This window comes from Microcaecilia unicolor, chromosome 1, assembly GCF_901765095.1.
Source record: "Microcaecilia unicolor chromosome 1, aMicUni1.1, whole genome shotgun sequence".
Lineage (NCBI taxonomy): Eukaryota > Metazoa > Chordata > Amphibia > Gymnophiona > Siphonopidae > Microcaecilia > Microcaecilia unicolor.
Window position 1 is genome coordinate 699,249,106 of NC_044031.1, and position 67,479 is coordinate 699,316,584.

Consider the following 67,479-nt stretch of genomic DNA (forward strand, 5'->3'; position numbering starts at 1 on the left):
AACTGTTTGAGGCTCGCAGGGACAAACTTTGTCCCTGTGTCAGTCTCTATTCCAAAACTTATTAACATAATTATGTTTGCATTTGGATAACAACTGTGAAAATGCTGATGAAAAATGACTTGAAGAAGAAATAAGTATTATTTATCATAGAACTGCCAAATGCTGGCTCATTTTGACTGACTCTGGACTTCTGCATGAAGGTAGCTTTGCTCTCATTGTTGAATAGCTCTCTTTTAAAGAGTAATAATAATAATATTAAATGCATTGTTATAATATACCACTGCATTCCACAAAACAAAAAGGAGCACTCTTCCAAATGACAAGCTGATTACGATTTATAACAAATCACTCTACCTCTGAAAAGTTATCCTGTTATTATACTTCCTCTGTGGACATCCGTATGCTGCATACGATGGCGTGTTTAAAAACATATATGAGATTAAATACAAATGCTACAAACAAAAAGAATTAAAACGTAGATGCAGCCACAAATTGCAAAGGTCTCAAATACAAACTAACGCATGCATCAACCTTTTCCTACCTGAGCACACAACTTTGGAATGCACTGCCGCGCAAATTAAAAATGATCTATGAATTATCTGACTTCCGAATTCTACTGAAGACTCATCTCTTTAACAAGGCTTACAACAATGATCAACAAATATAAACTCCTATACGCACATCCAAAATTACCTTTACTATATCAAATTGCTGAAACTCTACCATGTTTTTCACTATCATGATATCCAAGACCCTGTAACTACTACTAAATGTATACTTTCTTATACAAGTCTTATATATTTCTTAGATACTACTTAATATGCTAGTTTGCTGAAACAATATCATGTTTTATCATTATCATACTACCCAAAATCCTGCAGTTATCACTACATGTATACTTTCTCATGTATTTCTGTTACTCATGATGTATTGTAAGCCACATTGAGCCTGCAAAGAGGTGGGAAAACGTGGGATACAAATACAATAAATAACTAAATAAATAAATAAACAAAGAAACAAACAAACATAACTAGGTTTGGTTTGAGTGTATGCAGAACGACGGCTGCGTGGGAATGGGAAACAGAAACTAACCTAAGTGGCTTCAACGTTTTGATGTCATGCCGCACCCTGTTCTCAATCAAACTTCTTTGGAATCTCCCATCTGTTTTGAGTCTTTAGTGGTGAATTAGAAGCCGTCAGACAGCTGCCAATGAGAAGGCGGCTTTTGTCTAGGGGCAGGACTGTGAGAGGCAGTCAGGGAGACTGTTGTTAGCTGAAGCAGCATGGAGGGAGTGGTGGATAGTGTCGCACGCTTCTATAAAGAGCTGCCCAAAGTGGTGAGAGGCTTGGTGTTTGCTATTTCATGGTTCTTTAGTAGATTTTAGATTGTTAACTTTTTTTGTATCGCACTTGGAAAGGACGTCTGTTAAACTGGAGGTTTTGCTTTCTACAGTGTTATGTTTTGTGGAACTAGTTTAGTATAAGGAGCTGCTTTTTGTGTCACCCCTCCCTCCCCCCCCCCCCCGGCCAAATTCGGACTCTGGCGGGGTATTTGACCCAGTGTATCCTTTTGTATAATGGACTCCTACGTGCAATGCTTCTCTGGCATTTTTCTGTACCCCCTGCAAGCAGATTAAAGTAACATGTCAGAGTCCATATAGTTCACTTTCCTTTAGTGTACAAATTATTATTGATTTATATGTTGAATAAAAACATGGTAAAAAAAAAAAGTACATGCATACAGAATGGTGAAAGAGAACAGAAGCTGGTTCTAAAATATATATTCTACAAGCACTCATGCTTCCATACATAGCTAGCAGCTGAGACTTATCCTTAAACTGGATTCTTTTGGAAATTACATTTTGAGATCTAAAAAAAAAACTAAAGAGCACTTCTCTGAAATATGTGTACAGTATGTAACTGTGTAAACATAGGTAATGAGCTGATTTGCATGTTGTAGCTGATTGCCTATTCTGCATGTATTTGGCATTAAATTTGCAAGTGTAAATTTAGTTAACATTGCATTATGCAGACAGAGTTTAGTGCATTGGCCTTGGATGTTACATGTATTTACTTGTAAAAATTAGATACAGTCAAACTCCTTTCAGCTCTAAGATTGCATAGAGAGCAAATGATAAAAAGTGAAAACTTTCGCAAAAACTAACAGCCTGATGATCAGAAGCCCTTTGCTGTTCCAAACCGCACTCTAAAATTAGCGCTGGAGCAGCATGAGGCAATAACAACCCCCCCCCAGATGGAGGCCCTACTGTTCTATTGGCCCCCCCCCCCCCAACCCCTGATAGAAGAGAGGACTGGAGGTCCAGTGATCTTGGATATTCTATTTATCATTACACAACGTACACCATAAAACTCCTGAGGCATGCACTTTTGGCGCCAAAACACAGCAGCTGTGTCGAGTCGTTTGAGTCCTTTGATGATTTTTAATAAAGAACATCTTTGAGTGAGCGTCTCCCTTGGTTTTCTTTGGATGAGCCAGTCTACCCTACTCTTTGGACATCTTTCTGTTTACACCATGCATGTCCAAAGGTTCTTATCTTTTCCAACCAGCCTATTCGCTGTAACTAGTTCTGTTTACGAATACTGTTATAACTGTGTATATGCTGTACTGTCACAGCTAGTGAGAAGGGGAGTACCTGAGCCAAAGAAGTGCCATTTCCATATCATCATGCTGATCAATCCATAGACTGGTGGGTTGTGTCCATCTACCAGCAGGTGGAGATAGAGAGCAATCCTTTTGCCTCCCTATATGTGGTCATGTGCTGCCGGAAACTCCTCAGTATGTTCTCTATCTCAGCAGGTGGTGGTCACACACAGCAGCAGCTCTGGCTAGGCCTCCAAGCCTAATTTTTAGGTTTTGTTGAGTGCCTGGGGTTGAGGGCTCTTCTTGAGCAAGTGCAAACCTGGTGGCGCCAGGTCCCTCCTTTTCTCCCCCCTCCCGCTGGCTCCGTTAAAAAAAAAAAAAAAATTTTGGAGGTCCTTAAGGGCGTTTATTTCGATGTTTATTTAAACGTTTATTGCAGCTACTCACTGGGACACCAGGTTGTTACAGCTCGGAGCGAGAAGCAGGTAATTTTTACCTTTTTATAGCGGGCAGGGGGTTTCCCGATTGATCTCCACGTGGCCTATGGCGTCGGAGGGCGAGGGCGCGAAGAATCGCTCCCCGGACCGCGTGTGCGCTTCTAGCGGGGATGCGGGGGTTTTAAAGTCTGATTCGCCCTTCTTGGGTGTCAGTTTAGAGGCCGGTCAGTGTCCCGGGTCTTCCTCCGGCGCGGCGGTTTTTCCCGCCATAAACGCCCATCCCCCGCTGCTCGCCTCCGCCATCTTGGCCGGCCACTCTGCTTGGACGGCTTCTTCTTGGGCCGCCCTTGAGCTGGGAGACGTTCATGCCATGGCTGCCCTTGATTTGGGCGACGGCAAAAAAGCGGCTAAAGTTAAGCGCCGTTCTTCCCGCGCGGCTCCTTCGCGGAGTGTCGCGCCGGACGCCATCTTGGATGCGCAGCATGCTTCTCCCCCGCTCTTGCGAGCGCCGGTTGAGGGTGCGTCTAGGGCTGTGGCCCAGGCTGCAGAATTGCACAGTTTGGGGGGTTTCTCCCCCGAGTTTATTTTGTTGCTGCATCAGGCCTTCCTTATGCAGAACGCTGCCCCTTCTCTCTTGTCCGATAAAGGGGTTGAGGCCCCCGGAAGTAAACTCACTCGGGTGGATGCCCAGGCCTTAGAGGACGCTGTTTCCTCTGATGTAAATGAGGGCAGCGTATCTGAGTTCTCCCAACGGCCCTTTGGGGATTCCTTGGAAGAGACGGATTCCCGCTGGGATGGAGCGGATGACCCCTCTGCAGCACGGATTTTTCGCTCAGAGGATTTGCCCAACCTGTTAATGCAGGCCATGAGCATTTTGAAGATTTCCTCTCCGGAGGACGTCTCTCCCTCAGCCCCTGTTGGCTCCGCCATTATGCTGGGGACCAAGCGCCCGCCTAGAACCTTCCACGTGCATGATGCCATGCACACCTTAATTTCGGCTCAATGGGATGTCCCGGAAGCGAGCCTCAAAGTGGCTAGGGCTATGTCCCGCCTCTATCCTTTGCCTGAAAGTGAGCGTGAGGCCTTTGTTTGGCCTACCGTGGATTCTTTAATCACTGCGGTGACTAAGAAAACGGCGTTGCCGGTGGAAGGTGGCACGGCACTAAAGGACGCCCAAGACAGAAGATTGGAAGCGGCTTTAAGGTCGTCCTTCGAGGCGGCTGCCTTAAGTTTGCAGGCCTCAGTTTGCGGCTCCTATGTGGCCAGGGCGTGCCTGACGTTGGTGCAGCGGGCTTCCCCCTCAGATCCTTCCTTGAGGGCTGACTGGCCGGCCCTGGAATCGGGCTTGGCTTATTTGGCAGACTTACTGTATGATGTCTTGAGAGCCTCGGCTAAAGGCATGGCTCAGACAGTCTCTGCGTGGCGCTGGCTTTGGCTGAAACATTGGTCTGCGGACCACGCCTCTAAGTCCCGCCTGGCTAAGTTGCCTTTTAAAGGCAAGCTGCTCTTTGGGGTCGAGCTGGACAAAATCGTGACCGATCTCGGCACGTCTAAGGGCAAGAGGTTACCAGAGGTCAGGGCTCAGGCCAGTGCTCGCCCCGGTATCTCCAGAGGACGGTTTCAAGAAGCCCGTCAGTACCGCCCGGGCAAGTCGGGCTCCTCTGCCCCCTCTTCCTTCAAAAGGAACTTCTCCCCCAAGCAGCATTCCTTTCGCAGAGACCGCCGTCCCGGAGGTACGCCCTCCGGTCCTCCCCCAGGGTCTCGTACCCAATGACGGGGTCTTGGTCCATGGCCCAGTGCAGATTGGAGGACGCCTGTCCTCGTTTCTGGGCGAGTGGACCAAAGTAACTTCAGACGCTTGGGTGCTGGAAGTCATCAGAGACGGCTACAAGTTAGAGTTCTGCCGACCCTTAAGAGACGGGTTTGTACTCTCTCCCTGCAAGTCTCCGGTCAAAGCTGTGGCAGTGCAGCAGACCTTGGACAACCTGATTCGCCTGGGTGCGGTCGTTCCGGTGCCAGAAAATCAGATTAGCAAGGGACGTTACTCCATTTACTTTGTGGTACCAAAGAAAGGAGGTTCTGTCCGGCCTATCCTCGACCTCAAAGGGGTCAATCGGGCCTTGAAAGTGCGGAACTTTCGCATGGAGACTCTCCGCTCTGTTATAGCGGCAGTGAAGGCAGGAGAGTTCTTGGCTTCCTTGGACATCAAGGAAGCGTACCTGCATATTCCCATCTGGCCTCCTCATCAACGCTTTCTGCGTTTTGCAGTCCTGGGACGACACTTCCAGTTCAGAGCCCTCCCTTTCGGGTTGGCTACTGCTCCGCGGACCTTCTCCAAAGTAATGGTGGTCATCGCGGCCTTCCTGCGAAAGGAAGGAGTACAAGTCCATCCTTATCTGGACGACTGGTTGATCCGAGCCCCCTCTTATGCAGAGTGCGGCAAAGCTGTGGACCGGGTAGTTGCTCTTTTGAGCTCCCTGGGATGGATCATCAACTGGGAGAAGAGCCAGCTGCGCCCGACTCAGTCCCTGGAGTATCTGGGAGTTCGATTCGACACCCAAGTGGGCAGAGTGTTCCTGCCAGACAATCGGATTGTCAAGCTTCAGGCTCAGGTGGACCAGTTCCTAGTAGCCTCTCCTCTTCGGGCTTGGGACTATGTGCAGCTGTTGGGCTCTATGACGGCCACGATGGAAGTAGTGCCCTGGGCCAGGGCTCATATGAGACCACTACAACACTCTCTGCTGCAGCGCTGGACTCCGATGTCGGAGGCTTATGCTGTGCGCCTTCCCTTGGACCCAGCAGTGCGCAAGGCGCTGAGCTGGTGGATGCAGACAGACAAGTTGTCTGCAGGAATGACTCTGATGACCCCGGAGTGGATTGTCGTCACGACGGACGCCTCTTTGTCGGGCTGGGGAGCCCACTGCTTGGGAAGGACAGCGCAGGGGCTCTGGTCTCCTGCAGAGGCAAAGTGGTCTATCAACCTCCTGGAACTCAGAGCCATTCGGTTGGCGCTTTTGGAGTTCATCCCGGTACTGGCGTTGAAGCCAGTACGGGTCCTGTCGGACAATGCCACAGCTGTGGCCTATGTCAACCGCCAGGGAGGTACCAAGAGCGCCCCTCTAGCCAAGGAGGCCATGAATCTATGCCAGTGGGCGGAAGCGAACCTGGAACAGCTGTCAGCGGCCCACATTGCCGGAGTCATGAATGTCAAGGCGGACTTTCTCAGTCGCCATACCTTGGAGCCCGGAGAGTGGCAGCTATCTGCTCAGGCGTTCTTGGACATCACGAAGCGCTGGGGCCAGCCGAGCCTAGATCTGATGGCGTCATCGGCTAATTGCCAAGTGCCGCGCTTTTTCAGCAGAGGACGGGACCCTCGATCCCTGGGAGTAGATGCTCTTCTCCAACAGTGGCCGACACAAGAGCTTCTCTATGTGTTCCCGCCCTGGCCCATGTTGGGCAGGGTGCTAGACCGGGTGGCAAAGCATCCGGGCCAGATAATCCTGGTGGGTCCGGACTGGCCCAGACGTCCCTGGTATGCGGACTTGATCAGGCTCTCAGTCGACGATCCTCTGCGGCTGCCAGTGGAGCAGGGCCTGTTACATCAGGGTCCCGTGGTGATGGAGGATCCCTCCCCCTTTGGTCTTACGGCCTGGCTATTGAGCGGCAGCGTCTGAGAAAGAAGGGCTTCTCAGACAAGGTCATCGCCACTATGCTGAGAGCGAGGAAGCGCTCTACTTCTACTGCTTACGCCAGGGTTTGGCGTATCTTTGCAGCGTGGTGTGAAGCAGGCTCACTTTCTCCCTTCACTGCTCCAATTTCTTCAGTGTTGGCGTTCCTGCAAGAAGGTCTGGAGAAAGGCCTGTCGCTCAGTTCCCTTAAAGTCCAGGTAGCGGCTCTGGCTTGCTTCAGGGGCCGCCTGAAGGGTGTTTCCCTGGCTTCGCAGCCAGATGTGGTGCGCTTTCTCAAGGGAGTTAATCACCTGCGCCCTCCTCTGCACTCAGTGGTGCCTGCGTGGAATCTCAACCTGGTGCTAAGAGCATTGCAGAAGCCGCCTTTTGAACCCTTGTCGAGGGCATCTCTGAAAGACCTGACGTTGAAAGCAGTCTTTTTGGTGGCTATCACTTCAGCCAGAAGAGTTTCCGAGCTCCAGGCACTCTCATGTCGAGAGCCTTTTCTGCAGTTCACTGAGGCAGGAGTGACTATTCGCACAGTGCCTTCCTTCCTGCCCAAGATTGTTTCTCGCTTCCATGTGAATCAGCAGCTCTGTCTCCCTTCCTTTCGTAGGGAGGACTACCCAGAGGAATACTCTGCTCTCAAATATCTGGATGTGAGACGTGTCATCATCAGATACTTGGAAGTGACCAATGATTTCCGGAAATCGGATCATCTGTTTGTCCTGTTTGCAGGTCCTCGTAAGGGTGTGCAGGCTGCTAAGCCTAAAGTGGCAAGATGGGTCAAGGAAGCCATTGCAGCGGCTTATGTGGCCGCGGGGAAGGTGCCGCCTATCCAGCTGAAGGCTCACTCCACTAGAGCTCAGGCGGCCTCGATGGCAGAGGCCGGGTCCGTCTCCTTGGAAGAGATTTGCAAGGCGGCAACTTGGGCTTCGGCCCATACCTTCTCCAGGCATTACCGCTTGACTGTGGCTGCTCGGGCGGAGGCCCGGTTTGGAGCTTTAGTGTTGCGGTCAGGGATTTAAATGTCTCGCCCTGGGTGAGTACTGCTTCGGTACATCCCACCAGTCTATGGATTGATCAGCATGATGATATGGAAGGTAAAATTATGTATCATACCTGATAATTTTCTTTCCATTAATCATAGCTGATCAATCCATAGTCCCTCCCAGATATCTGTATTGGTTATATTCTGGTTGCATTTCAGGTTCAAGTTTAGTCTTCAGTTCCTGTTCAGGAGGACTTCGTGTTCAAGTTTTTTCAATGGATTCTTCAAGAGTTGAGACGAATTTGTGTTACAGTGAGCTGCTGCATTCCTCTCCCCTCCGTTTTTCGGGGCTGGATTGAGACTTAAATTCTGCCGGCGCTCCCTCCCGCTTCGTGCGGCAGTAGGGCAGCTTTGTACCCCTCCCGCTTCGGCGGTGTTAGGGTCAGTCAGCTCCTCCCGCGGTTGCGGTTGCAGGATAAGCCAGATCCCCCCGCATCGGCGGGTGTGGTGTCCCTCCCCCGCTCCGCGGGGATGAGCTGGACGGATTCCCCTCCCCCACTTGTGTGGGGATGAGCTGGGTTAATTCCCCTCCCCCGTTTCGGCGGTGGTGAGCTGGGCAGAGTGTCCCTTTGTGGGTGTAATTCTCTAAGTGCTGAGTCCTGCGGATGGAGCTTGGATATCGACATACTGAGGAGTTTCCGGCAGCACATGACCACATATAGGGAGGCAAAAGGATTGCTCTCTATCTCCACCTGCTGGTAGATGGACACAACCCACCAGTCTATGGATTGATCAGCTATGATTAATGGAAAGAAAATTATCAGGTATGATACATAATTTTACCTTAGAAACATGTTCGGTGGAGTGCAATATTCACAGAGCAAAATAAATAGCAATGGATGCTTTGCAGTGATTACGCCCAGCTCCAGTGTAAGGCGGGTGTGGACTGAAACATGTGACCCTCTGGACATTTTGACAGTGAGTCATTGTGCATCCATGGCAGATTAAATGCCCCAACTGGCTGATGGCGGGGCAAGGTACAGGACTTAAAGGGACAGAGCTTGGGTGCGCCCCAGAAGTATTGCTAGGGTGTTTAATAAGCGTCAGCCTTGATTTGCCCACAATTGAACAAAGATTTATGGTTGTTTTCAATAAAGTTGTTACATAGTAACATAGTAGATGACGACAGAAAAAGACCTGCACGGTCCATCCAGTCTGCCCAACAAGATGAACTCGTGTATACCTTACCTTGATTTGTACCTGTCTTTTTCAGGGCACAGACCGTATAAGTCTGCCCAGCACTATCCCCTCCTCCCAACCACCAACCCCACCTCCCACCACCGGATCAGGCACAGACCGTATAAGTCTGCCCAGCACTATTCCCTGCCTCCCAACCACCAGTCCCGCCTCCCACCACCGGATCTGGCACAGACCGTATAAGTCTGCCCACCACTATCTTCGCCTCCCAACCACCAACCCCTCTTCCCCCCACCGGCTCCGCCACCCAATTTCGGCTAAGCTTCTGAGGATCCATTCCTTCTGCACAGGATTCCTTTATGTATATCCCACGCATGTTTGAATTCCGTTACCGTTTTCATCTCTACCACCTCCCGCGGATTCCAAGCATCCACCACTCTCTCTGTGAAAAAAAAAAAATACTTCCTGACATCTTTTTTGAGTCTGCCCCCCTTCAATCTCATTTCATGTCCTCTCGTTCTACCGCCTTCCCATCTCCGGAAAAGATTTGTTTGCGGATTAATACCTTTCAAATATTTGAACGTCTGTATCATATCATCCCTGTTCCTCCTTTCCTCCAGGGTATACATGTTCAGGTCAGCAAGTGTCTCCTCATACGTCTTGGAACGCAAATCCCATACCATTCTCGTAGCTTTTATTTGCACCGCTTCAATTCTTTTTACATCCTTAGCAAGATACGGCCTCCAAAACTGAACACAATACTCCAGTTGGGGCCTCACCAACAACTTATACAGGGGCATCAACACCCCCTTTCTTCTGCTTGTCACACCTCTCTCTATACAGCCTAACAACCTTCTAGCTACGGCCACCGCCTTGTCACACTGTTTCGTCGCCTTCAAATCCTCAGCTACTATCACCCCAAGATCCCTCTTCCCGTCCGTACCTATCAGACTCTCACCGCCTAACACATAAGTCTCCCGTGGATTTCTGTTCCCTAAGTGCATCACTTTGCATTTCTTCTCATTGAATTTTAATTGCCATACCTTAGACCATTCTTCTAGCTTCCTCGGATCCTTTTTCATTTTTTCCACTCCCTCCCAGGTGTCCACTCTGTTACAGATCTTAGTATCATCCGCAAATAGGCAAACTTTACCTTCTAACCCTTCAGCAATGTCACTCACAAATATATTGAACAGAATCGGCCCCAGCACCGATCCTTGAGGCACTCCACTACTCACCTTTTCCTCCTCCGAGCGAATTTCATTCACCACCACCCTCTGGTGTCTGTCCGTCAACCAGTTCCTAATCGAGTTCACCACTTCGGGTCCTATCTTCAGCCCTTCTAGTTTATTCAAGAGCCTCCTGTGGGGAGCCGTGTCAAAAGCTTTGCTGAAATCTAAGTAGATTATGTCTATAGCTCGTCCCTGATTCAATTCTCCTGTCACCCAATCAAAGAACTCAATGAGATTCGTTTGGCACGATTTCCCTTTGGTAAAACCATGTTGGTAAAACCATGAATGAATCAACTTCAAGAATGAATCAACTTCAAGGTCCACACATTAATCCACAAGATTATCCACGGTGAATCTCCGGGATATATGTTCAATCTGGTTGACCTTCCCACCAGAAACATGTCTGAAACCTCGCGAACTTACCTCAACCTACATTACCCCAATTGCAAAGGACTCAAGTACAAAACTTATTATGGATCCAACTTCTCCTTCTTAGGCAGCCAACTCTGGAATGCCCTCCCCAGACCCATACGATCAATCAGCGACTATCTACCCTTCCGGAAATCACTAAAAACCCATCTGTTCAAGCAAACCTACCCAAATGACCCAATCTAATCCTATGAATCCATCTACCCAACACATATCCAGAAGACAACGACAATGACTCAGACTACATCTCCCACCAAATTTTTCCTATGCTTTTCCCCTGTCCCATCCCCCTCCCCCTCCACTACCCCTCCTCCAATGCTCACCTACCCCTTGCTCATACCTCTTACACTCCCTTCACCCTTCCCCATCTCTACCTACTTATCTCTTCTATTACTCTGTTATAATTAACTTTTATTTTCTCTATCAATACTTTGTAATCCTTATTATTATGTAAGCCGCATTGAACCTGCTTTGAGTGGGAAAGCGCGGGGTACAAATGTAATAATAAATAAATAGTTGCCACATTAACTGCATAATGCGGAAAGAGACAAGGATAGCACCTTACACTTAAAGCACAGTACAATACAGTATGGTACTGAATACTGACTGTTAAGGCAGGAGATGATACAGGGCAGTTAATGGCACCTCAGTAGGGGCCGTTAAATCCATCTATATTATCTGGAGTGCAGTTAATGCATGCTAAGTGTGTTTTCTCTGCGTTAACTCTGTGGGCAGGTGGTGGGAATGCCCCAAACAGTTAACACAGGCTTTGCAGTAAATATCTGGCGTTATTCTACCTGGTAACTACAAAAGGTTACCATATTTTGGGAATAGAGGTTGCTACATTTTCAGCTGAAAATTCATCAACATTTTATGAGCATAAATCTTAGATTTTACCTAGATTTAGGATCCTAAGTTAGGTGCTTAGTGCTGAAAATTAGGCGACAAGTTCTATAACAGGGTGCCTGCCCCCGTTTAGGCATCCCAAGATATGATATCGGCCTGTGATTTTCGAACTATCGTGCAGAGCCTGATAATAACAAGATTGGACTATTGCGATTCTTTATACCTGGGCATGTCAACAGCTAGGATCCAGGCACTATAGGTTGTTCAAAATGCAGCGGCACGATTATTTACTGGTGTAAAGAGATCTGATCACATTGTGCCAATTTTGAAGAGTTTGCATTGGCTTCCACTCGTGTGAATATTTTTGACTAATATGAAGTAAAATATTGGTTTTGATACACCAGCAAGTGTATGCCAAAGTATTTCATGAAACTTTTGTCTATGTACCAACCAAATTGGGCCTTACGCTCTGGGGCACAAATTATGTATCGCTGCAAGTCATTTTTCTGATATAGACAATTGAGCCTTTTCCATTGTAGGAGCAAATTTATGCAATCATCTCTCTGGACATTTAAGACTTTGTTCAAACAGACAACAGTTTAAGAAATATTTAAAGATGTATTATTTTATGAAAGCTTTTATTGACAAATGAGTTTGGATTTTTTTTGTGGTTCTCCCTGGATATTGTATTATTTTTAAATCGTTTATTGTATTCTTGTTTGTGATGATTTTATGAATGTTTTTATTGTAACTCGCATTGGTAATAAAATAGGATATACATTTTGAAGATAATAAAAAAATAATAATGTGGAGAGCACACATTATTGGTGCCCTGATTCCTTTATAGAAAAGTTGCTTAATCCTGCATTGACACACCTAAATTATGCGTAACCACTTAGGCGCTTCTGTTTAAGTCCTTCATTGATGGTATAAGTGTGCCATGCATTGCACATAATTTCTAGTATTCTAAGGGGCTCATTTTCAAAGCACTTAGCCTTTCAAAGTTCCATAGAAACCTATGGAACTTTGGAAGGCTAAGTGCTTTGAAAATATGCCTCTAAGTTAGACATGTCTATGCCACTCCCATGCTCAGCCCAGTTTCTCCCATATATGGTAGTTAGGCCCTGCCCAGTGCATCCCAGGATGCACCGGGCAAGGTGTTTCCATTTTGAGGATCGCCCAGCAGAAGGAGGGAAGGAGTCCTAGTCCCTCCTCCTCCTTCAAGGTATGAAGGGTTGGGTTGAAGAGGGGCCACTGCTAGTCCACTGAGGCTAGTCTACAAGTGGGGGATCCCACTGGACCACCAGAATTTTATTTATTTTGGGGGGGAGGGGTCAGGGTCCACCGGACCACCAGGCCCCTTTACATCTTTAGGGGGGGGGGTCTGAGGTCCACCGGACCATCAGGACTAGTGACAATCAGCATCCTGGGTATTCGCTGAAAAGTTGTGCTTTACACACAACTTTTGAGCACATGCATCCGGCACCATCCTGCCCCTAAATCCCAAACAACTCCCTGATGCTCAACGCTATGAGGATGCCTAAATTTGCATCTCATTACCGTTGAGCATTGGGGAGTGGTTCTGGGGAGCTGTTCTGGCGATATTTCTCCAATGCCATTTAGTCAGTGCCAGAGTTTTGAGCATAGGGGCCAAAGTGCACATGTGTGTATATCTTCCATGTATTATATGCTGGAGGTGTTTGGTGCATTTTTAGCTGGGGCCACAAGGGGGACAGGAATTTCAGGAATGTTGACTGAGTAATTTGCAAAGTATGCACATTGTCAGAATTTGGGAGCAATGGAGGTGATGCAGGTTTTTGCTTTGGTGAAGGACAAAAAGCTTGGCTCAAGGTTTTTTTTTTTTTTGTCTTAGGATGACTTTTTTTTTTCTCAGTCAGAAGGTGAGGAGGTATTTGGGCATTTTCAGGATGACTTGGTATAAAAGATGTTTGTAGCCCTGTGTCTGGAGGTTTTTGATCTTGATGCTGAGTTTTTCCCAACATTCGCCTGTAAGGGAGGCTGTTAACTCTCTTTGATGCTGATCACCTGCTTGTTTTCTTGAGGAATAGTCCTGGAATAAGATCCGCAGATGTCGTGAGCGGTGCGAGAAGAGGAGTTGGTGAATAATCCAGATGTTCCACATTAATGTAATTAGTGTATTTGACTGCTGCATTTACTATGTTTCTCCATAATTTTCTTTTTTTTGTACTGTTTCTTTAGATCTGCTTTCTTTCAGGTTTGAGTAGAATAGGACAGTTTTATTATTATGCTTTAATTTTGCATTTTTGGTTACTTTCTGCTACAGGTCTCATTTTCTTCATCTTGTGAATCATTTTTAAAGCATGGACTTATATAATTTAGAAAAAAAAATAATGAATTTGATAGTGGCAACAAATTTACTCTCCCCCCCTCCCCCAGTTTACTAAGCCGCGCTAGCTGCTGCCATGCGGCAGTGCCGACACAGCCTATTCAAAATGAATGGGCTGTGTCAGCATTAGCGCACAGCAGCCGCTAGTGCAGCTTAGTAAATAGAGGGGTTAATTCGAACATCAGTTCATTAACAGTAGCAAATATTCAGTATTAAGCAGTATTTGATGACATTTAATTATAAATCACACATTTATTTTGTAGTTTGTTGTCATTTAGGAACTCCATGCCCATCTCAATGGATCCATCAGTTCTGTTACTATGAAAAAACTAATGGCCCAGAAGCCAGACCTTGAGATCCAGAATGAAATGACTATGATTGACAAGGGACAGAAGAGGACCTTAGAAGAGTGAGTGTCTGTCTGTAGCATGAGGAAACTGTATGATTCTTCTCTTACAGGGGAACCACAAACTGTACCGATTCACACCAAGACAACAGCAGTTCCCTAATTAAGCCAAGGTCATTCACCAAAGATTGGGAAAGGTGATTGCTAAAGTATCAACTGGGGCATTCGGCACTGCTCATTCGTCCACTCTCCTTTTACCACCAACAGAAGACACAGGACCAGCTGTTTCTTTGACAAATTTGGAATTTATTATGGCCGCAGCCAAGCAGTTTGCATTACGTCTCATAAATCGCATTTACTTCTGTTGCCAATTTCATAACTCATAGGAAACCCCTGGGTACACAGCTTGTCATTCGTTTCTTGCTCCTCCCGCTGCCGGTTGTGCCGAAAAAGAACACCCCCGATGATTAGGGTACCTCCTGTTTAAGGATGCACCCTGCGTAATCTCAGGGCCCCCAGCCGTTTAAGCCAGGCGCCGACGCAATCATGCTAAATGAACTTCAACCTGGCAACTTGCTGGTCGTAAACTTGACCTTGAACGTCAGCTATTAGTCCCCGCCCACGAGGAACTATTCTGTACTGCCATGCTGTGTACCCGCCGTAGGTTTTCCTCTGGGTTGCTGATTCCTGCTCGAAAGGACCTTTCCTTACCTGCTGACCCCTTTCATGTCTTCCCGCTCTGTCCCGCCCCCCCCCCTTTCCCTATTTTCCTTAACCCTTTCCTTCCCGCTGGCCTACATCCCAGTTGTGTCCGGCCTCCCTAATTGGTTTGGCCTCCTCCTATTCACTTGGATCTGTCCTGGCATATTTGAAAAGAAGTACAAGCAGACCCCTCCCCCACACCTCGCTGGCTTTTAAATGTAGTTTTATATGAATGGGACCCCAGGATATCAAAAGGGTTCAGAGAAGTGCTCTCTGGTGGTCTAGCAGGGGACAGGAGTGATGCCCATGTTTGCAGCTGCCATATTGGATATGGCCACAGTCATCTTCTAAAGGCTTTCTTGTCCATTTTTCTTTTGCCAGTAAAAACAATTAACCATATAAATATTTCTGAACCTGTCCTCCTTGGGGGAAAGGAGTGAGATGTAAACAGTTTTTTTTTCTGATTATAGAAGATTAAAAAAATGTATCTGACCTAGTATAAAATAACCCTAGTGCTGAGTGTAGCAGTACTGTGTATCAGAATATGATAAATCTGTCTCTGAAACTGGCTTTTATTGGACAATAGTGTCATAAGCTTTAATTTGTAACTACCCAGGGTTCCTCCTCCACCCATGTCTCCCACAGCCTAGTATTACATAGAGGTGCAACTTGGGCATCTGTTTCCAAGCACGTGGCTGACCCAGGGTTTTTTTTTAGTTGTTCTGGCGAATTACCCTATAATAGAGCTAAGCAATTATGGTCCTCGAGGGCCACAACCCAGCGGATTTTCAAGATTTCCACAATGAATATGTGTGAGATTGATTTACATATTCAGGAAATCCTAAGAGTCAACCGGGTTGTGGTCCTTGAGGATGTTGGTTGCCCACCCGTGCCCTATAGTAATAATGGAGTGGAGGAGTAGCTTAATGGTTGGAGCAGTGGACTGAGAACCAGGAGAGCTTAGTTCAAATACCACGGCAGCACCTTGTGATCTTGGGCAAGTCACTTAACCCTCAATTGCCTCAGGTACGAATTCAGATTGTGAGTCTCTAGGGACAGAAAAATACCTACCGTACCTGCATATACTTTGCTTTAATAGCTTTTAGGATTGTAGGTGTTACATAAGAAATATAAATGTAAAAAAATGAAATGGAAAACTTAAGATTCCCTCAGGACACATTCAACAAATAATAGTATGGTGTTGTGGAGGAGTAGCCTAATGGTTACTGCAGCAGGCTTTGATCCTGGCAACCTGGGTTCAATTCCCACTGCAGCTCCTTGTGACCTTGGTCAAGTCACTTAACCCTCCATTGCCCAGGTACAAAAACATATGGGCAGATTATCAAAAGCCCCACACTTTTCCAAACAGCGCTCTAAATATAAGTACATAAGTACATAAGTAGTGCCATACTGGGAAAGACCAAAGGTCCATCTAGCCCAGCATCCTGTCACCGACAGTGGCCAATCCAGGTCAAGGGCACCTGGCACGCTCCCCAAACGTAAAAACATTCCAGACAAGTTATACCTAAAAATGCGGAATTTTTCCAAGTCCATTTAATAGCGGTCTATGGACTTGTCCTTTAGGAATCTATCTAACCCCTTTTTAAACTCCGTCAAGCTAACCGCCCGTACCACGTTCTCCGGCAATGAATTCCAGAGTCTAATTACACGTTGGGTGAAGAAAAATTTTCTCCGATTCGTTTTAAATTTACCACACTGTAGCTTCAACTCATGCCCTCTAGTCCTAGTATTTTTGGATAGCGTGAACAGTCGCTTCACATCCACCCGATCCATTCCACTCATTATTTTATACACTTCTATCATATCTCCCCTCAGCCGTCTCTTCTCCAAGCTGAAAAGCCCTAGCCTTCTCAGCCTCTCTTCGTAGGAAAGTCGTCCCATCCCCACTATCATTTTCGTCGCCCTTCGCTGTACCTTTTCCAATTCTACTATATCTTTTTTGAGATATGGAGACCAGTACTGAACACAATACTCCAGGTGCGGTCGCACCATGGAGCGATACAACGGCATTATAACATCCGCACACCTGGACTCCATACCCTTCCTAATAACACCCAACATTCTATTCGCTTTCCTAGCCGCAGCAGCACACTGAGCAGAAGGTTTCAGCGTATCATCGACGACGACACCCAGATCCCTTTCTTGATCCGTAACTCCTAACGTGGAACCTTGCATGACGTAGCTATGATCAGAGATAATAGCATGCAAATTTATTATCACTGATCATAGGTAAAATGTGGGAGGATTGTGCCCGAGTGAATCTTCCCGTACTTGGTCAACAGGTCCAGGCTGTCAAAAGCTCATGGGACCCCCCCGGCCAACAACATGGGGGCTGGAGCTCCGGCGGTGGCGTAGGGTTTGCCGTGCTGCCTGCATGCTACTTGCGCTAAGAGCCCTGTTTAGCATGTATTTGCATGCTACTCGTGGTCAGAGCCCGCAAGCGCGTTTCACTCGCTCAGGGCTCTGATCATGGAGTGGTAGTACCCGTGTTTGCTTCTGATCATTGGCCCATTAGATTGTGAGCCCACTAGGGACAGAGAAAGTACCTGTATATAATGTGTACTACGCTGCATACTGTAGTAGCACTACAGAAATGATTCTTAGTAGTCAAATGGTATCATTTTCTGAAGAAATTGTCCACATTTCCCTAATATTTATTTTAAAAAATGTAATAGTTTAATTCACTTGATAGACCACCCTTCTCAAACTATCCATAGTGGTTTACAAATCAAATTAAAAGAAAAGAACGCCAGTCATGATAGGAAAGAACATTCACAAAGACCACATATCCATATAACATCCCCAAAACCTGGTATAATTTCAAAGCAACTCCTGCAGGCTTCCTAACGCTACTTCTGTATCAACCACCAGGAACAAATGCCTCTAAAAAATAGTAAGTTTTTAATTTAACCTTAAGCTGCTGGTAAGACTCCTCTGCCTGCAACTCCAAAGGGAGTTGGTTCCATAAAACAGGAGCCTGCCAGAAAAAATGCAGATTCCCTAGTTACAGTGAGACAAGCCTGGGAGTTAACAGGGAGGGCCAACAAAAGAAACATTAGCTGACCTCAAATTTCTTGACAGGGCATACAGATATTATAAAGAGGCCTTATGCATTATAGTCAAAATCTTATGATGCCCTATATTTTATTGGCAGCCAATGATAGTTTATACAGTGGGGTAACATGTTCTCTCCTTCCAACATCCTCCAACAATTTATAGTCCACTTACACCTGAATGTGTAAAAAGATAAGTACATAAGTAATGCCATACTGGGAAAAGACCAAGGGTCCATCGAGCCCAGCATCCTGTCCACGACAGCGGCCAATCCAGGCCAAGGGCACCTGGCAAGCTTCCCAAACGTACAAACATTCTATACATGTTATTCCTGGAATTTTGGATTTTTCCAAGTCCGTTTAGTAGCGGTTTATGGACTTGTCCTTTAGGAAACCGTCCAACCCCTTTTTAAACTCTGCTAAGCTAACCGCCTTCACCACTTTCTCCGGCAACGAATTCCAGAGTTTAATTACACGTTGGGTGAAGAAACATTTTCTCCGATTTGTTTTAAATTTACTACACTGTAGTTTCATCGCATGCCCCCTAGTCCTAGTATTTTTGGAAAGCATGAACAGAAGCTTCACATCCACCTGTTCCACTCCACTCATTATTTTATATACCTCTATCATGTCTCCCCTCAGCCGTCTCTTCTCCAAGCTGTATAGCCCTAGCCTCCTTAGTCTTTCTTCATAGGGAAGTCGTCCCATCCCCGCTATCATTTTAGTCGCCCTTCGCTGCACCTTTTCCAATTCTACTATATCTTTCTTGAGATGCGGCGACCAGAATTGAACACAATACTCAAGGTGCGGTCGCACCATGGAGCGATACAACGGCATTATAACATCCTCACACCTGTTTTCCATACCTTTCCTAATAATACCCAACATTCTATTCGCTTTCTTAGCCGCAGCAGCACACTGAGCAGAAGGTTTCAGTGTGTTATCGACGACGACACCCAGATCCCTTTCTTGGTCCATAACTCCTAACGTGGAACCTTGCATGACGTAGCTATAATTCGGGTTCTTTTTTCCCACATGCATCACCTTGCACTTGCTCACATTAAACATCATCTGCCATTTAGCCGCCCAGTCTCCCAGTCTCGTAAGGTCCTCTTGTAATTTTTCACAATCCTGTCGTGATTTAACGACTTTGAATAACTTTGTGTCATCAACAAATTTAATTACCTCGCTAGTTACTCCCATCTCTATCTACTGTGCTTGCATAAGGCTCACAAAGCAGCTGCTCATAAGCATCCCAAATAACTGTGTTTATAAATGTAAATTTTATCACTGATGAGCGTGGTTTTGTCCCTGATGTAGTGTAAAATATGTCTTTACCTATTTCTGTCCAGTAACATTTCCTTTTTTCTCTGTGGTCATCATATACATTTACTTATAAAGTAAATGCTATAAGTACTGTTAATTAAAAAAAAAATGGTCGCTTATATAACATTTACAGCGGTCAGCTTTTTAATTAATACTTGCTGGGGCATTTAAATTTGAGTATATTCAGCACCTCTATCCCTGGGATTCTATTTATCGCTATTGCTAGAAAAGCATCACTGGTTACCAGTTGCAGAAAGGGTTCAGTTTAAGCTTCTCTCGCTTACATTTAGAGAATTTCGGCTAGGTCTTCCTGGCTGTCTTTCAGCGCTCACTATTCCTTATTCCCCAGTTCGTTCTCTGCGTTCACTGGATGACCACCGGTTAACTCTCCCCAGCCCCAAAAAGGCAATTATGGAATCCACCCGCTCCTCCATTTTTTTTCTTTGCTACACCTTACTATTGGAACTCGCTCCCTAAGGTGATTCGTAGCAAGCCCTCCCAGGCAAAATTCAAAATAGCTCTAAAAACATGGCTTTTTAATCTGGCCTTTAATCAAAACTAAATAGGAGAGTCTTAGCCCTAACTTAATCTTAGGAATACTTGACCTCTCCTCCTCCTGTCCTCACCCTCCACCTCCTTTTTTCCCTTCCCGTTTCCCATTAAAAATCTCTGATATCCTCTGTATGTATGGTGAATCTTATCTATTTCCTATATGAATATTATAGTTCCTTTTCCTTTCTTTTCAATTTTTACTGTGTTCACCGCTTTGATCTGCTAAGTTAGCCAAGGCGGTATAGCAAATACCAATAAACTAAACTATCGTGCGGAAATCAAAGTGTATTCCATAACAATGCATATAAGCTAATTGGTTAACAAGCTAATCTGCATTGATAATTGGATGTTAACAACCAATCATCAGCACTAATGGGCATTAATTAGAATTCATGCACAGAACTGTCTAAGCGTATTCTGTAATGTGCGCGCAAATTCTAAGTCACGAAGTTGAAAAGTGGCCGTAGGCATGGAATGGCCAAGTCATGGGTGTTTCTAAAATCTATGCATGTTGTTACAGAATACACCCGGTCTGTGCATAATTTAGGCGCTGGGATTTACACCTAGTTTTACTTGGTGTAACTGCCCGCGACTAAATTTAGTCACGCAGAGCAGTGCTCAGCGTATTCTATATACCGTGCTTAAATTTAGGCTTACTCCTATAAAGTACGCCTAAATTAAGGTGTACTTTATAGAATACGCCTAGGCGAATTTCCTTTTGGCACCAATTATTTTTTAGGCGTGATATAAATAATCTAATCCTACATGTGTAGTTGTTAAACATGTAAATGACTCTTGTTCCTGTGATATGTTTAGGCCTCCTATTTAGCAGCCTTAAACTAACTGTATAAATTATCCATACAGTAGCTAAATATCGCCACTGTGTAGATACTCTTTAGTCGTTACCTTTGCTCTGCCCTCTCCGCTCCTCCACTATGTGGGTAGTGCCAGGGCAGTTAGATGTATTTTCTGTCCTGCACTGTCCAGATAGCCTTTTAATATTTATGGCTAGGGAAGCAGTAAGTTTACTGGTTGCTGATAATTCTATGTCTTCCTTTGAAAATTGAAACTTGTATGTTTATTGGGTTGATTTTTAATAGACCCTGTGTTCTGACTGATAAATCCTGGTGTGGTCTACAAATATAGAAGCTTAAAAGGATAGATGATAAAACATTAAATTCACATATGATAACATATTTAAAAAGTCCAAAGAATAAGAATTTTCATAGTTAGACTCTTGTGTCCACTGCCTCAGCCTTTAATTGCATTTTTCTTGCAGATGTTTTCAGATGTTTCGCATGATACACCAGATTACCACTAGACCTGAAGATATATTCTTGGTAAATTACATTTAAAAGAAAATAGTTTTCTGTTTCAGTTCCAATATTTTTTTATTTGATTTTATCAATGAAACAAAACACAAATGGCTAAAATGTTAGCCAGTATACAAATATGAACAATAAACAGAGCATCAAACAATATACACATCTGATACAAGATAAGAATATCAATTCTTATGATTACGGATTAGTAACGATGGGTAGGTAGTCATATCGTGAAAACAGACAGTTCAGAGTACATATCTACACAAGAGTACTACATATTTGATCTTGAAGGGGACTCTATATTTTCCTGTATTTAGTTATTGAATTATACTTCTCAGCTGCTGCATATTCATATTTGGCAAGTATGGATACTGAGTTTCACCATGTTAAGTAGGTATCCTTGGATAAGTCTTTCCAGCAGAAGAAAAGTTGGGGGCGCTGTTGAGCACCATGTGAGAAGTTTGTGTTTTAGATGAGCTCCCATCAAAGTCAATATAACTTTGGAAAATTAAGATATTATAGTTGATATTATCATTTACTATAAATACCAACCTGTTGACGATAGAAAACTGAACAGCATGACTTCAAACAAATTGGGGAAAAGAAACAGAACAGAGCCTGCGTCTCCACAGAAGCAAACAGGTTTAGGCTCAGAAGTTAATGCTGCAGCCATACTGGAAGAAATCCGGTGTCTTAAAGAACTTATGTGTGAAACAAAAGGTGATGTAACTGAAATCAAAGAAGATATTTCTATAAATTGGAATTACTAAGGTTCAACAACAGAATTAAAATTCTTGAAAATAAAGCCACAGTTACTGATGAAAATATTAAACTACTCCAGCGCCAATGCAAAAAGATCTCAATACTGGAAAGAGAATTAGAGGATAGCAATAATTGTGCTCGAAGGAATAATGTCAGACTACTTGGTTTACCTGAGACAACAGAAGGACCGAACATGATATCATTTCTGGAAAAATTCATACCAGAAAGGAGCCGCGCAGTTGTTTCAGAAAGACGTGCCGGTATCGCCCGGGGCGGTTCAACACAGCCTTTCAGCGTCCTCATTTTGGGCAGTGTTCTTCCTTTCACAACAAGAAGCGTCTGGCTGGACCCCCCTCTCGTCAGGAGGCTCCTTCTCGGGCCTCCCAATGATGGGGGCGCAGGTCCACTCGGGAGGATAGCAGATCGGTGGTTGGCTTTCTCTGTTTCATCCAGAGTGGGCCAGAATTACTTCTGATCAGTGGGTCCTCGATGTGGTGCGAAAAGGTTACAAGCTAGAATTCTCTCCCGTCACAGACCTTTTTCTGGAGTCCCGCTGTGTATCGCGGGCCAAGATGACAGCGGTTCTGCAGTGTTTGCGAGACCTCCTAAGATAGGGCCTGTTCCTCCTCTGGAAAGGTGCACAGGTCGGTACTCCATCTTCTTTGTGGTTCCAACAAAGGGAGGGGCTTTTCGGCCTATTCTCGATCTCAGAAAAGTAAACTAGTTTTTGCGGGTTCGTCACTTCCGCATGGAGACATTAAGGGCAGTTATTGCTGCTGTTCAATCAAGTGAGTTTTTGACTGCTCTCGATTAGAGGGAAGCTTACCTGCACGTTCCCATTTGGCAGCCCCATCAGAGGTTTCTCAGATTTGCGGTGCTGGGTCAGCACTTTCAGTTTCGGGCCCTTCCTTTCGGAATGGCCGCTGCCCCATGCACTTTTTCCAAGGTCGTGGTGGTGGGGGCGTTCCTGCAGAAGGAGGGGATTTGAGTGCATCCATATCTCGACAACTGGCTGATTCAGGCGACAGCAGAGGAGAGTCAAGTGGTCACTGACCGAGTGATTGCGGTGTTGCCAATCCTTAGGTTGGGTGGTCAATATGGACGAGTCATCTGGTTCCTACTCAGAGTCTGAAGTATCTTGGAGTGCAATTCGATACGAAGCGGGGGAAGGTGTTTCTCCCCGAGGGGCGAAGGATCAAATTGCTTTCTCAGGTATGGACCTTATTGAGTCGTCGCGCTCCCTGAGTGTGGGACTATGTTCAGAATTTCCTTTTGAGCAGATGGTCGCCGACGTCGCTAGATTATCAACGACGCCTTCCTTGGTCGAGCCGGGCCAGGGACAGTCTCGCGTGGTGGTTCTGGTCAGCCAATTTGCAGAAGGGTGTTTCTCTGGCATCTCACAATTGGATGGTAGTCGTGATGGATGCCAGCCTTGCGGGCTGGGGAGCCCATTGTCTTCATCGAGTAGCCCAGGGATCGTGGGCCCCTCTCGAAGTGACTTGGCCGATAAATCGTCTGGAGTTGCAAGCAGTCATGAATGTGCTGCGGAGTTTTCAGGACCTTCTGCAGGGGCAAGCGGTTCATGTATTCTCGGACAACACCACGATGGTGGCCTACATCAATCGGCAGGGGGGCACTCACAGTCTTCCCTTGGCAGTGGAAGCGTCTCGTCTTCTAGTAAGGGCGGAAGCGCATGTTCAGAGTCTGTCGGCAGCGCACATTGCGGGTCAAGACAATGTTCAAGTGGATTTTCTCAGCAGGTGGAAATAGAGATAAACAAACTAAAGGCAGTGATGTCAGATGGCCAGCTCCTTCCTCAGTTAGTATTTCATTCGTAAGCATTTGTGAAGGCCAAAAATATGAAACCAATAACAACCAGAAACCATCCTCACTATGAAAAACAGAGAACCAAATAAGAACTTCGAAATAACTGCAACTTGATCCAGAAATCGGAATCCTTTCCGTGTCTTTTGCAGAGTCTGAACTCTGGACTCCAAGTAAACTTGCCAAAGTAAAAGCATCAGTTCCCCAAAACAACACGGAAAAATGCTGGTCATGTAATAAAGATAAAGGAACTCTTAAACATATTATCTGCTCCTGTACTTTCATACAAGAATATTGGAGATCAATATGGAATACCATATCATCTACATTGAAGATCCCAGAGTCCTTTTCATATGAAATAGCCATATTAGGATCATTAGCTATACATTGCCCATTGGACAAATATCAGCCACAACTTTTTGATATAGTTCTCCAAACAGCCTTAAGAATACATTTCTTCTGCTGGAAAGACTTATCTAAGTTTTCTGTTTCAAGATTACCGCATCAGTGGGCTGGGTTGGCATTGCTGCGCGGCTTTGTAAATAGGGGGGTTAATGTGGTGTAGTTGGATCCCATGTGCTCTGTAAAATTATCCATTAAACCTGACAGTTCATGATTTGCAAACACAACAGAAGGCAGCGGGGGGGAGGAATGACCACAACACACATGAATCAGGATGATAAGTCCAAGACCTTTATCAATGTGGTAGTTAACAAATGCAAAACAGGCAACTGCGATGGAGCCAACACTGGCTGTGTTTTGGCAGTAAAGCCTTCCTCGGGGGTCCTCTTGTGAACCAAGGTCGTAATTGGTAACTAGGTCAGTGTCTAACTGGTCTAAAAGAACCGCACACTTATGCAGTTAAGTTTTTTTATTTTGTGTACCTTCCATTTTCTAATTAGAGGTCTTCTGTGCTCCTCTTCTTGACCTTTTTCTCTGTTTCGTGAATGCCAGCTCTTTGCCTTTATTTTCTCAGACACTTTTTAGGAGAACCATATCAATTTCCTTAGCCTTCCTCAGGCTAAGGAAATTGATGTGCTAAGCCAGAACGCAGCATCAAACAAACAGTTCATGATTTGTTTCATGAAGTTCAGCGCAGCTGTCAACACAAACTGATCTCCAGTCACTGTAAGAGACAGTCAGTGTAGCACACATTCCATATTTTTTTGTTGATAAGGCGCTGGTGTTTTGGTTTGGTTTTTTTCAGGTAACCAAAGATGTCATTAAGGAATTTGCTGCTGATGGTGTCAAGTACTTGGAGTTAAGGAGCACCCCTAGGGAGGAGAAAGCAACAGGTACACCATACAGGGATTTTTCATGAACACATTATATTAAAGAGCTGCTTCAGCCAAATCCAGTTGGTGCATATAAATGTCTTTATCTGCTGCTCTGCCTTCCAGGTATGACTAAAAGGAAGTATGTGGAAGCTGTGCTCGAAGGTATAAAGACATGCAAAGAAGAGGGATTGGATATAGATGTAAGGTATGAAGAATAAGCAGAGTATACTATACACCGAATATGTGAATGTTTTATTTTCTGCCTAGCTGGCAGTGTACATGGTGCCTGTGGAAGCCCGAGGTAGGTACAAGTACAGACTGACAGCCATACCAGGAAACAGTTCAGCTGGTTGATTGTGGCCATTCAGGCTGAATAAAACTGTCAGCCAATAAATATCTTGGTCCATCAGCTTTGCATTGGTTTGTAAAACTGTCAGCAAAACATTTCCTGGATGGTCTAAAGTGGTGTGAGCGAAACACTAGCACAAATGCATGGTGCTGTCTACCCAGTAATGCCTGTGGCTTTTAAGTAGTAGCATGTTTTGTTTGGAATGCTTTATTTGGATTTAGCTCAAACCTCTTTCAGTAAGGAGATTGATTAGCGCCTTTTAGTGGTACAATCAAAGCTGTTTATTATATGCAGGTAATATCTCTGTATCTAGTGGGCTCACAAGTGTTGAACCTGGGGCAATGGAAGGTTAAGTGACTTGCCCAGAGTCACAAGGAGCTGCAGTGGAAATTGAACCTAGCTTCCCGGGTTCTCAACCCAATGCCCTATCCACTAGGCTACTTGTACAGATATTTCCCTGTCCTCGGAGGGTTTACAATCTAATTTTGTACCTGAGGCAGTGGAGGGTTGAGTGACTTGGCCAAGATCACTTCACTAGTGAAACTATTGGGAAGCAGAGCTTTTGCAGTTACTATGCATTAATTTTGCCAATTAATGCAGTGCCTGTAAACTCTTATACTGTTGAGGATCAGTTGTACTAGGAAAAGAGGAAATGGTAGAATTAAAATGCAAAATGTTTTAAAATTAGTTATTAAAGACTCATTAGATTGGTAAAATATATGGAGTTAAAGTATAAGAGTTTACAGGCACTGCATTAATTGGCAAAATTAATGCATAGTAACTGCAAAAGCTCTGCTTCCCAATAGTTTTACATGCAATTAATGCAATGAAAAAATAAAATTAACATGCATTAACTTCATCCCAGATAACATGATCCAGTTGGCAATACCCATTCAGGTGGCATTAACATGGCAGATAATGTGGTTAAGCTAATGCACAATAGTTACTTCTGCATTAATTGTAAGGTGCTGTCCCTGTCCATTTTCTGCCCCATATTGTGCTACAAGTATTAATTGTTAAGGTGCTGTGTTAACCATTAGTATTGCTGAGTTACCAGCTAATGCAGGTGAGTAAGTACTGGAGTGGAGGAGTGGCCTAGTTAGAGCACCAGCCTTGACATCCAGAGTTGCCCGGTTCAAATCCCACTGCCGCTCCTTGTGATCTTGGGCAGGTCACTTAACCCTCCATTACCTCAGGTACAAAATTAGATTGTGAGCCCTCCAGGGACAGGGAAATACCCAGTGTATCTGAATGTAACTCACCTTGAGTTACTACAGAAAAAGATGTGAGCAAAATCTAAATAAATAAAATTAAGTGGGCCCCCTGGTGCTGCCCAGGAGTTAAATGCATCACACAGCAGCACTGTAACTGATCTTCAGATAGTGCTATGGTCTTATATATAAAATTCTGAATACTAATTAACAGTGTAGATTCTGTGATCATCCCTTCATGCATGTACTTTTTTTTTTCTTGGATATCTGATGCACTTTCAGTGAATAGAATATCCAGAAATATTCATCTCAGCACCTGGATCTTGCTTCCCTTCCTGCTTGCTTTCTCTCTCCTCTCCCCTTTTCTTGCATCTTGAGAGACCTGCACTTCATCTGTGTTAAAACCAGGGCTGTGGAGTCTTGAGTTGGAGTCAGAAGTCATTTTGCATGGAGTTGGAGTTGGTAAAAATGTACCAAGTCTGGCTCCAGCTTCAAAATAAAAACTTTCATTATAATATATGGTAAATGTTTGTCCTGGATCTAAAGTACTGGTAAATAGATCCAGAACAAAAAAAAATGTAAAGCCTAATATCAGTAGGAGTCAGAGCTGGAGTTGGACTGTAGAAAAAGAGGAGTCTGAGTCCATGGTTTGGTGTGCAGACTTCACAGCCCTGATTAAAACAAACTGAGCAAAAACCGGAGTTCATTTTTACATTGGTCGGTGAATTAAATACTATAGTAACATTAAAAAAGTTCCTCCTGATGTGAGTATGCACCAGGCCTAGTGCACATTCTACCTGGGTTTTTGCCGGCATTTTTAAATGCTGAAGAATTTAGCATATCACTAGCTTACTGAATCCTGTGTAGGCACATTTTCTAACGTGTGAGTTAAAGAAAATCCAGACTTCCTTTCCCTACCTATTTTTATCTTCCAAGTACCTTCTGAGGATAATTTGATAAGAGAGCGCCTAGTGAAAGCATCTGTTTTAGGTCAATTTTATAAAGGCAAGTAGGCACCTACTTATTTTTATAAAATACTAGCATAAGTGTCAGAAATTGCACCTATATTGCGGGTGTAAATGTCAACACCCCAATAATTGTGTGCATAGATTAGCATTTATTATTTAGATTTTGCTCACCTTTTTCAGTAGTAGCTCAAGGTGAGACATTCAGGTACACTGGATATTTCTCTGTCCCAGGAGGGCTCACAATCTTAAGTTTGTACCTGAGGCAATGGGTTAAGTGACTTGCCCAAGATCACAAGGAGCAGCAGTGGGGTTTTAACTGGCCACCTCTGGATTAAAAGACCAGTGCTCTAACCACTAGGCCACTCCTCCACTATACACTTTCTGCATCCATGTTCCTCCCACACTCTTTCCCTATAGATGCCTTCCAGCAAACTATATGCTGTCATGTGAAAACATTCACTTTTACTGTGTACAAGAGGCTGTTTGTGTGAAAATTTCTTAAAAATTATCCCTTGTGTGTGATTCATGCTGTATATTTAAATATATCCCTTGTCTTTCTGTGTCACTTATGTGTAGCACCCTACATATTGCCGGTTCTCTCAGGAGCTCCTAAACTAGAATGTGCCCTATGAGCCCCCCCCCCCCCCCCGCACCTACAGCACCACATCTACCGTAGGGGAGACAGTGGACAGGGGCAATTTTTTTTTATACCTTGCCTCCCTTGCACAACCCTCTGGATGGTCCTGGGTGCTTCTGTAAATTAATAGTAACATAGTAGATGACGGCAGAAAAAGACCTGCACGGTCCATCCAGTCTGCCCAAGAAGATAAACTCATATGTGTTACTTTTTGTGTATACCTTACCTTGATTTGTATCTGCCATTTTCAGGGCACAGACCTTAGAAGTCTGCCCAGCACTAGCCCTGCCTCCCACCACCGGCTCTGCCACCCAATCTTGGTTAAGCTTCTGAGGATCCATTCCTTCTGAACAGGATTCCTTTATGTTTATCCCACGCATGTTTTAATACTGCTTGTAGCATTCCATGTGCTGGACCTGAACCAAAATACTGCTAAGTGATTTTCTGAGTATATTTTATTTTATTCTAACTTCTCAACATTTTGGCTGTAGGTTCAGATACCTGATATTCTCTCTAATTTAATGCTTATTGCCTACTTAATTTGTCCTGTGAATCCTCTTTCTTTTCTGCTTAGCTCAGATAGAGGATAGGCTTTTCTAACTGCTTCAAATATTTGAAAGGTATTAATCCGCAAACGAATCTTTTCCGGAGATGGGAAGGCGGTAGAACGAGAGGACATGAAATGAGATTGAAGGGGGGCAGACTCAGGAAAGATGTCAGGAAGTATTTCTTCACGGAGAGGGTGGTAAACGCTTGGAATGCCCTCCCGCGGGAGGTGGTGGACATGAAAACGGTAACGGAATTCAAACATGCGTGGGATAGGCATAAAGGAATCCTGTGCAGAAGGAATGGATCCACAGAAGCTTAGCTGAAATTGGGTGGCGGGGGGAAGAGGGGTTGGTGGTTGAGAGGCTAGGATAGGGGAGGGCAGACTTATATGGGGTCTGTGCCAGAGCCGGTGTTGGGAGGCGGGAAATACTGCTGGACAGACTTATACGGTCTGTGCCCTGAAAAAGTCAGGTACAAATCAAGGTAAGGTATACACATATGAGTTTATCGTGGGCAGACTAGATGGACCGTGCAGGTCTTTTTCTGCCGTCATCTACTATGTTACTATGTAACTGCTTCTGGTCCTGTTGCATTCTAACTTTGTGAATCTGTATTGTGGTTATAAAGCTGCATTTTACATTGATGAAACTGCTATAATTATTGGGAATATTTAGATTTATTTACTAAAGGAAAGTTATATTCTAGGGGAATTTGAAAGTTAAATCAACTGAAAATTCTTTGATCAGACTATACCACTTCTGGTCATACCTAGAGAACTTTTCTTGATACAACACTTGGCTGACTCACTGTGAGGACATCACTGCACAGCAGGAGGCGGGTTGGGCTCTGAATAGAGAGACACAGACCACTTTGTAGCATTCCATGTGCTGGACCTGAACCAAAATACTGCTAAGTGATTTCTGAGTATATTTTATTCTAACTTCTCAACTTTTTGGCTGTAGGTTCAGATACCTGATATTCTCTCTAATTTAATGCTTATTGCCTAATTAATTTGTCCTGTAAACCCTCTTTCTTTCCTGCCTAGCTCTGATGCTTCTGGTCCTGCAGCATTCTAACTTTGTGAATCTGTATTGTGGTTATATCTCCTCCATTATGTACACAGATCTCCAACAGAATGTTTGCTTAATTGTGAATTAAATTTTCTCACAAACTCCCCTCCTTTCATATGTGACGTTTTCATACACAACTCATCTTTATTTCAGATTCTTATTATCGATAGACAGACGAGGGGGTCCTGTGGTTGCCAAAGATACTGTTAAACTGGCGGAGGAATTCTTCCTTTCTCATGATGAGATGGTGCTTGGACTGGACCTCAGTGGAGATCCCACTGTAAGTTGATTTTATTTTCTTTGGGGAAGAGGAGTCCTTGTGTTTTAGCTTAAGAGCTTTTGTCTGTAGTAACTCATTCCACTCTGATTTAAGAGTGTGAAAACTTTTAAAATCAGCTTTTCCTGGGGAGATGCATTGCTTTTCTTAGCCTATAGTGAAGGAGAGCTGATAGTTTTCATGAACTTTATAACCTCTTTTATTTTGATTTTTTTTTTATTCTTAACCCAGCAGTTTTCTCTTGTATTTATTTTAGTATGAACAAATATTTAAGTAGAAAGAAATTCATGACTCTCTACAGAACACCAGACTATAGTAAGCAAATATTTGGTGTCCTCCTTTAACCATACGCAGCACTGTTTAGAGTAGCTGATTATCACTCCTTGATTTTTCTACAATATTGTAGTTTTTCACAACATTGTACAGTGGAATTTTAGAGTAGGTAAACAGCAGAAAAGCATAGAATAGGGCACAGTTCACTTTTAAATACAGGACATGGTACAAGAGAACCACGATGTAATGATCAGGAATGATTGAGTCTGATTTGAAGAGCTTAAGGCGTGAGTAGAGCAGTAAAAATAAAAGTCCCAAGTGTCAAAAAAAAACAGTAGAGAATGTAATACTTCACTTCCAGAAAATCTGGATACTCAAATCAATTGAATTGTAAAATTAAATATGTGAAAAATGATTATTCTTGGTTATCTAAGCCATGGCGCCCTCGCATCTAAGGCTTCCTGAGGCAACAAGAACTATAAGCCATCCATTTAAGGCTTTTTAGATGAGTAGAGCAGTGACAGGATGAAGAAGACAGTTCAATAGGTAAAATTATTCCATGTCCAGGTTTGGGGGATTTGAATATGTATCCAAAGATTGCAATGCTAGAACCAGCTTAATAACCCAGCAGTGGCTTGCAAAAGAGCTGGGTTCAATTCCCAGGTCTGAGTCCTGCTGCTCACCTGCATACCCCTGGCATTAGCCCTGTCCATCAGATGCTTTTGCTGTTTTAAATTATATATGAGGATTAGGCATAAATTCTCTTTTGAATAAATAACCAGTTTATACATGTATTAAGACCAGTGTGTGTTTTCTAGCAAAAAAGGTGCCGGTACTCAAGTGCCAGGCCACCCTTCAGGGATGGGGTGATCATTGAGGGACCCACCCCACAATAGCCAGGCCCCCTGCAACCAATCACAGAATCTATGACAAGGCAGAATTGGTGTGTAGAGACTGAGCTCTTTCATTAAAACTTTGGGACCATGGGCCAATTTTAGCAGACAATGAAAAAGGTACCCCCTCAAAAAAAGCCCTGATTAAGACAAGTTCCCAAACCTTTTTCCTATGTAACCTCACTTTAATATTTAAAAATTCACATGATTTCAGCTAATGAAAATAAAATAGCAAACCTCCACCCCCCTCCCCACCTCAAGACCAAAGTACACTCGCAGATGCCAGTACTCTGCATTGGGCTGTTATAACAGGAAGCCCACATGAGAGGAGAAAAGAAGGCAAGGCCTGTGAACATTTATTGGCTTGCAGGCCCCATGCTGACTACCATTATTGGGCATAGGTCACCATGACGGTCCAGAAGGAGAAGAAACAACCTATTTTGGTCTCCTAACTCCCATTTTGGGAACCATGTACTAAGAGTTTTAATTGAAGAGAGATCTGAATTATTTTTTTTAAATATTTTTAGTGACAATTGCAAAAGATATTAACAAAGTCTATATTTATGTGTACATGTGTGAGGGTATTTTTTTTTTTTCATCAATTTTTATTGTTGACTCGAACATAACCAATGCAATTGGTTCATCACAAAGAGTATTTGACCCTTCAAATAGAGCACAGAAACAGGAAATTATTAAACAGGCTGCCAACAATTATTTCTCATTTAACTCCCTTCACCCATGTCCCACCCCTAGGCTGAATAACTTCAAATCAACCATAATCATAGTAACAACCCCCACCTCCCTTAACCTCCCTTAACCCTCCTATCCTTCCCTTTCCCCCCCTTATCCCCAAATACTAGAACAACACAAACCACCCTCCAGGTCCTGAAAGGTATGGTTCCTTATGACCCCTCAAGACACCAGAACAGGGAAAGTCATAGCGACTCCCTTACCCTCTACCCCCCCCCCCCCCCCCCGGTACTTATGATTAATTAAGGATCCCATATGTAGTCGGTACTCATGTAGCAAGCCACTCATCTAGCCAATCCTCTCACATAAGTACATAAGTAATGCCATACTGGGAAAAGACCAAGGGTCCATCGAGCCCAGCATCCTGTCCATGACAGCGGCCAATCCAGGCCAAGGGCACCTGGCAAGCTTCCCAAACGTACAAACATTCTATACATGTTATTCCTGGAATTTTGGAGTTTTCCAAGTCCGTTTAGTAGCGGTTTATGGACTTGTCCTTTAGGAAACCGTCCAACCCCTTTTTAAACTCTGCTAAGCTAACCGCCTTCACCACTTTCTCCGGCAACGAATTCCAGAGTTTAATTACACGTTGGTTGAAGAAACATTTTCTCCGATTTGTTTTAAATTTACTACACTGTAGTTTCATCGCATGCCCCCTAGTCCTAGTATTTTTGGAAAGCGTGAACAGACGCTTCACATCCACCTGTTCCACTCATAAGTACATAAGTACATAAGTAGTGCCATACTGGGAAAGACCAAAGGTCCATCTAGCCCAGCATCCTGTCACCGACAGTGGCCAATCCAGGTCAAGGGCACCTGGCACGCTCCCCAAACGTAAAAACATTCCAGACAAGTTATACCTAAAAATGCGGAATTTTTCCAAGTCCATTTAATAGCGGTCTATGGACTTGTCCTTTAGGAATCTATCTAACCCCTTTTTAAACTCCGTCAAGCTAACCGCCCGTACCACGTTCTCCGGCAACGAATTCCAGAGTCTAATTACACGTTGGGTGAAGAAAAATTTTCTCCGATTCGTTTTAAATTTACCACACTGTAGCTTCAACTCATGCCCTCTAGTCCTAGTATTTTTGGATAGCGTGAACAGTCGCTTCACATCCACCCGATCCATTCCACTCATTATTTTATACACTTCTATCATATCTCCCCTCAGCCGTCTCTTCTCCACTCCACTCATTATTTTATATACCTCTATCATGTCTCCCCTCAGCCGTCTCTTCTCCAAGCTGTATAGCCCTAGCCTCCTTAGTCTTTCTTCATAGGGAAGTCGTCCCATCCCCGCTATCATTTTAGTCGCCCTTCACTGCACCTTTTCCAATTCTACTATATCTTTCTTGAGATGCGGCGACCAGAATTGAACACAATACTCAAGGTGCGGTCGCACCATGGAGCGATACAACGGCATTATAACATCCTCACACCTGTTTTCCATACCTTTCCTGATAATACCCAACATTCTATTCGCTTTCTTAGCCGCAGCAGCACACTGAGCAGAAGGTTTCAGTGTGTTATCGACGACGACACCCAGATCCCTTTCTTGGTCCGTAACTCCTAACGTGGAACCTTGCATGACGTAGCTATAATTTGGGTTCTTTTTTCCCACATGCATCACCTTGCACTTGCTCACATTAAACATCATCTGCCATTTAGCCGCCCAGTCTCCCAGTCTCGTAAGGTCCTCTTGTAATTTTTCACAATCCTGTCGCGATTTAACGACTTTGAATAACTTTGTGTCATCAGCAAATTTAATTACCTCGCTAGTTACTCCCATCTCTAAATCATTTATAAATATATTAAAAAGCAGCGGTCCTAGCACGGACCCCTGAGGAACCCCACTAACTACCCTTCTCCATTGTGAATACTGCCCATTTAACCCCACTCTCTGTTTCCTATCCTTCAACCAGTTTTTAATCCACAATAGGACATTTCCTCCTATCCCATGACCCTCCAATTTCCTCTGTAGCCTTTCATGAGGTACCTTGTCAAACGCCTTTTGAAAATCCAGATACACAATATCAACCGACTCCCCTTTGTCCACATGTTTGTTCACTCCTTCAAAGAATTGAAGTAAATTGGTCAGGCAAGATTTCCCCACACAAAAGCCATGCTGACTTGGTCTCAGTAATCCATGTCCTCGGATGTGCTCTGTAATTTTGTTTTTGATAATAGCCTCTACCATTTTCCCCGGCACCGACGTCAGACTCACCGGTCTATAATTTCCCGGATCTCCCCTGGAGCCTTTTTTAAAAATGGGCGTTACATTGGCCACCCTCCAATCTTCCGGTACCATGCTCGATTTTAAGGATAAGTTGCATATCACTAGCAGTAGCTCCGCAAGCTCGTTTTTCAGTTCTATCAGTACTCTAGGATGAATACCATCCGGTCCAGGAGATTTGCTACTCTTCAGTTTGCCGAACTGCCCCATTACGTCCTCCAGGTTTACCGTGAAGTCAGTAAGTTTCTCCGACTCGTCCGCTTGAAATACCATAGCGCCATGAAGGGTGGTAATCAGGCCCAAATCAGCAGCGTGATAGTCAGCGACAACAGTCCTCAGCTCCTGTGTCAGACAAATTACTTGCCAAAAACCGGAGGATAGCTATAAACCATAGCTACAGCAATACGAGCATTAAGATTCCAAAAATCTGCAGGTTTTCCCAATAAAGCCCCAACCAGCACATCCACAGTTTGTTTATTTATTTATTAGGATTTATTTACCGCCTTTTTGAAGGAATTCACTCAAGGAGGTGTACAGTAAGAATAGATCAAACATGAGCAATACGCAATTACAGCAGTAAAAATATTCAAATAAAAAAAGTATGGCATAGTATACTAACAATGTCAACACAATACGTAATAGAACATTTTAATTGATAGTGAAGGGTAAAGCAAAGATGGAGCATATAGATAAGAGAGTAAGAAGAGTTAAAGGTGATTTATTTAAAGAAAATTGCACATAAGGTCAGATGATATATCACCGTTTAGGACTTCCACCATTCCGCTCCGTGGAGCCCAGCAGTTGGAGAAAACTCTGGGCCTCTGCCACTGAAAGACAAAGTTTTGTTTCGCCTTGATTTGAGATGCGTAGTTTGGCAGGATATAAGAGAGCAAATTTGATCTTCCAATTATATAGCTGCGAGCAGATTGGCGAAAAATTCCTTCTTAGTGTAGCCACAGCCGAGGAATAGTCTTGAAAACACAGTATTTTTTGGCTCTCATAGCGTAACTCTTTACCACTTCGTATCGCTTGTAAAATTGCAGTTTTATGAGTGAAATTAAGGAGACGACATATCACTACTCTGGGCCTGGAGGACCCCTCTTGCCTGAGGCCTATCCGATGGGCCCGCTCCACCACCAGTGGCCCCGCCAAATCTGATAGAGATAATTGCTGCGGCAACCAGCGTTTCAAAAAGCCACGAAGATCCCTCTCGTCCACTGATTCTACCAGTCCCACAAACCGCAGGTTGTTTCTGCGAGATCTATTTTCCAAGTCTTCCAACTTGTCTTCGTAAGTATCCAACACTGTTTGCATACATAGTAACATAGTAAATGACATACAAGCCTGAACTTCTTCCACCTTTGCCATCTTGTCTTCCAGCTCTCCAGTGCGGCAGCGGTAGTTTGCTAATTCTGCAGCAATATGATCTAGATTACTTTGAAGTTGTTCTAACTTTGAATATATGGGGCTCAGCCGAGTGTCCAAAACATGCTCCATTGCTCCAATTACTTCCGTCGTTACCTCCACTACCTACGCGGAGCTGACAGTAGAGTTGGGTGGACTAGCAGGTGCAGCCATATTGTCCCCCTGTTATTTCTGTTTGTCTTTCTCTTTCCGGAGATTTTTAGTCACCATTAGTTGTTAATAATCGCCAAGTCCTTAATTCTCGCCCCTCAGAGACTCCTATAAATCAGTCCAAAATCTGAGGTTTGCTATGTAAAAATTAGAGGTTTTATGGAGAGGTGGCAGGAGCAGAAGAACTAACTGCTGCTCCTGATCATAGCGTCACGTGACCCCATGGGGGTATTTTTTTTAAACAAAAATATGAAGCCTGGAATGATTAATCAGGGGCACAGAGTGCTGGAGAGACATCATTCACAGGCTTTAGGAAATGTTTTTCACCTTGTTTGAGAGCAATACGTACTAGCTGGTTCAAGTGTACAAGATAGTGTGGTGCAAGCCTCTCAGCCAGGGACTGTTGTTTTACTGGGTGCATTGAGGAGAGAAAATAAAAAAAAAAAGGAACTGGTTTAGAGAGCTGATAAGTCCCCCTAGTACCGCACTTCCAGTTCAGCTGGAAATCTCAAAGAGCACAGGGAAGCTTCCAGGAATTAACACCTTTCTATACATCAAAAATACCTGAATATATTCACTAATTTGTTACAAAAATATTTTAGGAGCGTCATATAAGAGAGGCAAGTTCTACTTTCAGAGAAATGCTTTTGAGTTGAACTTCCAGTCATATGCTTCCAAGTGTAATCATCGGTCCTACCAAGAGCAGTGAAAATATTCCCAAGACAGTTAAAAGAAAAAAAAAATAATAACTTTTTTTTTTTTTTTAGTAAAGATCTTCTAAATAAGTATCATTGTATGTGTAACTCAGAAAATAAAATTCTTCTAAAGTGTTACTCCACTTTCAAACAAAGTAAATTAAACTTATCTTAAGCTGTAAGCAAAACGGTAAACGCCTCAGTAGTCTCCACCTTTTAACAACCAAAGATCACCAAGATCATCTAGGAAAATAACACAGTACTGTAATATTAATTTTTGGAACAACTAAGTGGTAACTGCTTTATTATGACTAAAGGATAAATGTGTATACATCTAATGAATGTATTGGCCAGTTTCTGGCATTGCCCACAGAAGACAGATGTCAGCCTAGCGCTAATGTATCTGATGTGAAAAAGACAGTATGTCTACACAGGATTCAGTAAACTAGTACTATGCTGATCTTAGAACTGGATAAATGTGATACCAAACTAAGGTCCTGTCAATAGCAAACATTTTTGTTGTAATTTTTCACTTTAAGGTAGGACACGGAAAAGATTTTCTGGAACCTCTCAATGAAGCCAGACGATCAGGACTGAAACTGGCGTTGCACATATCTGAGGTAACACCATGGCTCTGAGCCTGAACAAGTAGTGTAGTAACTGCAGGAGAGACCTTCAAATCAATGCACTTGTTTCTTAGACATTACATAAGGAAGAGAATGAATGGAAGATGATTTCTGGTTGAAAACTGGTAAGATTGTCAAAAGGGAAGCCAACAGTAAATCTGTCAAGAGAAATTTTATAGAAACTCCATGATCTGACATTTGTTCCGTAAAGGAACCACCTTCATGGATTTACTACTACTTAACATTTCAAGAGCTCTACTAGGGTTACGCAGCGCTGTACAGTTTAACAAAGAAGGACAGTCCCTGCTCAAAGGAGCTTACAATCTAAAGAACAAAATGTCAAGTTGGGGCAGTCTAGATTTCCTGAATAGAGGTATAGTGGTTAGGTGCCGAAGGCGACATTGAAGAGGTGGGCTTTGAGCAAGGATTTGAAGATGGGCAGGGAGGGGGCCTGGCGTATGGGCTCAGGGAGTTTATTCCAAGCATGGGGTGAGGCGAGGCAGATTTACTTTGTGTCTGGTCCTTTTAACAATCATGTAGTATTTCTCCTATACCAGGGAGGGGAGATGCTACTTGGGGCTTGTTTTGGAGAGAGGGGAGATGCATGTTGGGTGTGTGTTGCATATATGTGCCAGGTACTAAAGCGTAACTTGCACCTGTGATATAGGAAATAGACATTGTGATGGCTTTCTATTCCAGCTCGTAATACCCTAGAAAAATGTGTTTTTAGTTGAGTGGTGAAAATCTTATTTCTTCTCCCTGCCTTTTCTATATCCTTCCTCACAAACCAAGTGCTAGCCATAATGTGTACATGTCTAAAAATGTAATCAAAATTTCTTGACATCGATCCTGATGGGTTTGAAAGAAGGTATTGCCATCTGGCACACTATTTTCAGTATGGTGAGACCAATTCTCTAGCTTTAAACACATCCAAGAGCGGTATGAAAAAATATTTCTTTTAAGCAGCCAGACAGGTATGGCCAGGATTTCTGGGATCTGTATGAAACTTGAATAAATTAGTATTATTCCCTTTTATTGTTGATGTAACTTTTTTAGTACTGTTCTCTTTTCCTCCCTCTATCATGGTAAGCTGATTTTTAAACCGCTGAGGAGGCTTACCAAACAGCGGTACATCAAAAAATAAATAAACTTAAAACCCTCCCTAGGGTGGATGCTTGGAGGTAGTGGAGAAATGTAATTGGTCTGGTATTGAATATGATACACCAGTAGATTCCTTCCCTCTCTGTTCTATTTCATCCTTAGATCCCAAACCAAGAAGAAGAAACAAGACTTCTCCTTGGTCTTCCTCCAGACAGAATTGGACATGGCTCATTCCTCACTTCTAATGCAGGGGACTCATGTGACCTTGTACAGTTAGTAAGACAACATCACATACCTCTAGGTGAGAGAGAGACCTAAATTATTAAATAGCCTTGAACAATAGGTCTTTGGAGCAGAAGGATAAATAAGAGAAAGCAACTGACACTTTGAATAATCATTCCTGGCTTCACATTTTTATTAAACTACCAGGGCTTGGGTGCTTGTTTTTTTATGTGCCTTTTTGATTTAGCATCTTTTGCAATCTTAAGTAAACATATAGGACAAAAAAATAAACATCCGGATTTATTATTTCAGTTAAAACTTTTAATAATCTATAAACTGACCATGTATAGTAACATAGTAGATGATGGCAGATAAAACCTGAACAGTTCATCCAGTCTGCCCAACATTCACACTCTGTCAATAAAAAGAGAAACTATGCCGAAAACTCTTCTGTAATAAGGTATCTGATGGATGGCTAATGCTAGTGGGGTATAGAACCTTCCTTCTTGCTTCTGTTCTCCCCAGCCGCACAGAAAAGCTTCCAGTGCCTGTAACTGAAATGAACATTTGTAGGGGAGTCCTAGTTCTCAGCATTTTATGTTACTCTCTAACTGGGAGAGGATGTTTCCAAGATTGTCTGCTAAATATAGCACTTAAAGTGGGAATGGAGAGTTTACTTTTACTCACATTCATTTTGGCCTCAGAGGATAAATAGCAAAACAGAATCAAGCTTTGCCAAATAGCAACTGTTGTAAAATGATGTATTGATGAAAAAAAAATTATGCTCAAAGTGGTCTACCGGACCCAACCCGGCACAGCACTCCAGAGTCTCAAACTCACTTTGCCTGTCCCACAGTCAAACACAAACACAACACAGTCAGCCATAATATGTTATATTACATTACACCAAACTTCTATTCTGCAAATACCGTAATGGCTCTTTGTGGATTACACAAATTAAGAAGGCTTGATTAAAAATAAAAATTCAGGAATCGACAAATATACTAACAAATCACAGTTTACATTTCTAATAAAACACATTCATGAAATAAAAATGTTTTCCAGACTTTCCTAAATGCTATATAATCAGTAAGTAATCTGGAATGGCAATGAATTGCAAGCTCAGGCTGCTTGGTATTTAAGCGAAGAATTTAACATCTTACTTGGTATAACCTTTTTTTTACCGATGGAAAACACAAAAGCATCTAAGAGTACGGTGGTAAAGACCGTTTTGATGAACAATCCAATGGCACAAATATAGATGATAGTGAATTCTGGCTACCACTGAAAGCCAGTGCAGCTGTATAAAAAATGGAGTAGATAATCTGTGTATATATCAGCCGAGCCACTGTATTCTCTCTGACCTGTATCTGTTTAATCAATGATTTGGAACGTCCTATGTAAATAATATTACAATAGTCTGTCCCTGATAAAATTAAGGTTTGAACTAATAATGTAAAGTTCGCTAGTTCAAAATATTTACATATCGATCTCAGTTTTTAAGCATGAGAAAAGACATTTGCACTAGACATTTTACATGAGGTTTAAAAACAAAGGATTGTCCAACTCCACACCCAAATTCTTAGAAATAAACTCAAAAGTAAACTTTTCTGTATTAATAGAAAAACTCTGTGGAAACACTGTTTTGTCAAATGAGCCTATCCATAAAAACTTAGTTTTATCACAATTCAGCTTAAGCCAATGAGTTGAAATCCAGTCTTCAATCAGTTGCACACTTTAGTCCAGTCACCCTGGCTTGGGCTCCAACTTAGACTCAGCCTGAACCAAGCAAACTGCTGCATGTGCTCATTAACTTTCAATCCACAGCCCAGAGCTGATCCAGCTCCATTCCTTGGCACTGCTTGCAGCACTTCCCCCACTGATGCCACTCTTGCTGTGACCCTCGAAATGCAGCAGACCACTACTGGACTTTCCTGCCTCAGGGCCCCTCTCCTATGAGAACCCAATGCCCCAGCAAGCCCCAGATAAAATACCATTATTTTAAACCAAAGATTTAGATTTGGGCTAGCTGTAGGAAAAACAATTGTGAACATTTTTCTAAAGTTCTCCTTTTTTAAACAAAAATTATTCCATACCCACAAGTCAGTTAGCCAATACCATTCTACCTTGATGTGAAAAGATATCGGTTGTACACAGAAGGAGCCACAGAAACTGGGCAACCAAATGACAGATGATGTTTAATGTGAGCAAGTGCAAAGTGATGCATGTGGGAAAGAGGAACCTGAAATATAGCTATGTGGTGCAAGGTTCCGCATTAGGAGTCACCGATCAGGAAGAGGATTAAGGAATCTTCATTGACAATACTTTGAAACCCTCTGCTCAGTGTGCTGCGGTGGCAAAGAAAACAAATAGAATGTTAGGTATTATTAGGAAAGGAATGGAAAATAAAAACGATGTTATAATGCCTTTGTATCGCTCCATGGTGTAACTGCATCTTGAATACTGAGTGCAGTTCTGATAATGCATCTCAAAAAAAGATTAGTGGAATTAGAAAAGGTACAGAGAAGGGCAACGAAAATGATAAAGGGGATGGGATGACTTCCCTATGAAGAAAGGCTGAAACTGCTAGGGCTCTTCAGCTTGGAGAAAAGGCGGCTGAGGGGAGATATGATAGGGGTATATAAAATAATCAGTAGAATGGAACAGGTATACGTGAATCACTTGTTTACTCTTTCCAAAAATACTAGGACTAGGGGGCACGCAATGAAGCTACAAAATAGTACATTTAAAACGAATTGGAGAAAATATTTCTTCACTCAACATGTAATTATACTTTGGAATTTGTTGCCAAAGAATGTGGTAAAAGCAGTTAGTTTAGTGGGGTTTAAAAAGGTTTGGATAGCTTCCTAAAAGAAAAGTCCATAAGCCATTATTAAGAAAGATAAGCAGCATAAAATGTATTGTACTGTTTTGGGATCTTGCCAGGTACTTGTGACCTGGATTGGCTACTATTGGAAACTGGATACTGGACTTGATGGACCTTCAATCTGTCCCAGAATGGCAACACTTATGTACTTATTAATCTCCATTTTGCCCCAAAACACAGCCATCTAAACAAACCTTTTAGTTATCACTCGGCATTCTCAGAGTGAAATATTCTTCCTCGTGTAGGAATAACTGAGACAGAGCACTGCTGCACTTGTGCAGTTTTTCTCATATATGTGTAAGAGAGATCTCAACATGAAAAAGAAAAAAACAAAACAAAAAAAAACCTTGCACCTGGGAACAAAAAAGTAGATTCATAAATGCTTTACAACTTTATCAGAACAGACAATTACGTGAGTCACCTTCTATGCTATTAAAAGGCCACTGTTGCTTTTCCAGGCCAGGCTCATGGCATTTGTGTCTTAGGGGGCCCTTTTACTAAGCTGTGATAAGCATTAGCATGAACTTGCCGCAACTTAAAATAACTTACTGTGGGATGTGCTCAAGTATCCTGAGGTAACTTAAAATCAGCGTGTGCTAAAAACTATTTGAAATTTTTTGGTGGAGGGGTCGTGTCTGTGGGCATTCATATTTTTGGTGGAGGGGGTGTGTCTATGGGCAGAGAGTGGGCATTCACATTTTGGTGGAGGGAGCATGTTTGTGGGCAAAGAGTGGGCATTCCTGCGCTACTCAATACATCTGCATTACCACTCACTAACCAGTTAGCACAGGATTAGCATATGAGGTGTTGATAAGTGCACATGCACTAATTTTTTTTTAATGGCAAGATTAGTGCATGGCTATTAATAATTAAAAAAAAATTGAAAATCAGCCATTTCACTGCTGTGGTAAAAATGGCCTTAACGTGCAGGAAAAACCTGCACAAGTGTGTGCTAAGGCCTAGTTTTACTGTAGCTTAGTAAAAGGACGCCTTAGAAAACTCTTTGGCTTTTCATACATTGTCATATAAAACATACACAGAACTAAGCCCTTACATTTGTTCTTTCTCGTTATGCCTGACATATTAAAATTTGTATTTGACTATTGCAGGGCTTCTCAGATCTGTTCCGGGGACTCCAAAATCAGCTGAGGTTTCAGGATATATTCAGGCTTTAGTCCCCAGGATAGGTTTTGGAAGCCCTGATTTACTGTCTGCTTGCATGCAAATCTCGTAAATTGATAAATGTAAAGAACATATGTATCCTCGGTACTTGGCTAGTATAGGCACCACTATGTGCACTTCCAATCAAACATATAAACGGCAGGTGACCGACTCACCTGCAAATGCGCAGTAGAGTCGGAACGCTGAGAGTGTAGAAGTCCAAGCCCCGCCTCCACCAGCAGTACAGCCCAATAGGGAGGAGGGCTTGGACATGGGCATGGAAATCGGAGGAGGAGGGAGCAGGGAGGGAAGGAGGGGGCAGAACTGAGGGAAACAGATGCTGGGGGGGAGGGCAGGGTTGGTGGACAGGGGGAGGCCATAGGAAAACAAAAAACTAGCCCGTTGTTACGGGCTTAACCGCTAGTTCTGTGATATAATGTAACAGTTTCTCTGAAGGCTTTTTTTGGATACCTATCCCTTTCAGCTTAGTCCTATACCAGAAAGAGCATCTCAATATATATTAGTTGTAGCTATGGTTTTTCTATCTATTATGCTCTGTACAGAAGGCAAAAGCTTTGGAAGTGATCTAACAAACATCATGATTACAAAATTGCATATGATATTACACATTTCTGTTACAACTCAAGACTTAACCGGTATATAGTATAAATTTCTGAAACAAGAGTACCTTTAATAACTTGTTAAACTTGTAATGATAACTTTCATCTTAAGTCCCTAGGTAGTAAATACCACCATTTAGGTGCCTGATGTGGGAATGATGAAGTAAGCATAAGTTTGTACAATATTCTTTTCAGATTTAGTTAGTGACGATCTAGATAATGCCTGGAGGTAATAATTTGATTTCTGTTAGCAAAATCATTTAGATTTAATATGTAACAAGGAGCTCAGCCAGATAATATAAGAAATAACAAGTAACATAAGTTGAAAATAACCCAAGCTTCTATTACATGAAGAATGTATGTGCATATTTAAATAGCTTATTACCGACAGCTTGCAAGGATGCATCCTCTTATGAATCAGAGTGTGTAAAGCAGTACCTTTGCTGTCTCCTGTATCTTTAGCTTTAATGCACATTTTTCTTTTATTACTTAGAGCTGTGCTTGACATCCAATGTCAAAGGTCAGACGACCCCTTCCTACAGCCAGCATCACTTTGGCTACTGGTACACCATGGGCCATCCTGTCGTGCTTTGTGTAAGATGCTCTATAGTCCTTATTTTTTAATGGGGATATCTGCATTCATTGAAAACCGGATATATAGTCATGTGCATATGACATAAATAAGGAGGTATATCTAGGTTTTAACTTCAGTTATTTTAGAATAATTGTTATCCAAACTGATGATCAATATTTAACTGGGAGATTTTAGTTCTTTTCAACCAGGGGCGTATCTGGACTCCGGCGGTAGGGGGGGGCCAGAGCCAGAGGGAGGGCGCACATTTTAGCCCCCCCAACGATCCCGCCGCTGCCATTGCCAGAACCCCCCACCAATGACTCTCCACCCTCCCCTCCCCCCCCCCCCCGCTGCCAACCCTCCCTCGCTGCCGTTGCTTACCTGGAGGGGGACCCCACCCCCGCCAGCCGAGGTCCACTTGCCACCTTTAAAGATATTTCTTCAGCTGGCGGGGGACCCCAACCCCCACCAGCCGACCCGACGTCTTTAAAGTTCTTCTTCGGCCTCTGTGGCCGTGCTGTAGTTGATAGCTGTTCAATCCAGTTCGGAGTCTGACGTCCCAGCACGTTGTCCTGCACGTACAATGTGCTGGGACGTCAGACTCTGAACTGGATTGAACAGCTATCAACTACAGCACTGCCACGGAGGCCGAAGAAGAACTTTAAAGACGTCGGGTCGGTTGGCGGGGGTTGGGGTCCCCCGCCAGCTGAAGAAATATCTTTAAAAGTGGCAAGCGGACCTTGGCTGGCGGGGGGTGGGGTCCCCCGCCAGCAAAGGTAAACAACGGCAGCGGGGGAGGGTTGATGGCGGTAGGGGGGTCCAGGGCGAAATCTGCGGGGGCCCAGGCCCCTGTGGCCCCACGCAGATACGCCCCTGTTTTCAACACAGCGTACAAAAGTGCTGTAGCAGTAATTGAATTGGTCTGTCTATTTGATGAGCTTGAAACTTGGAGCAGGATCATCAGCGTCATCACGTTTATACAACTTATAGTTTTGAAAATGATTACACCTTGATGAAATTCTGGTAGTTTTCAATAAGGTAATGTTGGAAAATGCTAGAAAATCCATACATACATACATACAAGGCTGGCTCGAGGGATGGTGGCACCCTGATCCAACTTGGGGGGGGGGGGCCCATCCCAGCACCTCTTCCCCTTCCCCCACCCCCCCAAGGTCCAGCAGAGCAGGTTCACCCTCAGCTTCCCAGCTGAAATCCCCCCCACCCCCATGTCTCCATAGCCCCAAAGGGGCTATCTGTAGAAACATTGGTGGTCTAAAGGGTTCTTTGGGCAAGAGCAATGCCCAGTAGCTTCTGTTCAGTCTAGCATCTTCCACAAAATGTTGCCTTTAGTGGTAGTCTCGTGCAACTATACCTAGAGGTCATGTTTTCTTATACAGAAACATCATCCCTAGCAGTAGTTGTACCATTTTGTGAAAGGTGCTGGACTGACCAGGAGAGACTGGGCATCACTCCTGCCTGCAGAACTCCCAGACCACCAGTGCTTCTACAGGTAGGCCCTTTAGGGCTGTGGACACATGAAGGGATTGGGGGACTTCCACCTTGTGGAGATGTGGGGGTGGGTGCAGTAAGCTGCTTTGCTGGCCTGGGAGCATCGGGTTATGGCTTTGTGGCCCAATGCTCTCAGGCTGCTGGAATAATGCTGCCAGGGTGATGGCTTGCACGCAACATTATTCTTTTACCACGGGGGTTCAGCAACCTGCACTACTGAGATCCTATAGGTTCCCTGACTCCCAAGGTAAATCAAGATGCAAAAAAAGGCATCCAACTGGCAGATTACATTTAATGTGAACAAATGCAAAGTGATGCACATTGGAAAGAATAATCCAAATCATAGTTACCTGATGCTAGGATCCACCTTGGAGGTCAGCACTCAAGAAAAAGATCTAGGTGTCGTAGGTAATACACTGAAATCTTCTGTTCCGTGTATGGCGGCAGCCAACAAAGCAAACAGGATGCTAGGAATTATTAGGAAAGGGATAAATAAGATCAAAAATACTATAGTTCCTTTGTATCACTCCATGGTGCAACTGCATCTTGAGTATTGTGTTCAGTTCCAGTCGCCGTATCTCAAAAAAAGATATTGGAATTAGAAAAGGTTCAATGAAGAGCGACCAAAATGATAAGAGGGGATGGCATTCCTCTTGTACGAGGAAAGGCTAAAGAGGTTAGGGCTCTTCAGCTTGGAAAAGAGACGGTGAGGGGAGATATGATTGAGGTCTACAAAATCCTGAGTGGTGTAGAACAAGTAGAAGTAAATCGATTTTTTTACTCGTTCCAAAAGTACAAAGACTAGGGAACAGTCAAGGAAGTTACATGGAAATACTTTTAAAACAAATAGGAGGAAATACTTTTCACTCAATGAACAGGTAAGCTCTGGAACCCTTTGCCGGAGGATGTGGTAACAGCAGTTAGCGATCTGGGTTTAAAAAAGGTTTGGACAAATTCCTGGAGGAAAAGTCCATAAGCCTGCTATTGAGACAGACATGAGGCAGCAACTGCTTGCCCTGGGATTGGTAGCATGTAATGTAGCTACTAATTGGGTTTCTGCCAGGTACTTGTGACCTGGCTTGGCCACTGTTTGTAAAACAGGATACTGGGCCAGATGGACCATTAGTCTGACCCAGTATGGCTACTCTTATGTACCTTGCTAACCCCCCCCCCCCCCCAAAAAAAAAAAAAATATATATATATATCCAGATCACAGCAGCCACGTGGAAGTTAACTGATTACCACTTAATAGGCTGGTGCATGGTTAGCTTAGTGCAGTGGTTCCGAAACCTGGTGCCAGAGGCCCCTTGACGAGTCAGGTTTTTAGGATATCCACAATGAATATTTATGCATGCAGTGCATGCAAATCTCTCTCATGAATATTCATTGTGGATATCCTAAAACCTAACTGGCTGAGGGGCCCCCAGGATGAAGTTAGGACAGCCTTTTGCTGTCTTTGTAGTCGCTCCTTTCACCGTTGGAGGACTGAGAGGGAAGCTGTCAACGTTGGCTGCTGTTAAGATGGGTTGTTTTACCACAGAGTCCCATTTATTTTGGGAAGGAGAACCTCAGCTCAAAGAGCCTGAATTAACAGTAGCTCACCTTGATAACTCCCCCTCCCCCCGAGTGCCTTATAGCCAAGGAATGCCATTTCAATGGCTAGACAAGATGAAGGTTATAAAGTATTGCAACTACATAGGGTTTGTTGTTCTAATGGCTCATGAAGACACATCCCAGCCCTGGTTCTAACTCAGCTTGAAGCCCAAAGGAGCAGAAAGAAACAGCTGAGCCCAAAGAACAAACTTTTTGCCTGTGTGATATATGGATGTCAGCTTAGCACAGGGGTTTACTAAGCCGCTAGTGCTGACACAGCCCATTCACTTTGAATGGGCTGTGTCAGTAATGCTTCACGGCTTAGTAAACAGACCCCCAAGTATTTAAGTATATCTTTTTCCCTAGCCACATTCTTTAAAAATATTTAAATATATTTATAGTATAAATCAGTGGTTCCCATGCCTGGTCCTGAAGGTATCCCCCCACCGAGTCTGGTTTTCAGGATATCCGCAATGAATATTCATGAGAGAAATATACATACCAAGGAGGCAGGGCATGCAGATTTCTCTGATTATTCATTGTGGATATCTTGAAAACCTGACAGGCTGGGGTGCCAGTGCAACTACTCTGATCTTATTGGGTTTTATGGAACTAAGCCCTATAGAGATTGGAACATCTTTTTGAGCAATAGGTAACTAAACTTGTAGCAAGCAGTGTGTGTATATTTCTTGCATTGTGAATGCTTTAACACATTCATTTGTTAAAAAGCGAGAGTGTTCATTGTTGATGAGTCTTGGCTCTTTGCTTCCAGACTATGGTCTGCACCTGTGTGTGTTGTGTGCTATTCTGTATACAGTTAATGTTTGTTGCTGAAAAAGGATTGCAATTGATCCTGATCCGAGCTTTGTAACGGAAACATGGCCTTGGATGGGTCTTGGTTTTTATCCCTTTGTAGAATAAAGTTTAAATTTATCCTTTTCCTTTTATTTTTTTTAATTATAGGACACTCTGAAACCACCTAATGGATACGCATAGGATAAAAGTTGTGTTGTCAGTGTTGCTAACTAGATTAAGGTATTCACTGCTTGGCGCCTATCAAAATACCTGTCCCGCTCTTTAATTAGCAGTGATAAAACCTCTCTCAAGCACCAGCTATTATGTATTCTTTATGTACACTGCTGTACTGTAAATTCACCAATTGAGAATTCCTTAACAAAATTTTGGAAAGGGCCAGATGCACAAAACTTAACGAGCAAGTAGTAAACCATGGCATGCAGTAAAGGCTTCTGCGAGCCATTTTCCGATCACGGTAGCAGCTAACGAAAACGGAATGCAGATGATTCAAAGGCTATTACAATGAGCTGTACTACCGTTGCAAGGCTATTATAGTGAGATGCACTACGGTTTTCTGATCCCCTTACTGTGAAAAACCTACCGGGAGAGCTACACCTCTCGTTGGGGCAAATCAGAAGAAAAAAGAAATGTCGTCAGGGACGTCCTTCACTCAACCCCCCCCCCCCCCCCCCCTTTAAAAAGACGTTCTTTTTACAGGCTACAAGCTAATCTATAATTCAGAGGCAAGAGAATAAAAACTAACCTGACGATACAGAGGAGCCTGACAAGCGAGTTACTGGACACTGCCATGTCTGTCTCTGTCACGTGAACCTTCCAGCCCAGAAAAGCTGCTTTTTATTTTTTGTCAGCCTGGCACAAAGGCAAGCGATGCTTAAGCAGTTTTCAGTTGCCCCCCCGGATCGGGACTTGCAAGGACGCAAATTAAAACTTTTTGGACATCCCTCCCTCCAGGTCTCTCTCAGCCAATTACAGCGCGTTTAGCTGATACTGCTAACAGCTAAACACGCTGTGATTGGCTGAGAGAGACCTGGAGGGAGGGACGTCCAAAAGTTTTCATTTGTGTCCTCGCACACCCGGGGCGCAAGCTGAAAACAACCTTAAGCTCCTTGTCTCTCTCCTGCTTCTCGCTGCTCGGCCAAAGGGATTACCAGGAAGTTAGTGAAGGATGTCCATAAAGGACATCCTTGGCTGCTTCTCAGAGACTTTTTTTTTTTTTTTTTTTTTTTTAATAGTGAAGGACGTCCATAAAGGACGTCCTTGGCATGCGCAGAGCAGCCAGCATAACGCTTGGCTTGCTCCACTGGCCGATTGGCTGACTGCTTAACGATGGAATAGAGAATGCAAGTGAGCTACGACGAGCAGCTCATTTGCATTCCTTTTCCTTGATGCATTCCCGTTCCTTACCGATTCGGTAAGGGAAGAGCTTTAACGATTTTTTAGTGCATCTTCCCCAAAGTAAGGGAGTACCTTTTTCATCTAATAAAATGCATTAAGAACAGGAAAGTAATAGATTTTTATGCTATAAAAAGGACTGACAACAGCTAGGGAGATAAGGAAGTGAAATTAGCAATAGATTTAAATATTGAATTAAAAATCAAAGCAAAAGTGACTGGTGCTACTTTGTTTTTTTTTCTACAGACTGATGATAAAGGTGTCTTTGCGACAGATCTTTCAGAGGAGTACCATCTGGCTGCTGATGCCTTTAATCTGACCCCGCAGCAGGTCTGGAACCTGTCTTATGACTCAATCAACTGCATCTTTGCTTCAAGTAGTGTGAAATCAAACCTGCAAGTGAAGTGGAAGGAACTAAAGGCAACAGGATTCAGTACCAGAATCTCAGCAGTAGGCTGCTAAGGAGTGACATTTCATTTTTTTCCAAATTTGAAAACTTAGTGGCAAAAACAGACTCTCTTGTTTTAGCATTTTAAAGAATGACCCAAGGTTATTGAAGGCCCTGGTCTGTGTTTTACCAAAGTATACATGGAAAAAAATATCAGTGAGTGATTAAGAAATTATTCTCTTTGACTCTTATTCTTTAATATGGGAGCAAGTAAATGTACAGCAATTCCTACCTTTGGCTCACATACCAAATCTATGAAGATGTTTTTTGTAATTTAAATGTTTCATATGCCTTTACCTACTTAGAGCACTCCATGCAGTAAACACTATTGGTTCAGAACGCACTGATCTGGGCCAGTTCAGATGTTCTGGCACATTATTAGAAGGGCAGATAGAATATGTGAACAGTTACAAACCTGTTGGTGGCTCTAGAGACCTGCTTTCCTTATTATATCCCTTATATCTAACACAGGATATTTGAATTATGAATCTTTTGATTAGATCAGTAACTCAAATACATGAAAAAATGGATTTGATATAGACCAAAGCAGTTAAATGAATATACAGAGATGTTTTCATTGCATAGTAATAGAATTTTTTTTTATAATTTATTTATAGTGTACAAAAAAAAAGCGGGAGAAATATCTGATGGGAGCATAATACTATATATTACAACTATTTCTCTTTCAATGGAAAGGTAAATTTCATAGGGGCCCTTTTACTAGATTTACTAAGTTGTAAGATTTTGGTGTACAGTTTACTGGATCCAGGGAGGAGTGAAGCACCAATGAAGGAGATGGGGTCCATTCTTTTAGTTGGTGGGAGGGATAACTTATTATCTGTGTCTCACTACATGGAGCCTGTTTTACAGGGGTAAAGGCCTTTATAAATTGCAGGATACATGTCTGTATAAATATCCATGCTGATCAGGTCTAGTAGGGGTACAGTTACAACATGTACATGCATCTTATAAAAATAAGAGTACACACATCTGCGTCCATTTAACCTAAGATCAGAGCAGATGTAGGTGTTGGCCTTTACCTGCTAAAGTACCACTTCCTCTCTGTTCCCTGCTTCTTAAATAAAACCAGCTCCCACTCCATGTGTAAAGCACAAAGTAGCATATAGCATTCACCAAAATTGTTCAGTGACTTTTCCATCTTTGGGGTGGGGGGGGGGGGGGGGAGATGAAACAAGATTTGTAGATGAAAATACACACTTCCACCATGTTGTATGCAGCGCTGTTGCCTTGTTGCACCCATGCAAGCTTCACCTTTCCACAGGCAATGGCACTTGTATTTCTACTTATACACAGTACTACAAGTTACAACACAGCTGGCAGTGTTCACTATAAATTTTCCCAGGCCAAACGCATCCCCTTAATTTAAAGGAACCTAGAGCCCTAATGGTAATCTTACATATTACTGCTACGGGTCACTGTTGCTATTTTAAACCTGGCCTCTGACCGAAACAAGTGGGGATCACTCCTGCCCTAAATATACTAGACCCTAGTGACTTGCCTAAAAAAAGGTGGGGGGGGGGGAGGTAGGGCAGGGTATCTACAAGAGGCTGAAAGGATGAATAATGCTGGGTAGCAGCCTGTGCACCATGGTCAGCTGAGTAGTACAGCTGGGGACATTATTCAGATAGCTATAGTACAGTAAGCTAAGACTAGGCATCCGGGATCAGACTAATTAATGGTCCATCAAGCCCAGTAGTTTCTAACAGTAGCCAAGCCAGTGTGCTGCTATGGATTTACAGCCTGCTTCACTGACAAAGGCTACTCAATAATTACTGTGGATTCTTTTGGATTCATATTAGGTAAATGAGACCTTTATTAGAGGTTCTAAAATCTACAATGATTAGTTATACCTATCTATAAACAATCATTACATCACTGGTCTCTACATCTAAGCAATGCTAATAGTTCCTAGACCAGTAAAAGAAGCAATAAAACAATCACCACTGGTCCTTATATCATCCAGGCTCTTATCAGTTGGGGGGGGGGGGGGCACTGTTCACAGCGAAAGTCAGGAGTTTCTTTGACCTGGAAACATGGTTCTCTGCGCAGTTCATACGTTACTCACAGATGAGCTCCCAGTTTCACTGAAAGAAACTCCCCTTTTTGTAAGGCTTAGAACTCATGTTCAGAGCTAAGGAAAGTTACAGAATGCTTGAGAATAGGTAAACAAGCCATACTGTGGGAATGTGGTCATGTTTCCAAGTCTAAGTGGCCAGTCTGAACTAAAAAAACAAGCACCATCCCCCTCTTCAAACACCAAATTAATTAGAGCGGTGTCTTATCTTCTACATTCCAACTTATTTTCACACAAAGTTAACCAGAATACTTCTAATTAAAGATACAGACCCCGAGTGCACTGGTCGGTCAAGGCAGAGTTGAAAAACAATCTTTAAAATTCACTTTTATTACAGGCAGGTAAGTACCTGGCAGAAACCCAAATAGTGGCAACATTCCATGCTACCAATCCCAGAGCAAGCAATAGCTTCCTCATAATCTCAATAGCAGACTATGGACTTTTCCTCCAGGAACTTGACCAAACTTTTTTTTGTGTGTGTTAAACCAAGTTACACTATTACCACATCCTCCAGAAACAAGTGCCACAGCTTAACTATCCACAGCATGGAAAAAAAATCCTCCTATAATATTTCCATGTAACATCCTTGTGTAGCCCCTAGTTTTTGTACTTTTGAAACAAGTATTAAAAAACAAAATTTAGTTCTTCACCACTCAGGATTTGTCTTCCCACCTCTCTCTCTTTTCCAAGCTGAAAAGCCGCAACCTCTTTAGTCTTTCCGCGTACAAGAGGAGTACCATCCCCTTTATCATTTTAGTCACTCTTTGAACATTTTCTAATTCCACTCTTTTGTGAGATAGGGCAACTACACCTGAATGCAATACTCCAGGTGAGGTTTTACCATGGAGTATAGTATTTTCAGTATTATCAGTTAGTGAGTCCCACTATAACATAAGGTGTTATGAAAGCCCAAATCATCATACCTTACTAACTTCCCCCTCCCTTCATCTGATAAAATTAAAGCTTTGGTCACTGTTACCTCAATCCTGAGGGGACGGGGAGTCTTCCAGCTACAGTCCTGCCAGTGTGTGTGTGTTGGGGGGGGGGGGGGGGGTACACTGTTTCACTATCACCGTTTCAATAGTGAGGGACAGGTAAGTTCTACAGGACTCCGGCAACCTGCTTGTGGCTACAGATTGAAAACAATATTGAAGCACCACTTCCTACTCATGACAATAGAGTTGGAGGACATCCACTCAGGTTAGAGGGAATAGTATTTAAGGTAAGGGAAATGGATTAGTTTTTGTAAATAGATTCCACTTAAAAAAAATAGGTACTAGCTCCTGGTGGTTGCTCCTTTTTATTCCAAATTCTTTATATCCTACCCAAGCCTCTCGCTCCCTCCTCTGATTCCCAGACACGGTAGGAGCTGAGAAGTAGTAGCTCCAGCCCTCACAAAATTGAGGGCGATATAATACCTTTGTTATCGGTCCATGGTGCGACCGCACCTCAAATATGGTGTTCAATTCTTGTCACCGCATCTCAAAAACGATATAGTGGAATTAGAAAAGGTAAAAAAAAAAAAAACAGGCAACAAAAGTGATAAAGGGGATGGGATGATTTCCCTATGAGGAAAGGCTGAAGCGGCTAGGGTTCTTCAGCTTGGAGAAAAGATGGCTGAGGGGAGATATGATGAAGGTCTATAAAATAATGAGTGGAGTGGAACTGGTAGACTTGAATTGTTTGTTTACTCTTTCCAAAAATACTAGGACTAGGGGGCATATAATGAAGCTACGAAGTAGTAAGTTTAATACAATCGGAGAAAATATTTCTTCACTCGACCTGTAATTAAACTCTGGAATTCATTGCCAGAGAATGTAGTAAAGGCAGTTAGCTTAGTGGGGTAAAAAAAAAAAAGGTCTGGATGGCTTCCTAAAGGAAAAGTCCATAGACCATTATTAAATTAACTGGGGGGGGGGGGGGGAAATCCACTGCTTGTTTCTGGAATAAGCAGCATAAAATGTATTGAACGTTTTGGGGCTGTTGCCAGGTATTTGTGACCTGGATTGGCCACTTGGAAACGGCTGTCCCAGTGTTATGTACTTAAACTACACCTCCATCACAATGTAATTCCCACTGTTCCTTCATCCTCTAGCTATTTTGACTTCTAGTAGAGCATCATTGGTCACTCACCTGTGCATACTAAACATACACAAATACAAGTCACACATGTTTTACAATCATTTCAACTGCTGCACAGGCACAAAAACAACTAGCCAGGGCCAAGCCCGCCACCCTTCTAGATAATTGTACCATAGTGTTCAGGATGTGGAAATGTAGTACAAGTGCAGTATGCACATAGTCATTAAGTAAGAGCATCTTTCTCACCCCCGTCCATTGTATATCTAACACATGGAGCAGCACCAGGCTTTGTTGCAGGAATTGATGCATGAATTACCCCTATTGTTAGCAGAATCTGTGGTACTTCAGGAGTCAAACAGCACACACCAGAATGAGGGAGAAATCTTCTTTATTTGCCAGCAAACAAAGCAGGACATCAGTTCTAGCTCTCTTCTCTCTCTCTCAGCTCTCTGGATGTTATGGCTTCTGTCTCAGCTGCTTCTCTTCTTCTGCTGTCTGTCTTCCTTCAGCTCTCCTTCTCCTGTCTGTTCCTTCAGCTCTCTTTCTCCTGTCTGTTCCTTCTGACGTAAGCTGCTTCTACTCCCACTTAAATACAGTCCTAACCTCTAGCCCCCCTTACTTTCCAGATGGTAAAGAATAGATTGGTTACCTTGCCTCAGCCAATCATTACTTTAAAAATATCAGTTACATAGGTTTGATATTTCTCAAACTGACCTATGACCTGGGGCCCCTCAAACCAGACAATATGGCACCAGTCTCTTACATTTTCATTATGATTAATTTCTCATATTCCTAGTCAACTCCATACTAACTGCTAACTGAACTCTGGCATTCATTAAGGGGTCAAGGGCCAGTCTTACTTAATAGCATACAGCTATAGTTTGTTATTACTTTCAAGACCATTCCTATATTTACCTATAATTAATCAAGACTTTCCCTGACCTCTTTTCACCTATTAGCTTCCTTCACAGAACTAGCTAGGACTGTACATAAGTCAAACCAGATGCTTGACCTTTTCACTGCAGCCCTACTCAGAACGTAAGGCAAAGAGTTGAACAAACATTAGATTTAAAAAGGTATTCTACATATTAACTACACAAACTAAACATATTCTAAATAAGCATCCTTATAAGACATATTCTAAAATACACAGAATCAGTATTCAAGAATATCTACATATCAAGAACTTCTAAAATTATTTAACCAGCTTTAAACTACAGTATGTCTGGCTCATGCTTTGTTCATTCATAATAGTATACAGATGTGCTAGCTAGCATTAGCAATCCATCAATCACAAAGGGTGAAAGAAGTTTCTCTCTCTGACCTTTCTAACCTTTAGCTTAGCTAAAACTTTCTAAGTAATTAAATCCAGCTGGCATTCCTTCACTTTACAGGACTGAAAAGTAGAATAGAATTTTAAACACCAAACTTTAAAACACCAATTAATATGGCTTCTTATATATGTATAATTATGCCCATGCTGCCTCATTCCCCCCCTTTGAGACTAAAATCAGCTTATGCAGAGATAAGTCTCACAACTCAAACTCTGGCGATTATAGTGATCCTAACTAAGAATAGGCTTGTGAATCACCATTACCCTACTTGTTAAGGTTCGACGGCATACTGCCGAAGCACATGAGGCCAGGAAACAAAACAACAACCCTGCTAAAACTAAGACTATTAGGGAAATAAACAAAGGACGTATCCAGGAGGTCAATGACCACCACCAGGAGGTAAGGTCTAATCCTCCTCGGTAATCCTCCACATTAAGGCTGGCCAACTGTAGGACTTTATCCATGGCATGCCTAACTACATGCGTCCTATTTATGACAATGGTACAGCACTCTGAAGAATTTAGCACTGTGCAGAGGCCACCCTGGGCTGCAAAGAGGTAGTCAAGACCCATACGGTTATACCGAGAAACTATACTTAATTCATTAATTTGATCCTGCAATGCATTGACTACCACGTTCAGCTCATGAACTAAAACATGGAGTAGAGACTGAAGTCTCCGGGTAGCCATGCCTAGTTCAGTAATACCCACTACCGGGCCCCCAATTGGAATCCAGGCCGTAGCAGAAAGGGCTACAAGTCTCTTTTTAGTCAGAGGATATGTAGAATTAATATACTGGAGGGCTAATTCAATCGCCTCATCCTCTGTGGCAACGGAGGAAGGTAAGGACAAGGCCTCTCGCTTAGAGCGGTGCGGAGATGGTGGCTTGAGGAGAGGAATAACTTTAGGAAAATAATTCAAGGTTACCAATACACAAAAATCATATGTGGGGGGAAGAATCATGTGGAGGACATTATCACAGAGCCAGTAATGACCAAGGAGAGGGCGAGGAAAGTTCCCAATAAATGTTGGCACAGGATGGACACTAGGATGCCCATAATGCGAGCCCCTATCCCAGGGGGAACTAAGAAGAAATGGAGACTTTGTACACCATAGGTGCCAATCCCCGATTGTGACAGGCTGCTCATATGGTGCAAACCCTTCATACCCCGGGGACTTATGAAAGTAGAAAATAGGCCGGGACACTATAGTCTTCTCAGTAGTAAGGTTAGGAGCCAGATAATCACCCTGGTCATAATCTGCAGGTATGGTAGTAGGGCACATAGGAGTACCTGGAGAGACTACCCACACAGATTCCCCTTTTTCTGGGAGAACATTAGTATAGTTACAGGGAATGGGAAGAACAGTTGAGATGCTTCTTGTTAAACAAAACACTCCAGAAGCTGGATAGGGAGACGTAAAGACTGGCCTTAGAGAAGATTCAGAGGGGGAAGTAGCATTATAAAAGGACCACCAAGTATAATCCTGGCTCCAAGGGCCTGAACTCGAAAAGTAGGGAGGTATAAGAGCTGGGAGCTGCACAGGGACAGGTACAGCTGGGACATCTGTAGTATAAGGAGAAAATCGGGAACACACAATACAAGGGGAAGTAATCTTTGCCTGGCTAATTAGTTCCTGGACAGAGTGTAACCAAAGGTTGGAGCGAGTTGGGGTACTAGGAAAAAAGAGGCAAGGAGTAGAAAACAACAAAAGCATCCAAACTACTAACATTTTCTTTCTTCCTAATCTAAAACAAATACAGCTAACTAATTAAGCAATAATATTTCAACAGTCTGTGCTAATCACAGATTACTCTAATATAATGTTCTCAGTCTTTGAGTTCTTATACCAGTTGGGATAGACCCTCAACTGACAAGGAGCAAGCTCTCAAATTCCAAGAAAGCCAGAATCAGGGCAAGAAAGAGTCTCAGTGTGAAGCCGAAGTTCAGCAGCTCCTGCAGTATGCAGTTGACCCTTCTTTTCAGCTAGTAGATTCTTTGGTTCGGGTCAAGCGCAACTTCAATGGCTCCGCTGGATCACTTTCTGCTCTCCACTGTTTAGGCTCCGTCTGATCCGTGCTGGGCTCAGTCTGGTCAGCAGACTTAATTCGAGACCAATGGACCCATGGAGTTATCCCTGCGACCTTCACAGCTGTAGGGGTAGAAAGCAAAACAGTAAAAGGTCCTTTCCATCGGGGCCCCAGCCTCCAGTCTTTCACCCAAACTCTATCCCCTGGCAGGAAGGAATGTACCTGAGCCTGGAAGGGGACAGGGTTTATTTCTCTCACATAAGACTGAAGCTCAGAAATTATCCTGCCCAAGAGGGCTACCTGCTCCTGCACCTGAGCAGACCCTAAAATCCCTATGTCTCCCTTAATTCCCTGCAAAATGGCTGGGGGCTTCCCATACACAATTTCAAAGGGAGAGAGGGCTGTTCCTTTAGTTGGGGTGCATCGGAGGCGGAAGAGGGCTAGTGGCAGTGCCTGTGGCCATTTCAGTTGGGTTTCCTGACAAATCTTTGCTAGGCTATTTTTCAAGGTTCTGTTTGCCCGCTCAACCTGCCCTGAACTCTGGGGACGGTAGGCACAATGCAATTTCCAGGTAATGCGCAATGCGCGGGACAGGGCCTGAAGTGTAGCTTCAACAAAGGCGGGACCATTATCTGAACCTATGGCAAGGGGCAGTCCATACCTGGGGATGACATCCCTAAGGAGGGCTCGAGCTACTTCTGTGGCTTTCTCAGTGACTGTAGGATATGCTTCCACCCACCCAGAAAAGGTACAGACCATGACCAAGAGGTATCGGAGCCTACCGCTCCTGGGCATTTCTGTGAAGTCTATGAGTAGGGACTCAAAGGGTGTTAGTCCCCTGGACTGAACTCCTGGTGGAATACGGGGTCCCTGACGAGCATTATTCTGGGCACAGAGAGTACATCGGGCAGAGGCAGTGGCAACCAGACTATCCAATCCTTCCAGCACCACTACTCGACTGAGTAGGCGGGCTAGTGCTGTTTTCCCTAAGTGTGACAGATCATGAGCTTGAGACACTACAGGTCAAGCTAGGTGGCGTGGCACCAGAACTCTGGTATCAGGGAGATGTAACCAGCCATCAGGTCTCCTTACTGCACCTTCCTCTTGAGCCCATTTCTCTTCCATTTGGGTGTACATAGGCGTCCATTCTTGCAGTCGAATTTGGAACAGGGGGGTCACAGTACTTGCTAAGGGTCCTCGAGCAGCTTCCTTGGCCACCCGATCAGCATGGCGATTCCCTCGGGCCACTGGAGTATCTATCCTTTGGTGTCCCCTGCAGTGAATGACAGCTACCTTCTTAGGTGCCCAAACAGCCTCTAGCAACTGAAGTATTTCATGTCCATACTTAACAGGTTGGCCTGCAGCATTTATGAGTCCCTTTTCCTTATACAAAGCTCCATGAGCATGTAGAGTTGTGAAGGCATACTTGGAATCAGTATAAATGTTGGTTACCAGTCCTGCTGCTAGCTCCAGAGCTCGTATGAGGGCCACAAGTTCTGCTTTCTGGGCTGAAGTTCCTTGGGGCAGGGCTCTTGCTTCTATCACCTTGTCCTCTGTCACCACAGCATAGCCTGCCAATCGCTTGGAGTTCTCCACATAACTGCTTCCATCTGTGAAATAAATTACATCTGGGTCCCTCCAAGGAACATCTTTAAGATCTGGTCGACTGGAGTACACTTCATCCATGGTTTGGATACAGTCATGATCCGGTGGTCCCTCAGATGCTGGCAAAAGAGTGGCAGGATTGAATGTAGCCACTGTTTCCAGGTGTATCCGTGGATTCTCACACAAGCTAGCTTGGTACTTAACCATACGGTTATTTGTAAACCAGTGGTTGCCCTTATACTCCATGAGGGTGAGAACTGCATGGGGGACTTTAACAACTAGTTCTTGCCCCAAGGTCAACTTATCAGCTTCCTGGACCAGTAAGGCTGTTGCTGCAATGGCCCTCATGCAGGCTGGCCATCCTTTAGCCACTCCATCCAGCTGTTTAGACAGGTATGCAACAGGCCTCTGCCAGGATCCCATCATCTGGGTCAGCACACCCAGAGCAACCCCCTGTCGCTCATGGACATACAATGAGAAAGGTTTCTCCACATCAGGAAGGCCTAACGCAGGGGCTTGGAGTAGGGCTTTCTTTATGGCAATGAAAGATTGTTGAGCAGTAGGTCCCCATTCAAATGGTTCCTTTTCACCCCCCTTTGTGGCCTGATAAAGGGGTTTCGCCATCAATGCAAAATTTGGAATCCAAATTCTGCAGAATCCGGCTGCTCCCAGAAATTCCCTAACTTCCCTTCTGGACTTGGGTTGGGGAATTGCAGCAACCGCTTGCTTCCTACTAACATCCAGTCTCCGACTTCCCTGGGAAATGCAAAAGCCCAGATACTTCACTTCTGACTGACAAAGTTGGGCCTTTGAGCGTGAGACCTTATAGCCTGCATCCAAGAGTAGCTCCAGCAATTCTCTGGTAGCCTCAAAACACTCTTCCTGAGTCACTGCTGCAATCAGGAGGTCATCTACATACTGGAGTAAAACTCGCCTGGAAGGCTCAGATTTAAAAGTCTTAAGGTCTTGCCCTAGGGCTGTCCCAAAAATGGTGGGGGAGTTCTTGACCCCCCCTGTGGCAGGCGGGTCCATGTATACTGAAGCTTCCTTCCTGTTACTGGGTTTTCCCATTGAAAGGCAAAAAGCAGTTGACTGGCGGGGGCCACCCGAATACAAAAGAAGGCATCTTTTAGATCTAGTGTCGTGAAATGGGTAGCTCCAGAGGGTATCAATCCTAGCAGGACATATGGATTAGGCACTACAGGGTGTAATGAAATAGTGGATTTGTTGACCACTCGTAAGTCTTGGACTGGCCGGTAGTCCTCAGTCCCTGGCTTCTGAACTGGCAATAGTGGCGTATTCCATGGAGACTGACAAGGTCGAATAATTCCATGGGATAACAAACGATTCAGATGTGCTTGAATCCCTTCCAGAGCCTTTCGGGGAATTGGGTATTGGCGAAGATGAATTGGCCGGGCACTTGGAAGTAAGTCTACATGGACAGGAGGAATATTTCGGGCCAACCCTGGGGGATTATCTTCTGCCCATACCCCACTGACCTGAAAGCTGTCTGCCAGGGGTAGGTCAACTTGGCCATGCGACTGATGCAGCCGCCATTCTTCTTCAAGGGGGCAGCAGAAACTCAATATACCCTTAGGGCTGGATATCGGGGGCCGAAAGGAGACTGAAGTCTGGCCATCAGAGTCAAAGGAAATTTGGGCCCTAAGCTTGGACAGCAGGTCTCGACCTAACAAAGGGATTGGACAGTCTGGCATATACAGGAATTCATGAGTGACTGTGTGTGAGCCTAATTGGCATCTACGGGTCGTCAGGAAGGGCCTCCGGTTCTGCACCCCCGTGGCTCCCACCACTCGGACAGTTTTTCCAGACACAGGCGCTAATCGCTCCGTCACAACAGAATGTTCAGCTCCTGTATCAATCATGAATGGAATTGAGCGGCTCCCTATAGTTACCTTGACCATAGGTTCCTGGGAGCCCAGTTTGTAGGAACCCGGTCTGTCCTATTCGTCCCATTCTGCCATCTCGGCTATCCCGATGATGTCAGATTCAGGAGGCTCATACCTCCCCTCTCGAACTCTGCCTCGGCTTCCTCGATCTCCTGGTCCCCTTCTCAGTCCCTGGCGCCTCTGGGGGCATTCATCTTTCCAGTGCCCTCTTTCCTTACAGTAGGCACACTGATCCCTCTCCAATCTTGGTCTGGGATTCTCCCCCCTTGGCCGGGATTGATTGAAGGAATCTCGGGGCCTGGCTGGTGGTCCGGGGTCCCACTTTGGCTTCCCATTAGCTAGAGGTCGACCTCGGTTAAGGGTGGAATTAGTAATGGCTGCCGCTAAAAGGTCGGCCTTCTTCTGCATCTTCCGGTCAGCCTCTCGGCGCACCTCCTGATCTCTATTAATGAAAACCTTGGTTGCGATCTCAATTAGCTGGGTGGTATTCATCCCTGCGAATCCCTCCTGACGCTGCAACTTCTTCCGGATATCTGGCATACTCTGGGCCACCAATGCGCTATTCACCATTCTCTGGTTTTCTAGTGCTTCAGGGTCAAAGGGGGTGTATGTTCTGTAGGCTTCAATTAGTCGCTCTAAAAAGGCCCCAGGGGATTCAGTTGCCCCTTGGAGAATTTCAGAGACCTTTGCCAGATTAATGGGCCTCTTTATGCCTTTTCTCATACCTTCCAGCAAGTCCCGGCAATAGCCAGACAACAGTTCATAATGCTGCTCATTATTTGGATCCCAAGCTCGAGCTGCACGAGGGAACCGAGCTCTAACCCATTCCTCTAGGTCCGGTGTCCTCTCGGGGGCACGCGCTCGCGTGATGGCCTCAGCATTTTGTAAAATCTTCCGCCTCTCCTCAGTTGTGAAGAGGGTCAGGAGAAGTTGTTGACAATCAGTCCAGGTTGGGTTATGGGTGGCCATAATGCTAGCCACTAGGTCCACCACTGCCTGAGGCTTTTCAGTATAAGAGGGGTAATGCGTCTTCCAATTCAGGAGATCGGTGGTTGTGAAGGGTACATACTGGTAGGCCTGTGCCTGCATAACCTGACCCTCATTATTAGGATCCGGTCGAGTGATAGTTACCTGACAGAGGGGCAGAACTCTCGAGGAGGTGGGAATAGAACCTGAGGTAGAGCTAGGAGCTACCCTCCTATCATGCTCAAAAGTGATTGCAGCAGGTCTAACCCATTCAGTGGAGGTGTGTTGAAACCCTGAGGGATGGGGAGGGGTACTCATAGACTGAGAGGTGGTCACAGGTGATTCAGTCCATTGAAAGGGATGCCGGGCCCCTGATGAGTGGGTAGGGGTACTAGAGGGAAAGGCTGGGCTGTCGGGAGTTGAGGAGTCAGGGGGTGCAGCCCAAAGCGGGTCTTGGGAGGTTAACGGGAGAATGTGGCAAAGGAGGGTAGAGGCCGGATGAAAGGTCCACCCTAGGATGTGACAGGGTTTGCACAGAAGAGGAGCTATCCGGAGAAGCCTGTGCTGGAGAAGCTTGGGCTGGGTGGCGTGGATCTCTGGGGGTGGCACGGAACCCCAACAATGGGCCATAAGGTGGTGGCTCAAGATCTGAGGGGTCATCAGAGAGTATGGGTTTTTCAGACAGGGTAGGGGCGGAAGCCACCGATTGGGTGGTAGGCTTCCTGGGGCTCTTTCCCTCTTCCAATTTAGATTTTCTAATCTTTCTTTGAACACGGCCTAACATGAATTTTACTGGGGATCCCATATAAGTTTTCAACCAAGAGGGAGGGTCAGTCACAAGGCTGTCCCAGGAATCTATATAGGGGAGTTGTTCAGAATATTCTGGTTCTCCTACAATTATGCTGTAGACCTTCCGGATTACTTCAATATCTAAGCTGCCACTAGGGGGCCACCCCACTCCCATAGATGGCCATTCAACTTCACACAAGGTTCTTAGAGTACTTGAGCTTAAAGTCTGTCCATAATCATTAATTAAAAATCCTTTCTTGAAATTCTTAAGCATACAATCTAGGGGAGTATCAATTTGTCTAGACGATTTCCCTCCCATAATGCTTACAGTTACAACACACAAAAGGGAGGGAGTTTTTGAGAATGCAGTAAGGGGTCCACACTCTCGAGACACTAGGTAGACAGACACCAATCGCTTCCTTCCGTCACTGGCCAATTGAACTCGCGTTAATTGGAAACGCAGTTATAAGAAGTCCGCACTCATTAACATTCAAGCATCACACATTCCATACAGAAAATCCCACCCAACAATTTCAAATGTCTCAGATACAGATAAGCTCAAGCGGTTTCGCTTCTAATCTCCACTAGACTAAAAGCTACTAAGGCCTTCGCTGAGAGTTGATCAGACTCCCCTTCCCTCAATTTATGAGGGGCTGGTTTACAGTTTCCTAGCTAGGATTACAATACAGAATACATACCCGGCGAATGTTCCTCAGTCAGTTGGGTGCCAGAAATTTCTGCAGGGTCCGAAATCCCACTGCTGCCACCAAGAATTGTTGCAGGAATTGATGCATGAATTACCCCTATTGTTAGCAGAATCTGTGGTACTTCAGGAGTCAAACAGCACACACCAGAATGAGGGAGAAATCTTCTTTATTTGCCAGCAAACAAAGCAGGACATCAGTTCTAGCTCTCTTCTCTCTCTCTCAGCTCTCTGGATGTTATGGCTTCTGTCTCAGCTGCTTCTCTTCTTCTGCTGTCTGTCTTCCTTCAGCTCTCCTTCTCCTGTCTGTTCCTTCAGCTCTCTTTCTCCTGTCTGTTCCTTCTGACGTAAGCTGCTTCTACTCCCACTTAAATACAGTCCTAACCTCTAGCCCCCCTTACTTTCCAGATGGTAAAGAATAGATTGGTTACCTTGCCTCAGCCAATCATTACTTTAAAAATATCAGTTACATAGGTTTGATATTTCTCAAACTGACCTATGACCTGGGGCCCCTCAAACCAGACAATATGGCACCAGTCTCTTACATTTTCATTATGATTAATTTCTCATATTCCTAGTCAACTCCATACTAACTGCTAACTGAACTCTGGCATTCATTAAGGGGTCAAGGGCCAGTCTTACTTAATAGCATACAGCTATAGTTTGTTATTACTTTCAAGACCATTCCTATATTTACCTATAATTAATCAAGACTTTCCCTGACCTCTTTTCACCTATTAGCTTCCTTCACAGAACTAGCTAGGACTGTACATAAGTCAAACCAGATGCTTGACCTTTTCACTGCAGCCCTACTCAGAACGTAAGGCAAAGAGTTGAACAAACATTAGATTTAAAAAGGTATTCTACATATTAACTACACAAACTAAACATATTCTAAATAAGCATCCTTATAAGACATATTCTAAAATACACAGAATCAGTATTCAAGAATATCTACATATCAAGAACTTCTAAAATTATTTAACCAGCTTTAAACTACAGTATGTCTGGCTCATGCTTTGTTCATTCATAATAGTATACAGATGTGCTAGCTAGCATTAGCAATCCATCAATCACAAAGGGTGAAAGAAGTTTCTCTCTCTGACCTTTCTAACCTTTAGCTTAGCTAAAACTTTCTAAGTAATTAAATCCAGCTGGCATTCCTTCACTTTACAGGACTGAAAAGTAGAATAGAATTTTAAACACCAAACTTTAAAACACCAATTAATATGGCTTCTTATATATGTATAATTATGCCCATGCTGCCTCAGCTTTAGTTAAGAAGCAAGGAAAGTATAGGAACTGGTGTAGACTTCCTGCACCTGTAGGACTTGGGGAACAGTATCTAAATTATAGCCTTAGTAGACGCAAGGCCTCCTAAAAGAATGGGTTCTGTGATTTGTGTGGATCAGGCCCATACCACAGGCAGGTCCTCCACCAGATGGCAATGGCCCACAGCCAAGGTGGGTCATCAAGATTTTGCTACTGGCACAGCAAACAGGATTAAGCACTACCTTAAAGCATAATAAAATGAAACCTCTAGTAACACATTGCCAGTGATACATTTTGCCATTATTCTAAAAGCTTTCAGCAGCCCAGGTCGCAGGGCCTATAGCAACCATTCAAAAAGCTATAGCAGTCAGCTAGCAGCATATGTAGTAGAATTTAATAAGAAAAATATCCACATCTTTGTGAAGCAAAGGCCCTCCCTCAGGCATTGAGGGGCTAGAATGGGAGTAGTAGAGAAGCCATGGCAAATATATAACACTAAGGAATCCTGTTTAGAAGGAATGGATCTATGGAATCTTAGCGGACATTGGGTGGCAATGCCGGTATTTGGAGAATAAAACTGGTGCAGGGCAGACTTCTAAGGTCTGTGCCCTGAGAAAGGCAGGGACAAATCAAACACAGATATACATATAAAGTATTACATACCATGTAAAATTAGTTTATGTTGTTGGGCAGACTGGATGGACCGTACAGGTTTTTATCTGCCGCCATTTACCTGTGTATAGCAGAGATAGAGATTTGCTCCCTTTATATGAACAGCTTTTTTTTCTCTTTCTTTAAAATAGAGCAAAGGTTCTCTATCAAAGGTGGAACTTTTGCATACAGCAATAGATTGACGTTCGAAAGAAGTACAGACAAGATCATGCATACTTTATATATGGGAGTACAATATAAAAAAAAAAAAAGACGTTATTTAGCAGCACCATACTTTGGTGAGGGAACACACTGCATTTGGAAATGAATTTCAGGATGGAGAGCTTGAGCTCTCTTCCCTCCACCACCAAAAAAAGCAAGTACATTTCAGCTGAACAATGTTAAAGGATGTTTTAGACTTTGTTCCTACCCCTTCCACTAACCAAAGCAACTAATGTTTTAAGTCTACTTATTAGCACCATCCTTTTAACACCTATTCCATCCACCCCTCTAATTAGCCAAAAATCTTCAACAATCTCCAAAATAAAAGGCAGAGAAAGACACTGTCTGTGTCAAACTCAAATGTGTTTCACTGCAGCCCTTTTTCTTCCTGCCAGTTCAAACTGTAGGTCAGCACCTACAGGTACCGCTTATCCTTCAACAAGCCAGGCTTCATATGTGCTAAAACCTTATGAAGGTCCAACACTGAGTTTATAATATGAGCCAGCAACCAATGCCTAGTTCTCAAGATAGAGGAAATATGCTTGTACTTACTCACAGCAGCTAATCAAGTAATGATAGCCCCAGCCATCATTACTTGATTCCAAATGCAACACACCCTTGGCACTCTGCTATCCCCAGGGAAAGAAGACTGGCTTATTGTGGCAGCCAGTGTTAAGATACAAACCCCACACAGAAAAATATGCTCTCTAAGCACAACTGCTGTAATTGATAAAAAGACAATGCATGACCAACTCTACATGTAGCTGCATAGAGGGTGCCACCCCATACCTGATTTATGGCCTATGTAAGTTGTGGGCACCATAAGGGTGTCCTTTACAAAGGTGCACTGTGCAGACACCTATAATATTCTTATGACCATCTCCATGGTTAGCAATCTCTAAAAGTGCTAGCACACCTTTGTAAAAGGAGCCCTTAGAGAATAGTGCTTCTGTACCCTGCTTGCAATTTCACAGGTATGTGTACATTTAAACATGCAAAGAGCTATTCTCTACCTTTAGACATACAAAGGGTACATAAACACAGGTAGCTGGAGTACAGAATTGCCCCTTTCAGTGTAATGGATATATTTCTAGCCAGTTGAAAGGCAATGTAGGAGATTTTGTAGTTGAGGGGATGTATGTAAGCTGACAAGGGTAAAGTTAACAAAAAATTTTTATTTAACTGTAGAATGTTTCTTGCAACTGGCACTCACTAAAATGGTAAATATTTGCCACAGCATATTATGAAATTCTCCTTCACAAAACTTCATACATAAAAGTTACTACAGCATAGGCAAAGCAAAACCATATGCAAGCTGAAGGCTTTTGCCTAAACAAAGGTAAAATAGTCCATGCTCTAGTTTTACTGAACCCATTTGCCTAAAAATCTCAGTATTACATTACCATCTATCCTTCTAAAGTCACCCTTACCTATATAAAAACATTCTAGTCTTTAACAGTATTAGAGATTTTCAAAATGTGTTACTTATGCACATAAATTTCAAAGGTGGCAGGTTATAGCATGTTTGAGCAGGCTAAACCCTAATGCGGATGTGAACTGGAAATGTTGGGCAGGCTAAACCATATTGGGGGCTGGAAATGTGAACTGGGAAGAGTTTTCATTTCACAGATTTATAGAAAACAAGCAAAAAAGCCAATTTCATGAAAAATGAAACGGGCCCTAGGAAGGCTATCATCTAAGCAATTTCTCTTCTCTCCCCTGCCCTCCCCTCCATGTCCAGCGATTCTCCCATCCTATCCAATCCATGGCCAGCGATTCTCCTCTGCCCTCCCCTCCCAATTCCCATCTCATCCATGTCCAGTGACTCTAGTCTAAGTGATTTCTCCTCTCTCTCTCCTCTGCCCTCCCCTCTCCATGTCCAGTGACTTGCCCCAGCCCCCACCTGCCCCCCTTTTAAGCACCCAAGGTCAAGTTCAACCTCAGCCCTCACCTGCCCGCTCTCGTCTCCCACAACAGCACTCTATTCCTTCCTGCTGCCCTGCCTTTAAAAGCCAAACAAACATTCATTTTACCTCAGATCACAGCAGCGGCAGTGAACGTGGCAGGTTTGGCTCACGTCACCTTCAGCCTTCCCTCCCTCTATGTCCTGCCCTCCTCTGACATCATTTTGTCTTTCCACAAGGGTGGGACACAGAGGAAAGGGAAGGCTGGAGGCGAGCTGATGCAAGCTCATTTGCATATGGTTATGGACCCAGCCAGGGACGCAGATGGACAAATTATATAGGATAACTTTACAGATAATGTATTAAGGGCTCCTTTGACAAAGCTTCAGTAGCAATTCTGGCACAGCAACCGTGACAAAGTCCATTTGATTCTTGTGGGCTATGTTGCATTTGCAGTGCAGAAATTGCTAGTGTGGCTTTGTAAAAAAAAAAAAAAGAAGCCCTAAGTCAGTTTAGCATGTCTTTAATGCCATA

At 43.8% G+C, this 67,479-nt stretch overlaps 1 protein-coding gene across 2 annotated transcripts; it reads left to right on the forward strand.

The window, feature by feature from the left end:
- Window positions 1-1,229: 1,229 nt before the first annotated feature.
- On the forward strand, window positions 1,230-49,562 carry ADAL (adenosine deaminase like). Of its 2 annotated transcripts, none has more exons than XM_030190403.1 (10): window positions 1,230-1,337; window positions 14,049-14,179; window positions 21,050-21,110; window positions 24,889-24,976; window positions 25,082-25,163; window positions 29,896-30,022; window positions 36,978-37,058; window positions 38,328-38,466; window positions 43,549-43,649; window positions 49,186-49,562. In XM_030190403.1, the coding sequence occupies exons 1-10, from the start codon at window positions 1,284-1,286 to the stop codon at window positions 49,399-49,401; spliced, it is 1,080 nt and encodes a 359-aa protein (XP_030046263.1). In that variant the 5' UTR covers window positions 1,230-1,283; the 3' UTR covers window positions 49,402-49,562. The 2 variants fall into 2 exon arrangements, with proteins under 2 accessions (XP_030046263.1, XP_030046264.1); XM_030190404.1 differs by having other exon boundaries at window positions 1,260-1,337; window positions 14,034-14,179.
- Window positions 49,563-67,479: the final 17,917 nt, after the last annotated feature.

Bases quoted from the DNA above. Each gene is read 5' to 3' on its own strand.
- ADAL (XM_030190403.1), top strand. From the start codon at position 1,284: ATGGAGGGAGTGGTGGATAGTGTCGCACGCTTCTATAAAGAGCTGCCC. The intron at 24,977-25,081 runs GTACACCATACA...TCTGCCTTCCAG, and splicing joins TAGGGAGGAGAAAGCAACAG to GTATGACTAAAAGGAAGTAT. The intron at 30,023-36,977 runs GTAAGTTGATTT...TTTCACTTTAAG, and splicing joins ACCTCAGTGGAGATCCCACT to GTAGGACACGGAAAAGATTT.